The 72089-nt window shown below is 43.7% G+C and overlaps 3 protein-coding genes across 5 annotated transcripts in view; all 3 read right to left on the reverse strand.

Annotated features, from left to right (window-relative positions):
• Positions 1–226: 226 nt before the first annotated feature.
• On the reverse strand, positions 227–53108 carry LOC308410362 (cyclic AMP receptor-like protein A). 2 transcript variants are annotated; one of them, XM_080903648.1, is made up of 13 exons: positions 52933–53108; positions 47877–47929; positions 46307–46361; positions 45090–45146; positions 44927–44987; positions 41650–41737; positions 38691–38780; positions 38159–38197; positions 32655–32733; positions 29443–29490; positions 24113–24195; positions 9399–9546; positions 227–1220 (listed from the first exon to the last, which is right to left on the reverse strand). In XM_080903648.1, exons 1-13 carry the CDS (start codon positions 53011–53013, stop codon positions 1059–1061), a joined length of 1044 nt encoding a protein of 347 aa, XP_080759774.1. In that variant the 5' UTR covers positions 53014–53108; the 3' UTR covers positions 227–1058. The 2 variants fall into 2 exon arrangements, with proteins under 2 accessions (XP_080759774.1, XP_080759775.1); XM_080903649.1 differs by lacking the exons at positions 46307–46361; positions 47877–47929.
• A 3271-nt stretch (positions 53109–56379) lies between these two features.
• LOC308410549 (mid1-interacting protein 1-B-like) lies at positions 56380–58404 on the reverse strand. The gene is made up of 2 exons (XM_080903950.1): positions 58256–58404; positions 56380–58029 (listed from the first exon to the last, which is right to left on the reverse strand). The coding sequence occupies exon 2, from the start codon at positions 57681–57683 to the stop codon at positions 57189–57191; it is 495 nt and encodes a 164-aa protein (XP_080760076.1). The 5' UTR covers positions 57684–58029; positions 58256–58404; the 3' UTR covers positions 56380–57188.
• A 6594-nt stretch (positions 58405–64998) lies between these two features.
• The window catches only part of tspan7 (tetraspanin 7), a 16610-nt gene continuing 9519 nt past the window's right edge, over positions 64999–72089 (reverse strand). For both annotated transcript variants that reach the window (XM_080902007.1, XM_080902008.1), the window contains exons 2-8: positions 70358–70546; positions 69943–70017; positions 69744–69839; positions 68429–68584; positions 68102–68185; positions 67924–68009; positions 64999–67824 (exon numbers count right to left, since the gene is read on the reverse strand). In XM_080902007.1, coding sequence (XP_080758133.1) covers positions 67941–68009; positions 68102–68185; positions 68429–68584; positions 69744–69839; positions 69943–70017; positions 70358–70546 — 669 coding nt within the window. In that variant the 3' untranslated portion in view covers positions 64999–67824; positions 67924–67940. The remainder of the gene's footprint in view (positions 67825–67923; positions 68010–68101; positions 68186–68428; positions 68585–69743; positions 69840–69942; positions 70018–70357; positions 70547–72089) is intronic.

Below are 72089 nucleotides of genomic sequence, written 5' to 3' on the forward strand. Positions count from 1 at the left end.
GTCTACCAGGGGATTTATTTGCCCAAAAGCATCTCTCTGTAGTTGTTCATAAGGCTGTGTGTGTTGAATTCGGTTCTGCTTGACGGACACCGCCGAGCAGCAGATCTGGACCAAGAAAAAAAGTTTCATCTCATCTGGTCCAAGGCAAAGTACAAAAATAGAGTGTACAGTTAAATATGTACAATACATTGATCTGTTAGAAATATTGTATAACAAACAAGTGTAGTATTTTTCATTAAAAAAAAAAAATACAAAATAACCTTCCAGAAGTGAATACATGTGCAGCAGTTGCATCAACAGTAACAAAAAACAGGCAGAAAACAAATACTGTGAGGAAGGTGACATGGGTGCTTTGGGATTTAGTTGCCCTGTTGAGGCATCTTGACTGTTTATAACCCCTCCCACTTCTGTAGTTCAACTCCGCACCCACATCCCCCCTGTTGGCAAGAAAATTGTTCAGTAGCAGGATCAATCTCAGGGTAGATGCAGATGCTTTCACGTCAGACACACGGGATACATCTTAAAGGCCTCCTTTTCAACTAATCTCCTGCAGAGACGTGAAAAGAGAATGCTAAAGGAACACCTTGTTATGATTGCCTTTCAGCGGTCCTTATGGGTTCTTTTTTTCTCCATTTTATTGTTGTGGCATGCCGAAATGCTGCAGACGTACAGAATACGATGCAGAGAGGGAAATCGTTTCAAGACCTTTTTGGGAAGAAGCAGATGCGTTTAACATCGAGAGGATCTTTACAGCGCCCTAGTCCTTCCCCTTCTCTTGTAGTAATGCGCTGAGCTGGAGCTCTGTTCAGTATGTGTGGTGTGTGTGTCTTTAGGATATTAAATAGTAAAGGATGGGGATTAATAATGGAACCTGACAGCTCATCTCCGGCTCCTATCTGCCTGACTGTCCCCCACAATCTTCCCTTCCATTCCCTCCCTACCTCTTTTTCCTCCCTCTCAGTTTCTAATCTGCTGCGTTTCTCTCTGGCTCTGACCCTCCTTCGTGTTCCTTCCCTCCATCTCTTTTGTCTCCCTCGCTCTCCCTCCCTCCCGCTCTCTCAGGGCCCTCGGTCTTTCAGGGTCATGTCAGGAGAGTAGAAGAGCACATTGGTGTCATCGTCATCGCTGAGGTCGGCCAGGTCAGCCTGCATGTAGCGCACCGCCCCGGGGTAGTACTCTCCAATCCGTGTTCTGTCACAGAGCCGTGACTGCAGAGCCAGCTAGAAAACAGACACGCATACAGTTTGGAATTAGTACACAACACTTATACTGGTGTAGAAAGGATGTTCACACTAAAGCTCAAGACTCAAACGTTTTTGGCCATTAAATTAAAAACAGTGCCCCAGGTAGATAAAAATGAAAATATTAAACCCCAGATTTGCATATCCAAGGCGTCATCGTGAAGCTGTGGGTCGCCGGCCATAAGAACCAATAATCCCCTTCAAGTTCATTTTCTCATGCACCTCTGGACCGCTTTAACCCCGTCTGCTATTTTTTAAAGCATCCATGTTACAATCTTTAATGTGTCAAAACGTTGGCCATTCAACTTCAATTTCATTTTGGCTAAGAGACGAGACTGCACGGAGGGAGATTTGCTGAGCAGACTGAGTGGGAAGTGAAGGTCGCTGTGGTGTGACCAACAAAATCCCGCCTTTTCAATGCAGTGTGTGCTGGAATAGGATGGCACGAGGAACAACTGAGGTCGTTAAGCATTGAATGTTCTGCCTCGGGACGCAACAGTAAAACTTTTGTTATGGTGACATTAAAATGCTTAAAATTCTATATACTAGTGTGAGAAGTACGAGCCGCTGTAAAGGCCCACTTATGCAGAGTTAATTTTAAGACTCATACTGTGGCTCTGCTAGAATCTTTGGTCATCCTGCACAACGCTAGATTCCACCTTTTGTAAATTCCATGAAAGCAGCGTACTTCAAACAATATGAAAAAGAAAAAAAAATAAACGGCAGTGCAATAAAACTTTAATGAGCGTCTAAATCTGAAGAAGAAAGTGTGCAGCCCTACATCACTTAAGCATGAACTGCTTTGATGTGTGCGAGTAGCGGGAGAAAATAGCCTAACTGTCCAGTCAAGCCTGAGCTTGTAAATGATATGCACGCTTCTAAACACGCTCACAAACGTCAGGCTCATGAGAGGCAAATGAGATTCTGCTCATTTGAGTTTGTACGTGTGAGCAGGGATATCGATGCACAGTGCCCTAGCCAACAATACTGAAACCGGGAAAACGTTTAGTAGATTACACTGGATCTGGAAATCTGGAATTTTCCTGTTTATCTCAGTCACCATTCCAAATGAAAGTGGGAATAACGGTCCACATTTTAACTTTTAAGCTGCCAAAACACCTTGTCCTGTGTTTTGGCTTCTGCTAAGCCCTGGAAATCATTCATAATGCAGTCAAACCACCCTTCCCTTCCTTGATTGCATTTAATTGCTTCACTGGTACTTGAAAATCCCCTCAGTGTGGGGCTGTTTTCGATCTAACAAAGAAAATTACCTATGGAACTCAAGAGTGAACAATTACATAAGCTTGTTTGGGTGAGAGGGGGGGGACTTTTGTCCCCTTTCAATCTCGCAAACATTACAAAATTCACAGCACAAATCTCGTCTCTGGGTTCCACTGACTTTGGTTCTGTCAGATGAGCTAGTGACTGTGAAACGGGAATGTGATTAATGCACAGCAACTGTTTTTATGCTTTTTGAATGGTGTGATTATGCAAACCGAATCAGATGTTTGGCTGTTTTATATTTACATTTATTCAACTGGCAGATGTTTTGTTTTTTAGTACTGTTACCGAGCCAAGCCAGAGTAGCTCACAGTTCACAGGTTTTTCATTGCAGAAGGACAATGTGAGCTACAGTAGGATGGAAAGATGAAGGGTGTTTAGACCAGTTTAGACTGGGATTTTAAAATCCACATTGCTACCAAGACTCTTGTTCCATTGCAGATCATATGAATAGGACTGCTCACAAACCTGCATGGGATTATTCATGTAAGTGGGAGATGTGCTGATGGCTACTCTGCTGAAATACCCAGAAAAGAGTAAAGAAACGCAGAGTGACATATGCCGTCTTTGGCTGGTTGAACCTCAGATGTGCTGCTGCAGTTTGGATTTATTTATTTATTTATATATATTTTTTTTTTGCTGGGGTTTCACTGGCAGCCCTGCCAGAAGGGAATACAGTACACATACACTATAAGAGAGCAAGGGGGAGGACTGAACAGAGGTTTAACCAGCTGAGCCTCAGCAGCGTAACAAGGCTTTGTCTGCCTCTCCTTAACACACGACAGCTGTGATGCGCAGTTTCGGTTATTGGTGGACAAAAGGGGGCCATGCTCGTGTGGGCACGCGGTGTTTCCACTAAAAAAAACAAACCCCAAAACCCCAACAACAATCGTGTTTTAAAATCAGCCTGCTTTGCGTTAAGATTGCCACGATACCGAGACATGTAGGGCTTTGGAAGAGCTTCCTTTCCTGCGTGCACACTCATAAACACAGAGAAGGAGAAGTGAGATGTGAGCTCATTGCAGAGCCACGGACGGTTCAGCTGTATGGCTAGAATGCAGATCAATATCAGGGTAGGAGCGAGAGGAAGAGGGAACGAGACGGAGAGTACACAGGTGGGAGGGAGATGCTGGAGAGCAGCAAAAATAATGTAAGATAGATAAATGCCAGAGATGCTGTAACAGGGTACTGGGAACAGAGGAGACAGCAGAAGAGTACGGCGAGGCAGAGATGGGCAGAGAGAGGGAGAAACAGAAGAGCGGCTTCACTGCCGCGAAAGAGGAGGAGGGTGGGGGAAACCGAGGACTAGATAAAGAAAGTGATGCCATGACAAAGAAGCAGGTTAATGGAAGAAAATGGGTTTTAAAAAACAAAAAAAACAAAAAAATGCGCTTCTGTTCACAGTAATAACCTGGTTGTGTGAATGCATGAATCAGATCTGTAACCAGAAGAGGCCTCTCAGTGAAAGTGTGTTAGTTTTAGTTTTAGTTAGACCAACTCTCCTCACGCTTAAATTTAGCTTCAAGAGGAAGCGAGGAGGAATGGAAATATCTGCTAAAATCACGACCTGGTCCGATTTCTTTTTTTGTTTTTTGGTGTCATGATTTGAGTTTTAATCTGGTGTGTGCCGAGTCTTTTACTTAACTTTGCAATTCTCTGCACTGCAGTACGAAACATAACTGGCAGGTAGGCTTACTCACCTTAAAGGTCAGTGTCTAACTAAATTTATGGGGAAAAAATGAATGGCAGTGAAAATGTGTGGGTGTATGCAGCAAAGGCTATTTGAAAAATTTAACAGCTACAATTTCTATGGCTCAAAGTAAACAGTGTACTGAAAGCCACCGCGCTTCCTGTGTTTTTGCTCAATCTCTCAACTGAAACTGGCCAATAGACATCGTGCAGGCAGAGTGTGCTGTGCTTTTATGTCTCTAGTGACGAGGACCCATGTCCACTACGAGTCTAGACTCAGGGAAACCCAGTGGTATTCACAATCATGCATGCTAGCCTAATAATCAACCTGAAATGCCATTAAATTTAATCTCATTTCCATTCTGCAGTTTTATTTTTAGTTGACATGGGAGCTGCTCGAATGGCTGCCAAGATCATTTATTTTATAAGGTTTTTAAAAAAACATGTAAATTAGTTATTTTTAGCAAACTCTGCATCACGATCTTTCACATGTCACCATTCAAATCAAAGCAGCTACTTTTCATAGTGAGAGTGGAACAAATTGTGGATGTTTTGAGGGATCTAAATGTGGTGCCCAAACTCAGCGTTGCTGCCAATTTGCTCCAGTGGCCATTTGCAAGCACTGAAACAAATAAATGGCACATTTTTGCCATACCCTATAAAATGCGTGAGCCTTTCTTAGAACTCACAAAAGTGCTTTTATCTGCACTGTCTCATCCTAATGTGCTATCTATGCACTGAGCAGAACAAAACTGGCAGGGCCACGGAAAGCAATAATAATGCCTTTTTGCTATGTGCTGCATAAGCCAAAAGGGAACCTAATAAACTGAGAACAATTCAAAATCTTGGAGTCCAGTATCAAGGTTTAAAAAATACCAATGGCACAGTACCAGGCATGTTTGAATGACTGAACATATTGGATATTAAAAAGGTACTCCGCACTTAAATGTTGAGTTTATTGAGCTATAAACTTAATGATATTACTGTCACTATTACTGGGATGAAACACGTCAGTGCTGGTGGTAATGACATTTCTTTGCAAATAATAAAAACCTGAATGTCACTGTTTGAAAATGGCTCAATAAGCAATCTACTGTTTTAAACCTTGCAAAGCCAGACTGCCACAGGTCAGACTGTTTAGGGCTCATCAACATGTCTCAGATCAGCTCAAATCAGCTGTGGGAGAACCCCTCCCACCCCTTAGTGTTTCATACTTGAATGATGGAAACTCATTTACATGAATGTCTGCCATTTCCTGCAAACGCTCTACTTAGGGTTTTTCAGTTTTGGTGCAGTGGTTTGGACTTGTGCTTTTGAGGGCTGCGAAAGCATCACCAGACCCTCACATAGCTCAGCAATAAAGGTGGCAAGATGCCCCCTTTTTAGTGAGAGACAAAGACACACAGAAGCTTTAAGCAGTATCCGCGCTGGAGCCAAAGGCTTGAACTGATGCAGCACGAGACCAGGATGGTCAGGACCAGCATGGCCTTCCACCACATTAATGTCTGTTTCAGCTGATTACGGATTTCTTCACCTCAAATAAACCCTCTGTGGCAGACATGTGTCTCTTTCCATTTTCTCTGGACTGGAAAAGAGAGTGGGCAGCCCTCTCCTCACCCTTTCTCACCCTTTTTCCTCATTTTATTTTTAATACGTGGGGGTGGAGTTAGATTAAAAACTGTGGGTGAACTAACATTTTAAGAGGTCTCTACCCAAAGTACAGGTGCAGATGCAGATACAGCAAATGCATTACATTACAGTCGACGCATGAGTCCACTAGTGGCTTGAAGGTGAGCTGTGGTATTTGGTGCCAAGATGTTAGCAACAGATCCTTCAAGTCCTGTAAGCTGGGAGGTGGGGGCTCCATGGATCAGACTTGTTTGTCAAGCACATCCCACAGATGTTTGACTGGATTGCAATCAGGAATTTTGAGGGCAAGTCAACACCTCAAACTTGTCCTCCTCAAACCATTCCTGAATCATTTTTGCTTGGTGGCAGGAAGCATTATCCTGCTGAGAGAGGCCAGAGCCATCAGGGAAACAGTGCTTAGGGTAGGTGGTAATAATCATAGCATCATAGTAAAATCCACATGGATGGCACGACCCAAGTTTTCCAGCAGAACATTGCCCAAAGCGTCATACTGCCTCCACTGGCTTGTCTTCTTCCTATACCACATCTTGGTGCCAGGTGTTCCCCAGATAAGCAAAGTACACACACCTGGCCATCCACGTGATGTAAAAGAAAATGTGATTTATCAGACGAGGCCACCTTCTACCATTTATCTGTGGTGCGGTTCTACTGCTCGAGTTCCCATTAATGCTGCTTTCGACGGTTGACAGAGGTCAGCACGGGCACCCTGACAGTGTTGTTTTTCATTTTTGCTCCTGGTACTGTATGACGTCAAAGAGAGCGGCTGTCCCTAATGTAGTCATCTCAGGCACACAGCTCTGCCTGTGAGCACAAAGGTCCCATCCACCTGCTGTTTAAAGCCTCTGTTTATGAGGAGCAGCGAATCGGAATAATGATGGATCGTTATGAGCTGTAAATCACGCAAGACTACTATCGCGGAGTCCAGGAATAAAAACATGAAGGTGGGAACGAGCATAACAGGTCACCTTTAATTAAACTGATTTTCTCCGCCTACCCAAAGCAACAGCCACCAACAACTTTTCCAAAGTACGTATGGCACGAGAGAGCAGAGTGAAGACAGCCTAGGGAGAAGGAAAAAAGGTGCTTACCCTTTAAATCATGCAAATGTACTGCAGGCAAGCAGCAACAGAGGCAGAGAGGGAGAGAGCGCTGGTGAGTGAGCACGAGGAGACAGGGTTAGGAGGGCCAGGGTGGGGGTGGGGGGTAGGGTTGAAAGCGCAGATTCGTCGCTTTGAGAGAGGAATGTTTTGACGCTGTTGCAAAACCCTCCACACCACCCCCACCTCCTTCTCTCCCAAACCCCCCCCCCCCCCCGCGCCCCCTTCTCTTCCCCGCCAATCTCACACCTGATGTGTGGGGGCTGCTGGGAGCCGCATGCCAAGATGAATAACAACCGGCTGTTAGTCACGATAGCGCACGAACACACGCCGCCTCTCTCTCTCTCTCTTTCACTCGCTCTCGCTCTGTCATCTTCTTTCTCACCTTCTCTCTCGTTCTCCGTGAGACGCGCAAACAGCGTTTTCTCTGTGATTTACGAACACATTGAGATTCCGTTTCACTTCTCTGTCTCTCTCTCTCTCCGCTCACCACAGTGCAACATTGACATTTGGGCTGAAGGTCACACTGCACATTCCAGTCTTCCACACTGCGCTCACGACCCGTTATCAGCGTGGTTGGTGGTACTGACTAGGCGACAATATGTGTGTGTGTGTGTGTGTGTGCGTGCGTGTTTGTGTACGCGTGAGCTAAGACCACAAAGAATTTTCTGTGTTTGCGGTTCAATATCTGCTCTGGCTCGTATCTGCAGATACAGTCAATGTTTGCAGATTGAGACAAATCTGTGGAGAACCCTATTGATTGTGGTGTTTATTGAAATGCAACCACGCAGGTTTGTGGTTCAAATTTTAAAAAAGAGAGAAATTAAATATAATATATACACGTAATTTTTTTGGAAAAGCTTGTCTTCATTACATGTTCCTAAGCCCTGAATTTGCCATTTTACACTTTAAAAAAAAAGGGGGGGGGGGGGGGGGGTTTGTACCAAAAACCCAACAAGCATTTTCCGTACAGGTGGCGTGTGAACACCTGTAACAGATGGTAACAGTCAGTGTGGGAAGTTAAATGGCCTAATTACAAATCCTGAAGCAATTATTTCTCACTGGGAAGAGGGCTAAGATGATGTTGCAAAAAAAGAAGGGAAAAAAAGTAAAATGACTTTTGTAGAATTACCACATCATTAAACTTAAACATCTTCCTTACGTAAGCATTTCAACACTGGTATAAACAGAAAATTCAGCCACTCATTTCGATGCCCTTCAATTCGTATGTCTTTGCTGGGATGGGCTTCAGCCACCTGAGTCCCTGAAAGGAGTAAGCAAAGGTACACTGCAGAGGACAGATGGCATTCAGAGCTTTATAAAGCTCCTTTCAGACGTGGAATCTGTGACATTGCCGACTGAATAGATCTGCTGAAGGAATGGATTTTAAACCACGCTAACAGCAGGAATAACAATGATGCTCAATCTGAAATTCACATAATTCAAATGAGTAATCCCAGCGATCATTTTTGCTAAATGTCACAGCAAAGCTGATGTTTTTTTCTTAGGACTAAAATGTATTGGAAAACTTTGGTGATCCCAGACTTTTAATCCGTCACCACAGATTTAAATTTGCCCATTTAATTCACGTGTCTATTACTTTACAGTTAAACTGAATTATACCTGCTAACCAGCTGCATATTGGGTGGTTGCTGAGTGTGTCTACATGCGTATCCTGGTTATGACAATCTTTTAGAAGTACTCTGTTTTTGTCTTTGCGTCTTTATTTCTGACACTTGAATGGGCCGTTGTTCTAGGTGTTAAGAAACCTGGATATGCTTCTGAACATGTTGAAGTACCCTTATACAGCACATCCAGGTGTCTGAATGTTCCAGCCAAGTTACCTCATAGAAACCCAAATAATGGTGGGAGCAAGACATTCAAGTCTACAGAAGACAGTTTGCAGAATGCCTGTTTCTCAACATGTAGAGTGAGACAAGTCAGGTCAAAGCCACCTGGGCTTATGTTTAGTAGCTATGAAGATGAACTGTGAGAAACTATTTGCATGCCTAATCAAATGTATATAAGTGTCATATCCTGAATATGGTTAAAACCAGGATAAGCTTAGGTAACCTGGGATACTCTGTCCATGTAAATGCACACATTGTGACCATGTTTGCATACTTAGCGCTGAACTGTAAGCATTTAACCAAATGCACAGTTTCAACCAGTATAAGCCTCGATTGAGAGCTCGTGTCAGTGCAACAGCCTGATTGGTTCCTCGCGTGTTGGGTTAAATATTTTCAAGTGACACGGACATGTATTTACCTTTATTTTTTGTCACCCAGGATTGATTCGCATCAGTGCAAGTCTTTGAACAGACTACTGTATGCAATCACATGAAAGATGACTGAGTATCTATTCAAGCGTAACCACTATGTATAAATAGCCTCCAGATTTAAATAACGATGCGGTTCTCACAGGTGTGTGTGAAGTTTACCTGCATGCCAGTTGGGCTCAGGAGGCTCCACCAATCCCTATTCAGGCCAAACACAAAGGCATTGGCCAAGCCGTGGAGTGGTGCCGACAGGACGTGCAGAAGTGTGAGGTAGAAGGACGGTGCTTTAGGGTAGAAGGCGTTATGGAGCCTGGAGGAGGAGGAAAAAAAGAGAAGACAGAGAAGTTTTAAGTTCTCCCGTAAAAAAGTTGTAAATACAGAGACAACTAGGAGCAGAGCTTTAGACGTGACGATGGAGTAATTCAGGGAGAAATCAGAGGGAGAAGACGGCAACGGGGGAAAGGGGAACGGCAGAGAGCGAGAGGTTGATAGAGCAGCAGAAAGAGAGGGAAAGAGAGGCAGAGGACAAGTGAGTGACAGAGTGAGGGACAGGGTGAGAACGAGAAGTAAGTGGCAGAGGCAGAAAAAGGAGAGAGAGAGGAAAAGGGGAGGGCGAAAGAGCGAGTGAGCTTTATATCAGCGTTTAAGAGCCCATTAGGCAGCGTGAGACGGCTGGGCTGACACATTCTTGGCTGCCGCTTCGACAGCACGCAGCACTTTACAAGGACAGGGAGATGTGTAGCGCTCAACTCCCTTCCTCTCCTTCTCACCCCCTATCTCTCATCTCAGTTTCCTACTTCTCCTGACCACAATTTCGCCATCCCATCTTTCCCTTCTTTTTCATTCCGCGCACGTTTCCCCCGCACGCTGCTCGGCCTCACTCAGATATCGCCCCCATTTCTTTGCATTCAGTTTCATCTATCTGGATATCTCATTTTCATCTTGACTCGTGAGAGTGAGCCGCTATTCCTTTCTTTTCAATTTCCTTCCCCGCGCCTGGAAACCTGGGACACGACTAGGAGAAGAACCTGATATTGTATGGTGCGGCTGAGAACTAATGGCTGCCTCTGAGAACGATGCTGCTCAGCCATTAACCCTGGATTAACCTTGTATTAGCGCTGCTCGCTGGGCTAGCCCGCCACTAATGTCTTTTATTGATCTATTAGCGTGAGAATCAAACCGCCGCGCGGCTCATGGCATTTTCTGCATGTGTTGTGTTCTTGGGTTTAGTGTGCAGCACGAACTAAGTGGCCACAGTGGTTGACCTCAGGGTCACCAAAGTCATCTGTGTCTTGGGGGTTGGGTGGGCCACTCTTGTATTGTGGTTGCACAAAGTTACGTGGGACTCTCCAATCACCTATTCCTATGTGACTGTCTGACTCAAAGAGATTTTTTTTCATTAGTTTTTGAAATGACAATTATATTGGGGAAATCTTTAGCAATTTTAACACCGCTGTGCTTTAAATCACTCTCTGTAGCAATCACTTCACAATAGCACCACAAATACTGAGCCATCACTGCACCCTGCACATGAACATGACGAGTCTTCGTGGCTGCAGTGACATCAGCCAGGCTAATAAAAATAACTCCTGGTGACTAACCAAATGTGTTTTATAAAAACAATGTTAAATGTCGTGATGCTATTACATCACTGTCACTTTCTAGTCGCACAGGAGGCAGATAATGTTTTAGAGAATACTACTCAAAAGACAGGAAACTTTCTACTTACAATAACAGGACACTGAAGGCCAGATCAAAAATAAACAAAAAGCTTTGTGTAGTGGAGACGTCCAAAGTAGGTTCAGGGCTTGCAACAGGATTTATTTCCAATAGGAAACACATAAACTTACATTGGCAGGGTTATCCTTCAGAGGAGTTTCATTTGATGGCAGATGGTTTAAGCACTGAAAAGGCAATGGATAAATCCATTTTAACACATTTAAGCACAAAGCAAGCATTGAGAAGCACCCAGGTGCCAGGAAGAGGAGCGACTCTGTTACTTGCCGTGAGAATCAACTAAAATCGGAGCAAATTGATTTATATTTAATATTTGTCATTATTTTTTGGAAATGACTAAAAAAGTTAATGTAATGTCTTACATTTCTAGAGACATAAATAAAATAAAATAAAATAAAAACACTATATATCCCAAACAGGAGTCCTCTCTTTCTTACTGGGGATTTATGCTTCAGCAGGAAATTTGTCACCTCAATGTGAGGGGTGATAATCATAAGCATCAATATAAGGATCTCAGCAAATTTCTGCCTATCAGAAAAAGGAATTGGAAAACTTGAGCAACAAAAATGTTTTACCCCACAAAAACCATGGAGCAATTAACACACAAGTCCACCAGCACAAGCATAAACACTTCGACGTCAGCCACGCACATGGGCCAAACTGTCGGCTCGATTCAGTCTAAATCAGGCCTCAGTAGTAGATGGCATTTCACAATTTTCTGCCCAGTCTGTCAGGACATCATGTCCAGAAAAAAAACAAATAAGAACTACTGAGCTCATTTTTGTGCTTGAGTTCTTTTGTGGATGTAGACTTCTTCTGCTTCTGCATCACGGTCTTGAAAAAGGCTGCGTGCACCACCCATTTTTAGACGGGAAGATTTTGTTCCCGGAGATAAGATGGAGCTCCAGTTGGGATGTCGCAGCTGTATGAAACTAATAGCTGGTGCAGCTTCTTTGGTACACACAGCTGCTTCAGGTGCGCTGTCAACAGCAGCCTCTTACACTACCAGCAGCAGCGATAGCAGAGCCTGAGTTTCTGCTTGATGAAAATATAAACGAGGCGCTGTACATGCTTTTTTCCTAACGTCTGATAACTTCCAAATTAGCCAGCTTTTTCCTCCACCTTGCTCTCGCCAACGTGACAACTAAAAACACAGCGTTGATTTATGTTACCCAAGCGAGATATGATTACAAAAAAAACCTGCATTTTCAAAATATTTTAAGGTTATACGTTTTCGGATCCATTTGTTATTCCTAAACTTAACCTAGCCTGGCCACTCGCACTTTTGTGTCATTACAGTGTGTTTATTTACAGCAAATTCCAACCCGATACTACAATAACGACCGTGAATGTTTTTTATTGTAGTGCATTTGCAGACACGGTTTTGCTAAATCTGCTTTCTGCTTCATTTTCATACAGATAAATTCCCAACCTGCAAGCCACTCTTAAATATGAAAAGAAAAAGATAAAACTTGCAACAGAGGCTATCCATCATTTTAATTGTGGTCTCTTGGAGCAATAATACATAAATGATTATTTTTTCCTGATGTAACCACACTCAATAATCTCAACGTTTAAGTGAAACCAAACTCTGATCCTTAAATGCGTCAATAAAGGCCTTCAGTCACTGGACACGTTAACATAATATTTGCAAATATCAAATCAAGCTTAATTTTTATGATTCAAATAAGCATATCTGACCAATCGGACCGCTGCACATGGCAACAAGTGTGCTGTAGCTCAAAATGTGCACCAGTATTGGATACACAAATAGTAAAATAACACTATTTTACCTCTTACACACAGCTAGATGCTGCGGGTCAATCGGCTCTCTGAAATGATTTCCCCACCTCCTCAGATGTGCTCCCAGCTCTGCCAGCAAGAGTTCAAACTGCCCCACTAACAACATAAAATGTATGGAGGCTATGAAGACATAGGCTCCTTACAGCTGTTACATACACTAACATCTTTTGCTTGAACAACAGTCCAGTTCTTTTTTTTTTTTGATAATTTAAATTCTTTACACGCCATAGAATTTGACTGCTGTCTGCTCATTGCTAATTTAACAGAAACCATGAAGTTTAATGATGCCAAATTCCCTTTTCTAGTATAAATGAACCGACTACAATGTCTGCCAAAATCTTTCGTTATAGAAAACGGGGATGCACGATTCAGTGTTTATTTCTATTTTTTGCCTTGATACTGATCTCGAGTCTTTGTGTATCTGTTTGGCGCACCTTTCTGACCCAAATACTGAAGGTCCAGATTCAAGAACAAATGATCTTTAATTGCCAATATGGATTCGATTTTAAGCTTCTTTGGGCAAATGCAACTGCAGAAATTGAGAACTGCGTAAAGTGTCTCACTCTGTTTGAGTTGGGATGACAGAGAAACTCAGTCTCCTCGTGGTTTATGGTTGTTATTACAAATATGTTTTAAATTGGCATGCCACAGTGGAGGACCGTAACTATGAGAGCGGAGGCTTCAGCTCTGTCAAAACTTAGCCACACACACCAAAATAAAAGGAAAGGGGGAAAGAGTCGTAGTGGCTACAGACGTCATGCCCTGCCTTCACTCCATCTATGCTACAAGCAAGGTACGCCTGGCCATTTGGAAAGGCCTAAGGAAATGTGACTGTTTCATGTACCTGTCACTTTCTAAACAAACACACACACGGCTATGGTCTTTGGCCCCATTATGAAGTCCTAATCAGTGAGCGATCCAGCTATGGTACCTGCAGCCGGCTGAGAAAGGATGGTATCTATGCCATTTTATGAAGGAAACCTGATAGAAAATTAGACTGAAATTCAAATTAGAACAGAATTATTATTATTAAACCAAAGAAGCTAAATGCAACAAATCCTTCTGAGAAAGTCTAAATGGTCCTGAGGGTTCCCCTCTGCTTTACCATCGAGTTGCTCAGAGAATTAATAATTACTCACAAAATGTATTAATTAATTAGTGAAAGCTTAAATTATGCGCTGACAGAACTCTTTTTTTAACAAGTGAATGAAACAGTCGGCACTGGTTGAAAACCAGACTGTTTCCCAACAAAAAAAGACTGCATAAAGATATAAGGGATACATGTCGCCATCTAAGCTTTGAGGATCTATATACCTTTGTGGCACTGTGCCCATATGCTTTTGCCACATTCAGGCATTTTTATTTTTACTTGCATACTGAGGGAAATGCAGACAGTATACCATCACCTGATGCCACGGGCTGGGTTAGGGCATATTGTAAACAGTGTGACAGTAAGCTTAAGCGTGGGAAGAGAGCTTGGTTCACCTCAACTCCAAGCAATTCACAAGAGGTTAGACTTCTTCTAATATTCTCCTGAACGATAGGTAGCACCACTCAAACCATACCGTCATATCAGTATTGATATAGGAAGAGAAGATGTTTTTTCCACAGTCTCACAGAAACTGTTGCACCATCTCCCTCTGTCTGAGCAGTAACTTTTATATCATTATTATGGCAGTAAAAACCATCATGGTCGTACCTCAACCCAGCTGCGATAGCAGTGGTACGATGTGCCAAGTAACAAAAGTCAACAGGTCAAAGAAAAACTAAAACAGCGGTGCATTTGACAGGGAATAAACGGTCACCAAAAGCGACCGGAGAGATGTTGTACTGTAGGGAAGAGAGAGCTCAGTGTGAAAGTGAAGCTGTCAATTTACTTGCCAATCTATGTTCCCACCCTCATCTTTAAGACCACAAGCTCTAGATCACAGGTGTCGAACTCCAGGCCTCGAGGGCCGGTGTCCTGCAGGTTTTAGATGTGTCCTTGATCCAACACAGCTGATTTAAATTGCTAAATTACCTCCTCAACGTGCCTTGCAGTTCTCCACAAGTCTGGTAATGAACTAATCATTTGATTCCGGTGTGTTGACCCAGGATGTTATCCAAAACCTGCAGGACACTGGCCCTTGAGGCCTGGAGTTCGACACCCCTGCTCTAGATAGTGACCTAAAGAATGAGACTGAGAATACAAGCTGCAGAAATCAGTTTCCACTAAAGGATGGCCAGATGTTCTCTTAGTGATAGGGCGAGTTGTGTCGTTTGGCAGGACCCACTACTTTGCCACATAAAACAAAACTAACTGAAATAGATCAGATATCTGACTAAGACGCCTCCTGGATGCCTCCTAGGTAAGATGTTTCGGGCATGTTCTATCAGGAAGACCTAATTCCCGCCGGATGAGCTGGAGAAAGGAAAAGGAGGTCTGGGCTTCTCTGCTTAAACTGCTACCCCCACGATCTGGAATCCAGAGCAGTAGAAAAACGGATGGATGGATGAATGAACAGATGGAAGGATGGATGATTAAGGAGATTTTAGTGTATTTTTTCTTGTCATTTGTGCACATTTTGTTTATTTTTTAGCAGTCTTACAAACAGCTCCTAAAACTTTTAGATTTAAGTTACGCAAACTTTGTCAAAACCAAGCAGGCACATAAACAGGCTGTTGTTTTTTTCCCTTAAAAGCCCAGTGAGAACTGCAGGAGAAAAGCACAGAAGATGATTATGGAGATTCATCCACAAATCTGGTTATAATCCTCTCTTATCCTCTTTTGCAGCGTGAGGTTGCAAGGTTTATTTGCCATTAATCTGTCTCCATTTACCTTCCAACAACCCTTTAAAAAGTTGTGACAGAAAGAAAAGCACAAGTTGAGTTGGCCAGAGGTCGAATATAAACCGGCAACAAGAATCTACCTGCCGTAATTCTGGATAAAGGTGTCGACTAAACGTCTAAACGAAGCTTAAAATAAAACCAACAGTGCAGCCAGTGGAGCGTAGAGTGGCGTATCCTGGTGCTTGTCAGAGTAGGGACCATTTCAGAACTGTTTTCTGGGTTAGCCTACCGCGATATCTCCGAGGACCAGACCAGCTGCTAGTCACATTCATTTCACTTCCCATTAAAGGTGAAATAAATCAGGAGTCCCCATACAACCTCCTAAGAGACGCAGGAAACACACACACAAAGACACACACACGGACACGCACGAAGAGGAAGTTGGACACATGTGGATACACATAAACACACATCACTGCCCGTGCGTGTGCAAAATAGGTGTCTACATTCAGTCTAACCTGGGTCACATACGCCGAGAATGTCAGAAGGAGAGGAAATGCAGTGGATGTGTGTTTGTGTGAGCGGCTGTGTGTGTGCGCCTGCCTGCGTATGTGTGTCTCTCTGACAGCACAGCGGTGAGAGTGAGTGGGTCTGTGTGAAGGGGGGCTATTTCTGGCGTCTCATTTTTTTTTTCCTGCTGCCGCAAAGAAACACGATCGGCGTCCGGGAAACGAGAGCTGGCAGCAAGCAATCATCTGCCTGCCACACACAAACACACACACACACAGACACATGCAGGCGCACACACATGCGTGCGCACACACACAGACACACACACAGACAGCACCTCGCAGCGCTGAGCAACACGCGCCATGGCAACGGAACAGCCGCAATTAGAGGCGAAGAGCCTTTCCCCTCCATCGAGGGAGAGACGGAGAGCAAAATGAAAGGAAGAAAAAGAGCAGGCGAGGGGGAGAGAAAGGGAGACAGGAAGGCGGGGGGAGGGGGGAGGCTGGGCAGAGACGAGTGTCAGAGAAACGGCGCTGCACAGGAAGGAGAGAAGGGAGAGCGGGAGCGAAAACGGAGAAGACGATAAAAGAGGTGAAAACGTGGAAGAGTGAGGAGGCCGTGGAGGGGAACGAGGGGCCGAGAGCGATGGAGGAGGAGGAGCAGGGAAGAGGGCAAAGGGGTGAAGGAGCGAGGCTGAATGAAAAAGACTAAAAAAGAAGCCGAAGAGGCAGAGAGAGAGAAGGGAAGGGAAAGAGGAAGAGGAGGAGTAGGAGAGATATCTAAAAAGACAGATTGCAAGACATGAGTGAGACAAACAAAAGAGATTACGTGCGAGAGAAACCAAGATAAGACACGGGGGGGGGGGGGGGGGGGGGGGTGCAAGGAGGTTAGATAGAGAGAAGGGAGAGATGGAGAGGCTGGTGGAGGCGTGCGGAGGATGGGGGAGGATGGTAGGGGGTGGTAGGCTGTTTCTCCTGTGTGAGCCAGGCTAATGAAAGATGAATGAGGGAGGCAGTGGTGAGAAGGAGAGTGTGGCTGCGGGCGATGCCTGGCTGAGCTGCTGTGTGCGCGCGTGTCGGGGTTTTGTGTGTGCGGCGTAGTTGAGCAAGTCTCACAAAAGGGATGATGCTGTGTACACAATATCGGGAGCAAATGGTCAACAACAATAAACACGAAGACACGCTTCTGCGCTCACGCTCGCGGGCGCATGTAGCCTTAAGTCTCAGCCTGCTGCCACCTGTAAGCATGCAGTCAATCATTAGTACTCGCGCAGCGTCTCCGAAGCCTCGCTCACTTATTCAGACCTTCCATCTATCAAGCTGTCACTCACTCTTTGAACCCGTCTATCTCACCTTCCGCATTCTCTGCAAAATCCCTCATTTACTGCCTCTCCCTATCTCCTCCAATATCCCACCCTGCCAGTCTATACCACTTTCCTTCCCTCCGTTTCCATTTCCTCCTTCTATCAGCGTTCACCTTTTCTTTTTCTTTTTTTTGTCTGCCTCTAATTGTTGTGCCGAACATCCTCAGAGCTGTGGGTGAAACGCACTTAAAACAGCTTGGACGAGAACTCCTTCCCCAGAGTGGAGGGCAGCCAGACAGAGAAGTCATCCTGAACCCGATTGCACTTCCTCCGCTCTATGACTGACTGCCTTACTTCTTTTTTTTTTTCTTCTTCCCTCCAGACAAATCACATGCTTCGCAGTGCCCAAACAAGGCTCTCATTCTCCCTGCGGTGCCGCTGCTGACAGCGAATCAGAACTTTTCTTTGACTAGAAAGTCTAATTCTGTAAAATTGAATTTGATATCTAAGATAAATTATAGGTGGGACAAAATCAATGCAAGTATAGGACAGTAAAGAAGGAGATTTATATATAATTTTTTAAATGTATGCCAAGCTCACATGATATTCTACTGCCTTTCCTGAAGGTTTCAGAAAGATTTTAGCTTTTAAGCCCCTAAAACTAAATCCAGCTCAAAGGTTTCTATTATATCTATATTTCTAAAACATTTAGAAAGACAAACACTAATCTCAAACAGAGAGGATGAAAAATGAACTAGACATTGTCACAGTTTATTTTCGTCTAATTATTCTTCACAGTGCTTCGAGCCATGATAGCCTTTTAAAGGACTCAAAATATGGTAGAATCCACTTGTTGAATCCAGATTCTTCACACGTAAAAACTCTAATCTTTGTGGTTTTTCCTCTCAATAATCTCAATAGACAAAGCAATAAAGAAGATTTTTTTTAAACACTCAACACTGGGTTTTTTAAACTCAGTGCCTGAAATTCATTTACATAAAGCTTGACCTGTTGATCCGTTGGTTGCTTGCGTCTCTTTGATACATGTGTGGTGGCCTTTAGGGCAGCAAAAACCCAGGACAGGCTTTTCTTTGTACAGTGACAACATGTGATCAACCGCGCAAACGTGTGTTCAGCTCTATTGCTTGGGAACTATCTGCTAGAGGATGGTGCGCTTTATCTTCTTTCTCCTGGGTGTAACGACACGTAGATGAAACCACGGTCTGCATGTGCGTCGTGCTAGTGTGTCTGCATGCGTGTGCGCTACAACTGAAAACTGGAAGATGATCTACTTTGAGCATAAGGTCAATATGGGTGTAAATGCTCCCATTATAGACAACCGCACATGCTTGGTCCAAACACATTCATTTTGGCCAAAATTTCTGGAATAATCCTGAAACACATAAACAGGCACACCTGCATGGGATGCGCACACACACACACACACACACACACACACACACACACACACACACACACACACGGTAACAGACAAAGCAGCATACACAGACCCCAGGGACTAAAGCGGCTAACGTTCACCAACAGAATAAAACCCAAACAAAGAGACATCCTGTTTCCTGGAACACAACACCGCTCAACGCACTGTGCTGGGAGCCAGTAAACGCACGCACACACACACACACAAACAAAATCTCTTCGTGCATCGAAGCATACGTGTTTCCCTGCACCTGATTCATGTACCTGCATGTGTCTGTGCGTCCAGTGATGCCACTGGCTGTGCCTCAGAGTGTTTGTGCGAGTCAGTTCGTCCTTGTGAGCGGCTGTGGCTAGAAGTGTGTCCGTGTGTGTAGGGGTGGGTGCGCGTGTGTGTGTGTCTGTGAGAGAGAGGAGGGAGGGAGGGAGAGCAGATGATAGAGTAGGCTTTAGCTATTCCCTGGAGTGTGAGGCAGCGTTTACGGCACTCACAGAGCAGCCAGAGTGATGAATATTTAAAGACGTGCCTGAAAGAGCAGAGGGAGGGGGAACAGGGTATGTGTGGGTGCGTGTGTATGTGTTTATGTTTGCATACGGCAGAGTGTGAGGGAGGTTATCCAGTATCTCCTTTAGGTTTTGCATGTGTATACCATATGCATATGTGTTCATGTGCATATACACCAGAATGACCCTGTATGCCTATATATGGATATTTGTCTACATGACCTACATGTATGTAAGAGCAGTCAGGTCAGTACATTTCAATGTGTTGGGGTCATGCAAATGTGTTTGTGTGTTCTGCTGGTGTCATTTACATGTATGCAAAGAGATACATGTTACAACTATGTTTCTACTTCAAAACTGAAAATTCAGCCTTGGTGTGTGTGTGTGTGTGTGTGTGTGTGTGTGTGTGTGTGTGTGTGTGTGTGTGTGTGTGTGTGTGTGTGTGTGAAGTACACACAGCCCTGTAGACCATCTCGCCGTCTCGCTAAATGGGGATGAATAGCGGAGAGTCACTGCTGCTCAATGGGAGACGAATGGCTGTGTGGCTCTCCGTCTCCAGCTGCACACCAATCACTGCCCGTGATGCAAATACAAGTGTGCGCATGCAGGCGCGCACAGTAGGCATGGTCACATAACCACCAAATATTATGTGGGTCGAACAGCTGTCTGTGGCTACGCTATCGCACAGGCAATCGGGTTGCTCAAAGAGCATGACATCTGATGCTACAGACAGGTCAGATTTGCAAACATTGATGTTCTCTGTGTGTAAATAGGTTAAAATAAAATGTCAAAATTAAAGGATTAGAGGTTTCACTCTTAAGTATGTGCTTTCTTAAAATGTTAACTTTCACTCTGCGCAATTACAGTTTAAACCAAGCTAATCTCAACTTTAGTGGCAAATCCCTATAGACTGTCATGTCACTCCTGCAAAACCGCAAATCAAAGCATCCCAAAAAAGACAAGAATGGTTCATTTTGCCTCTAGATCTGAAAAACAAAACAAAACACCACTTATCTGCAAGTTATATCAAGTTCAAAACTTATTTTAGCAAACAGGACAACGCTGCCACTCTTACACTGTAAATTGAAAGTGAGGCAATGGATAAATAAAGAAGGCTTGCAGACAAAGAAAGATGAGAGTTTGGAACCTCACATACTGCCTTTCAGCACCAGCTTACTTGTTCAAGTAAACAAAATACACCACAAAAGATAGTAAGGGTATACAGTACGAACCACACACCAGACTAGACACACACGCACACACGGGGAGTCACAAACACACGTCCATATGCGCTGAATGCAAGATATTCCGAGAAGCGTAGAGGCAAGGAACGGAAGGAGGGGACTGTAGAAAGGGAAGAGAAAGCAGGAGTGAGAAAGAGAGAGGGAGAGCAAGAGCGCATCCTGGGATGCAGAATGCCGAATACAGTGTGATAAGAGTTAATGTATCCCCCCCACGCCCCTCCCTCCATCCCTCCCGTTTGGCTCTCTCTTTCTTCCTCCCTCCATCCATCCATCCCTCCCTCCCTCCCTCTCTCCTCCTCCCCCGCCTCCTCCCCGTTCTCTTTGAGGGATGAATAATAACTGCTGCTCTGAGATTTCCTCCCTCGTTTTTCAAAGCGCAGAGCGGAGATGGGGAAGGTCTGCCTGGCCCGGGTAGCGCGTGTGCGCACACACACAAAAGTGCAGACACGCACTGAAGCACACACAGATGCGTGCGCACACTGTCTTGTTCTCGCTGCTCGCCTGGAGCAGGGAAATCAGATCTCCTCCAGAGAAAGACGAGTGGGGGTGTAGGGGGGCTAGGCGCTGTAGGGAGCCCATACAAAAAAAATAAATAAATAAAAAAATAAAAATCTTGTGCTAGCACCGTATAGGCCTATACACACACCACGAAAACCACACAGACAGCACTGAGTGAAACCAAGAATAACTAGGAGGATGCAAGCTACCTCCTGGAGCGGCAGGGTGAACTCAAGGTTACAGACACATCACCGGTTCAAGCCCTGCCGCCAGGGCCAATCTATCCACGCTGAAGCGCCCCCCTGCACAAGGCGCGTAACCCTGATTGCTCAAAGCCAAGCGGCTTTGAAAACTGGAGCTGCAGCTTCAAGACAAAGCTGTAAAGAAAAAGAAGGGGAGAAAAAAAAAAGCACTGAATGGTAAGGCCGATTTGGTGGTGCGCTTTGGTGTTTAAAAGGGGATCGGGGTGCTTTTGAGGAGAGCAAGAAGTCTTGGCAAAAGACGAGCAGGCTGTCCGGGAGGAGCACTTGCACATCAAGCTGCGACGCACCACAGAAATCGGCAGCTAGGTTCCGAAGAGAGGGCTTATTTATGCAAACAAGCATACAAGCACGCACAGTAGGAATCTAGACAAGCCTTGTAAACAAACACACACCCACACCATAAAGCACACAGGGGAGGCGATGTGAGAAGCAGACTGTGAAAACTCTAGTCGTGCCCAGGCAGTGCTTACACACACACGCACACAGACGCACACACACACAGACGCACACAAAGAGCCGAGAGAGACTGAAGTGGGAGAGCGCGAGAGAAAGAAGGAGAAGGAGAAAGGGGAGGAGAAGGAGGAGGGATGAGTGCGAAGGTGCGAGTGTCTGGTGCTACTTTTGTGTTGCCAAATGAGGGCAAGCGAATGAGTGAGTGCGAGAGAGCGAGCGTGTGAGAGAGATGGATGTGTACGGCGAAATGACGTAAAATGGCTTGTCCGTGCGAGTGTGTGCAAGCGCGGGCGACACGAAATAGGAGCGTTTTCCCATTTCAATTCGCAACAGCTGGTGTCGAATTAACACATTTACCAGAGTGCATTTGGAACAGATTAAAATTGCGTGTGGCGTGTGACTATGTGCGTGTATGTGTGTGTGTTTGTGTGTGTGTGGCAGCAGCAGATGAGGGCCAAAACAAGAGTGTGTTTGTGTGTGGGAGTGTCTGTGTATTAACGCAATGGATCAGGGCAGGGAGAAATGGCACAGAGAGAGAGAGAGCAGCAGAGAGGGTTGCACAGCGAGCGAGCGAGAAAGAGAGAGCTCTACCCGACGGCTTTAGCTGCTGCCCTGGGCCGTCTCTCTAAGCCCTGTTTAGGAGGCTTTGGAGCTCAGATAGAAATAATCCCCCACTCAGACACACACACACACACACGCACGCTAGGCATGCACACACAAAATAAAAAACGCACGCACGCAAACACATGGGAGCTGTCGCGGGCAGACGCGAAGAAGCACACACTCCGGTTGAGGCGGACAAACAAGTGCGCACGCATTCACGCCGACACACACACACACACACACACACACACACACACACACACACACACACACACACACAGGGGAACAAGCAGAGACAGCACATTCGCCTCGACATGAAACCAACCACCCACCCACCCACGCGCACGCACGCTCTCATATACAACAAAACACACACACTAAGGCTGTCTGCCGTGCGGAAGCAGAGCACAGCGACATCGGCACGACACCGTGACAAACACTTTACACACTCCAGCACTCAGCAGAGGGGAGGGAAGGAAGGAGGGAGAGATGGAGAAAGAGAGGAGGAGGAAGAGGTGGAGGATATGAGGCAGGGGGAGGGAGGCGAGTGAGTAGGGGAAGGGGAGGGGGGGGGCTAACAAATTAATAGGAGCCGGAGATATATACAGCCAGCGCTGCTGAACGGGGGGGGGAGGAGGAGGAGGAGGAGGACGACGAGAGAGCAATTCATTCCCGTTTTCTACTCGTTCGCTCTCTGGAGAAAGGCAGAGCCGAGCTGAGCGAGAGCGTATTTGCTCAAGAGAGGGGAGAGAGAGAGAGAGGGGGGCTTTGTGTCGCTGAGGAGAGGAAAAGTGGAGGAGGAGGAAAAAGGGAGGGAGGGAGGGGGTGGAGTGGGGTGACATAAAAACACAGCAGCAGAAAGATGGAGCGCCTGAGCAAGGAAGAGTGAAAATAAGAGGACAATAACAAAGACTTTTTGAGCGTAAAAGAAGGCGAGAGGAAGGGAAAGTGGCATTAAGGGAGGGAAAGGGGGTGGTGTGTGTAAGGTTGGGGGGGGGGGCAGCGTTAGCGCAGGATGCAGTTTGTCATCTTCATCAGCCGACAGCCGGGGCACGGGAGGAAAGGGTCTGGAATGGATGGAGAGAAGGGAAGGGTGAGGTGGCGAGCAGGGCGGGGGGGGGGGGGGGGGGGGGGGGGGGGGGGGGGTGATGGGCAGTGTTTGAGCAGAGCTTTTGAAAGACGTTGACCCTGTAATTGACCTGTGTCTCCGCCTACATCGCCGTGGCGACAAGCAGAGCCGCTGCAGCTAATCACTTAGTAACCCTGACCTGTCAATCACACCAGTGCTGTGTTGAGATGGGGAGGGGGGGGGGGGGGGGGGGGGCAAATAAATGAAAAAGGAGCGGGAGGGAGATGAGGAGTAAGGAAAGGAAGGGAAAGGAAAGGGAGGGAAGGAGTAATAACAGCGCTGGGGTTATCATTTACTGGACCACCCGCCTCCTCCCACCCAACCCTCAGCCGACGAAGCTCAGGTTTTATAAAAGCCAATAAAACGCTCTATACCTCCATCTCTCTCTCTCTCTCTCTCTCTCCCTCTCACACACACACACGCACGCCCTCCTTTAGCGTTCAACTGCTACGAACGGAAAGAGGGAGAGCAGTGCTTTCCGAGAGTTAAGATAACAGAGAGAGCTAAAGAATGGGAAAGGCACATCAGGGCTTGGAGGGTGGGAGGAGATAAGATAGCAGAGTGAAGCCCCCATGCAAATAAAACAACAGAGTTTATAGCTGCACAGGTGTGTGTCTGTGTGTTACCTGTTGATGAGGGGAAAGATGGACACGAGCAGGTAAACTGAGGGATACCACTTCAACGGCTTGATCTCCTCCGCCAAGGAAACCTAGATGAGAGAAAATTGGCTGCTCACCCATGTAGAGAAACTCAAATGCTCACGTTAATGCTCTCGTCTCGCCTTTGCGTCGCGCACATACACGTGCACGCGCAGCGTCAGTGTCTTCACTGGAAGATCAGAGCGCAGGGGCGAGAAACAAAGGCCAATTAAAACCTAATAAAATATTAACCTGCTGATAATACGCAACATCCACACAGTTATGAGAAGAAAGCGGGGATTTCAATTAAACGAGAAGCAAATACTTTGCAGCAAATGTGAAGGGGATGAATTCAATATCTCGTGGACAAGCTGAGAGGAAGACAGAGACATGCTGCAGCAGCAGCTAAAAGTCGAGGAGGGGGGTGAGAGGCTGGTGGTGGAGAGCTTTTACAAGCCGTTATCTAATTCCCGGGAGAGGAGGACTCTTGCGTCCGGAAGAGGCTGAGAAGCGCGGCCCCTGGATTGATTTTCTGCGCTGTGCTGTTTTTTCGCCCCCCTCCTCCTCCTCAAGGCTAGGTCGCAGCAGCGGAGCCAGCGCAGAGCCTCCTTCTCTTTCTTTCTCCCTCTCTCATACACACACACACTTACACACAGTCGGAGCCAGGAGGCAGGCCCACAAGCTCTGGTCTCTACCCCCACATGGAGGAAATTAATTACTCACCAGAAAAACCCTGAGGCAGTCAGGCTCTAACGCAAGCATTTTAAACAATTCAGATGAAATCCAGTGGTATTTTATCTTACGCATATATGCGTGTGTGTTCTTGAGGGGGGTACCGAATGCAAGAGGCGGTGTTTCACTGTGTGAGAAAGGCTGGCTGTATGTGATCTACTGAACAGAGACCAGTCGTATTACCACATCACTGTCTTTAACAGCACAACCCCAAGGCAAAAACCAAGCTCAGCCCGATTAGCATCTATTATCACGGGAAGCCCTGTCGTCACTGGCCGTGTCAAGATCTGCCAATTGCTAACTTGTGTGTATGGTGTGTGTATGGTTGGGCACTTGAGTGTACGCATACTGCAAAGAATTTTGCAACGTGGAAGAGGAAAAGGACAGCCTGAAGGATGCTGCATGCAAAAGGCAATTTGTGGCTGTGTGAGCATGTGTGTGTATATTTTGGGGGGAAAAAATAAATCCAGAAAAAAAAACAACTTCAAAGACTGCTTGGAGCCAAGTGATCTCAGATCAGATTTCGGTGAGGCGTAGAAACAGGCATTTGAGGAATTTCAGTGAGCCAAGGAAAGGGTGCAGAAGGGTTGAAGAGAAACAGGAAGAGTGTGGGTAAAGTGCCTCCGCTGCCTCGTGTTTTTAATCACAGTCCTCCAGTGTCAGAGGCCCCTGCGCTGCTTGGGAAGCAGAGGGGGGAATGAAACCGTAATTATGTGAAGAGGGCGCAGCGGTCCCAACGTTAATGACACACGCTAGATTACAGACAGCAATCGGGAGCGACCCATCCCCTCCACCACCAAGCACAGCACTCACCCGGGCTTGCGCTCGTCTCAGGAAAAACTTCCTCTAAAAATAAGAGGATCGGGTTTACTGAGGGCACTTTAGCATTAAATTCAAGGACTTTTTAAAGGATTTTTGGGAGTAAAATTCAGGAACTAAAACTGAATAACATAATAGATGGAAAATGTTTCTCCTTAAAAAGCTGTACCACATAAGGCGCAGCAGCAGCATCTGCTGCAGTATTTCAGACTTTCAGTTACAACTTTTAAGCCAACATGGCTGAGAAGACCCGAAAGTGCTCTTTTGCTGATTATTTTTATCTTGAAGATGTCAAACGTTGCCGATTCTTTGAATTACTGTGGTTTAGTAATGATGCAAACAGACACTCCTTTGTTGTGCATTCATTCGTAACTGATTACACTTCTGATAAAAAAAAAAAATAAAAAAAAACTTGGCTAGGTTTACAAGAAAACGGCGACTGATTACAATCCACACAGCTTCATCGCTGTAGGCTGAACACAGAAAAGTCACCAGCATCACTATCGGTAAATTTTGCCGGCGAACTGGCCAGCTCAAACCCTCAGGTGTGTGTGTGTGTGTGTGTGTGTGTGTGTGTGTGTGTGTGTGTGTGTGTGTGTGTGTGTGTGTGGCTGTGCTGAGCTCTGGGTTTTCCCCTCGCAGCTGAGAGGTTTGCTGGATGAGGGTTTGGGTCAAAATATTGCATCATTTATTTGCAGCTTGTGCATAAAAAAACGTTTAAGACAGGACATACTTTTGAGATAACTAACATTTAAAATAGAGCAGTGGAAGTTGGAAAGCCCGGTTGTTAATGACTGTGTCATTGCTTGGCTGCTTTTGAGCACAGTGGGGATTCTCGGCCTGTGTCTTTGGCCGGCTTTTGCATGCTGCATCACGTATGATGCTCACCATATCTAACATATCACGATACAGTGATTCTGCAATATTTAGGCTATTACAAGGCAGTCGTCAAAAATACATTATGATATCTGTGTTAGATTAGCATGCATTAGTATGCATGCTGTCATTATCTATGTATGAACTTTATTATACATTTTAAAAATAATTAAATTAATTAGCTCTTTAATTTGACTTGTGCCACTGTCTGCTTTTTTCCTCTTCTGTGAACTGCTTCATCTTCTTTGAAAGTTATTTCACTTATATTCATTTTACTACCATTAATTTGATAAGCCTGACTTATTAAATAGCGACTTTGGTAAGTGAAGCTGGTGGGGAATCCTTTTAGACACCCTGTGCGTTTAAATATAGAGATGTCTGGCGGCAGGGCATCGATAACGTAACACAAGAGGAAGAACTGCTTTAGTAATATTGTGTTCCAGCCATATATTTGTATATCACTGCTGATCGTTTAACAGCTGGACAGCTGATCCCTTAAAAAAAGGAGGCATGTGTGTTTTGTCAAAAAGTCAAACGTCCTACTGAGAGCCCTTAAGAGAAAAACCACATACTATTCCCTTTTGCTGGCCAAGAATAAAATAAAAAGTTGATAGACCAATTAGAATACACACACATAGAGCGTACCCTCAGTGGTTTGCAAGGTTGTGCATGCATGCGCACACACACACACACACTTGTATAGACATAAAAGTAGAGGCCACTGCATTGTTACTCAAGGCAAAGCTTGTGTGGATCGGTAAACAAACATCTTGAGAAGATAACGAACAAGCGACTTGCTGTTTGCTCAGCCAGTTTTGTTGCTACCCGACGGGACTGAGCTGCTGTGTGTGCAGTTGTGCAAATGTATTTAAACGTGCGCACGCGCGCATGTGTGAGGGGTGCTGAAAAACCGTCATCCGAATATCCTCTCGTTGACCTGTGCCGCTTCAAAACCTTGTGGCAATCATGTGTGCTCATGCATGAACACAAACAAATTGCTCAAGAAATACACACACACACACACAGATGGGTCACAACATGTGACTTACAGCACTGATAACTGCCAGCGCTAGTTACGTACGTCACCACTCCAGCCAGATGCAGACGCACATGCACTCAAACAGCGGGAGGGGGGATGATGCTGCGCTGAGTCAGGGAGGAAAAAAAAAAGGGTTGGGAAATGCGTGTGGACACAGGGCATTAGGGGTTTGAGTGTATGTGTGCGTGTGACAGTAACAGAGAATGTGTGAGGCACAGAAGGAGGGAGACGTGGCAGAGTGAATGGAAATCACCAGAGCCAGCGGTCTTCAGACACCCAGCAGGAATCGCTTTCTCTAGTTTACACCTGCTGCTACACACTCGTACACACATGAGCAGGAGCTCACTGGTTTGGCAAGCACAATCTGGGAGGCTGTTGTTGTTGTTTTAAAGCATCGCAGCGCGGGCATAAACTCTCATAAATATTCATGTCCATGAACCTGGCTTGCTGCTTTATTCATGCTGGGTATGAGCACAACAGTGAGAGAGACAGCGAGAGAGGGGGTGAGAAAGACAGAAAGAGAAAGACAGGGAGAAAAAGAGAGAGAGAGCGTGAAGTGAAAGGCAGGGAGAGAGGAAAAAAAACAGATGGAAATGAGCGGAGTGACCGGGAAAGAGAAATACGAGGAAAGAGAGTGTGATAAAAACCACTGCTGACTTATTTACACTCTGTGCTACACATAGCAATTAGCCCACATGAAGACCGTGTGTGTGTGCATTTATGTGTGTGTGGTCACACATTCATGCACACGCGACTCCGCTTAAGGTTACGCCAGTTCACCGTGCAGTAATTATGTCTGCCACTTAGGGGCAGCATCTACATAACCTTAACCCTAACCTGCCCTCCGACACCTCACCCTGCTGGGCGGAGTGGCAACACCAAACAAGGAGGAGGGCGGAGGGAGTGCGAGGGATTGCTGCTGCTAGTTTTTCCTACTATGCATTAGTCATATTGTTTCAATAGCACCTGGTTAGGGAGAAGTAAGGCTTTATAGTCTTCCTGGTGAACAATGCATCATGAGCAGTCAATGAACCAGGTAAAAAGACGTGGCAAAAACCTGTTTAACGATCCACTTTCTAATACCAGGATTTTCAAGAAATCTACTTTTGTTCAGCTTTTCCAAACTCTGTGTCTCACAAGAGATGAGAAAATTGTTAAAAATCAAAGTAGCGGAGACAAGAGGCTTTTAATTTTCAAGTGCAGGTCAAGCATCTTAGATTTCCATCATGCAACCAGCTATTTCATAAACCCTTCCTGCCTACATCCTTTATTTAATTTCTGCAATATTTTGTGTTTTGTGGCAACACTATGAGAAGCTTGCAGAACTGACTGTCCTCACATTTAAACAGTGGCTCCATTGTGTAGTGGTTTACACATTTAAATAAAGTTATGTCTCCAGTCACGTTGAGTCCTGCTGCGATCGGAAAAATTACTTTCGCGAGATAGTTCTGTTCACGTATAACCCAGCACTAATGTGTAAAATCAGTGAAGTGCCCCTTCAGACTAGGCTAGGTTAACCCTCTCCCCAATTAATTTTCCCTTTTTCTATTCCCCTTATTTCTCCTCCTCCTCATGTCGCACTTCTCAATCTGTCTTGATTTACACCTATCTCCTGCTCCATTTAAAAATGAAGCTTAAACACACCTTTACGTGCATGCACACATTTATATACACATACACAAGAGCTCACACAGGAATAGATTTGAGAGGTCAAATTGCTCCCTGCTGTGTTTGACACCTACCCAGCGTGAAGGCAAGAGCTAATCCTACAGACACGCTAATCCTCACATTCTGTGTTTATACGTGTACATGTGCGTGTATGTGCTAAGAAATTTGATGGTCAGACCATTACCTTGCGCCTCTCTCGCTCTGGGTTGAAAGTTCCCAGCCATGACTGCATCTGTGCAGAAAAGACACAAAATAGGAAGAAAGAGGTCAGGGCAGCTAAAAAGCAGGGGAAAAAAGAAAAATTGCAGTGATTTTCCGATTTTAATCAGATGGGTTTTCCTAGTGAGGAGTGACATTGTGCTTAGAGGTCATTGCCTGCAGTGAGAAACCTGAACAAATATCACACTGACTACCACATCAATGCAAAATCCCACCACCTTCTCACACGCCTCAGCAAAATTACCCAATTCACAACCGAGCGCACAGCTTAGAGGCAGAAGGGAGCTCTTAAACAGCTCCCAGCATCTTGCAAAAAAAAACCCTGATCAGCTTCAGTGCACACAATTTGACAGAGGAAGAAGAAAACAAGGCGGAGGGTAGGGGTGTGTGTGAGGGGGTTGCGTGGGGGAGCGAAAAAAGAGAATTTTGTTTAGAAAAAAGTGTCGGGAAAAAAAGAAGTGGAGCAAACATGGCAGACACGAGGCCTTTGGAAAGAACGTGGGAATAGTTTTCGCTCTTCCTCTGCGTCCTCTCTCGGGGGAATGAATGGAAAATGTCAACAGGCAGGCGCAGGAACACACATGCACACAACCATGCACAGGACTGGGGATTGGCGATGGTGGGATAGGAGGGAGGGGGCTGTATGAAGCCAGAAGGTTTATGTAACCCAAGACATCAGAGACAAATCTCTGGAGGCCCTGTGCGAGCTTCATACGCATGAACAAAAAGGCAGCATGAACAACATGCACTAACAGCTCTTCTATTCTGCTATTTATTAACTCAATGTTGCCATGGTTTCTCGGTGCTGACGTGATTGTCATTGTAAATCTATGCATGACCGTGGTGTTTGTGCAGTGCGGGGATAAAAAAAAAAAAAAAAAAAGGACAGCCGTTTGGTCATTAGATTCAACTTGTTTCCACAGCAGCCCTCTGCTGCCCAGCTGAGCACCGCTATCCATCAAAATCAACAAACGCTGATAATAAGTGGCAATATCATTAGGCTTTGGCCAGGTCTCCACATACCCGGCTTTCGTTGCAGTCTCTCTTAAGCCACGCTACTGAAAGGGAAGCGGTTATGCTAGTGGCGTGTTGAGGGGTGAGGGCTGGAAGGAAGGGAGTGGACATGTACAAATTGCATCTGTAAAACAAACACACTCCCAGAGCTCTCTGTGTGGCCCGAAATGACTCATTAGCCTTCAAATCCCTCCAGTTATTATGAGCTCGCACAGCCACTCAGAATGTGTCCTGTTTCTTTTTGTTTTGTTTTGTTTTGTTTTTTTAAACAATCTGGGTGTAAAGGACTTGGAACCCCCTCCCTCGCCACGCCCATCTGCCTCGGTGAAATCGGAAGGTGGAAAAACTTCTCCGTCCAGCTAACATCCCACCTCTCCTCACTCAGCCTATTCGTCTCTATCCCTTTCTCCATAGCGTCGCCACCTACCCTGCTTTCAAAGCTTTTGAAATTCTTTCAAGTGAGACAGCCTGCAGCTGAAAAGAGATAAGGCTTGAGCTCTTCATAAATACGACAGAGAAAGCAAAACGGCAGAGTGAAAGGGGGAGACAGACGCGGAGGGGGAAAGGAAAAGGGGGGGGGGAAGAGAAAATGAGCGGGAACACAGAGAGAGAGAGAGAGAGAGAGTGACAAATGAATGCAAAAAAGGGATTCAGAATAAGGAAGGTGGGAAACAGATATAGAGACAAGAGGTAGAGGGAGTGATAGCTGAATACTGTGAGCTGAATGAGTTATGAGATGCAGGTTGGAAACCAGCGACATTCATTCATTCTCTTTATCGCAGGTGTGATAAAGAGTGTAGTCTCTTTCCCGTTCCCTGCCTCTCAGCTACCTGCTGTCTGTCTCCGTTGTCGTCTTCCTGCAGCCTGGCTATCTGCAGAATCTCTCTCACTCCACCGTTCCCTGTGCAGCCCAAGCAATGAATGCTAACATTCAACAGCAACACAACGACTGTGAGTCTGATGAGGCTTTGGTCTCGTCCTCCCTTCACGTCAAACGCTCACGAGCATACTGTGGCAACGCAAGTCTACCGTCGCTGTTCCAGCGGCCGCAGTGTGGGGTGTCGTCAGATCAGGGGAATGGCAGCTATGCGAACTTTGTGGAATGCTGCCCCTGGGCTCCTACAGCACCGAGCACGATGAAGAGCCACGCAAAACTACAAGCTACCATGGTGAGCACATCAACTAAGTGGTAAATGAACTTATCTGATTTCCTGCACAATTTAATGGATTGCAGTACAAAATATTGAATACGGTAAAAAATGCCCATCACACAAGAACTGAAAGTCCACAATTATATCAATTCAGACAGTTTATTTGCCCAAACATCAATTCCAATTAGCCAAAGTAGACAATTTAGAGTCACACAAAAATTAGAGAAGCATAAAATCCTCATATTCTAGTAGTTGGACCAAGTAAATGTTAGCATAATTAATAAATCAAAGCCATTATATTTTATGTTTTGTCCAAGCATCAGTTTAAAAACCAATTTAAAATGAATAAAAAAGCAGAAATTGGCACAATGTAGCAGCTGCACCAAGTGAAAGAAAGGTATTCTTGCTTGATAAATTACTTTAAGTATAGAACCAGGACGACATTTTATGACACCGTTACTCCAGTATGAAAAAAGTCCCCAGAAATGCATCACGAAACACATTTCTCACTCAAAAAGTTAGATGAGATTATTCCTTGCTACCTTTAAACAATATTGCAAGCTTCTTGTAAACTGTATCTCAGCAGTTTTGACCTGTAGTCATTTCTCTTCCTTAAAGAGCTGCTTGACATTCAAACAACCATTATTACCTTTTCCAAATGCACTGGAAGCGAAAATGAAAACGAAAGCAAACTATGAAATTATCACAATTGTTTAAATGTGTCTAGTTGTCTGAATTCATGTACTTTTGCTAAGTATATGCCACACATTCTCAAATCTCCACAAACCACATTTATCCTTTACATGACTTTTGATCAACAGGATAGGATCGTTTCATAGCGCATAGTGTTTTGGGGAATTTTTTCTTATATCTGTACTTCAGTGAGAACATTTACACCCCCACCCCATTAGTACACCCACAGAGCAGTTCCACTAATGCCAGGTTTTAAAAGCTCACAGCGCCGTCACGTTCGGCTAAGTTGTCTTGAAATAGACGTATATTGAGTACTCACTCTCTTATTGGCCACGCAGATGATCCTGGCGTAGCAGAAGATCATCAGGAAGATGAGGCCGAAAAGAGGCACGTACCATCTGCAAAGCACAGGCGTAACAGATCAATAACAAAACTCCAAACGAGAAACATTATTAAAAGATCATTTTTGCTGTTTTGTCGGTGGAGGTTGTTTCTTTAGCCTCCTTGCTTCAGTTGTAGAAAGTGTGACATGAAATCACATGAACAATATCAAAAGTTATGATTATGGTGATATACTCTTATGCATTCTTAAGGAATTCACACCTTAGGAAAACACAAAAGCAAGCCACGTGTCCTGTTGCTATAGGATTTAGTCCAGACTTAAATAAAAGCTTATGTTTAGCTGGCGTGTCGCATAAAATCATTGCTCATGATCTGCCTACAGATACATTTTTTTCATTCTAGGCAGCGTTATCAATATGAGTGTATACACCAACTTACAAATTTATATAACATACATTTATGACATGACTATGTAAAAACATTATGATAAAGTAAACGACATCGCTTGGAGGAAAGAAGCTACAGCAAATGACCACCTCTGTGCTGCTTTCCTTAGCTTTACAGAGCTCTGCAGTTCAATTTTTAGCTGTTGGCCACCAGTTTTACTTGCAGAAGTGTTGCATTTTTGGAAAAAAATGTCTTGAAGTCCACTGCGTGCTACTTGCTCAGCACCAAAAGGAAATATAGTTAAAGACTTGCTGGTAAACACTTAAGAGCATTTACAAGCTGAGGAGGCAGCTATTTCTCTCAGAGGATGGGAAACGACCAAGAAAGAACAAATGGGCCGTGAATATACGACATGCATTCACCAAGCAGACAGGCACATTACTCTTATAATAATGTAGGCCCCTATAAGAAGGAATTTAAATAGGCAGTTGTTTGTTAAGAAGCTGATTATATCAACTTAACAGGTAAAAACTTAAGCTAAAAAAAAAGAAATTAAAGGTTAGAGTTTATCAGTACTTTTTCCATAACCAGTTCAGGTGAGACTGTTTCGCTGGCTGACACTAGAAAGCATTATTCTAAACAGCTGATGCGTAAAGGGCACACAGTATGTACACAGTCACCAAAGACTGTAAAAAAACCTGACGAGGCAACTCTGGACCTCACTCCATATAGTTTTACATACTGAGTCAAGAGGTAGATGAAGAACAAAAGATCATTCCAGCAAAGTCACAATGCTGTAAATGCATGGCATTCCTATGGGACAAGGGTTGCAATTTATAAAGGGGAGGTGTGGGAGAATAATATGTCAGGTATTTCAGAGCGGATGAAAGCGAGCAAGACGAGCAGGGGAAATGAAGGTGATTACTTTTGGTGGAATGGCAGTCTTATGTTATGCAACCTCTTGGGAGGGAAGCTCAGAGGAGTTTCAACCTCTCCCTGTAATTGTGAAACAGGTCTTTGTCTCACTTTGATATACAGGTTCCTGGTCACAACTTGTCTTTTCAGTCTAGGTAACCCTGAGCAGTCACAACTGTTGTGTTTGTCACCTACCTCATATCTAAAGAAGTCTCAAGGGCTGACATGAAATATGACTGGCCAATCCCCCACCTGTGTCGTCCTATGCATGCAAATTCAACTTTCAATACAACTTTCTGGCTTGCACCTGCACTTGACACAGGCAAAAAATACTGGACAGTACTGAACAAGGCCACCAAGAGTAATTATAGCACTCATGATAAGACAAAATGGTTCAGCTGACTATTAAAACAAAGAGTCTGTCTCAGACCCTTAAATTTACAGACACACGCTTATAAAATGGATGAATGTCCAACAGAGATCATCAAAGTCCTTGGCATAGGCAAATGCAGAATCCAAACATCCAATAATTCACCCATCCATGCATTTTCCTCTGCTTATCGAATTCAGTGTGGTGGAAAGGCTGGAGACAACCCCAGCTGAGAGGCAGGGTACACCCTGGACAGGCTAGCAATTTATCCCAGTTCTAACACATAGATACAGATGACCATTCACACTCACAATGACACCTATGGGCAATTTAGAATCACAAATTAACCTAATGTGTATGTTTTTACACTGTGGGAGGAAGCCAGATTACTCAGACAGAACTCACGCAGACACTGGACGAACACGCCAACTCCAAACCGAAACACTGACTCGTCTGTCTATTTTGTGCTCACCCATGGTTGTCCTCCATGCCCGAGGACTGAAAGAAACTCACTGAGCATTATTAAATTAAACTTTTTATTGGAGGAGGAATCCGATACAGTAGGCGTTTGTTTCAATGCAGGAAACAGGCTGAGGGAAAGGCTCCTTTATGTGCCTTTATGTCTTGTAGGGAACATCGGCAGACAAAGGATACTGCCTGTCTTTGAAAGCTGGTATGACTGCATCTGCATGTGTGCATCTGTGCAGGTTCAATAACGGCATGGGACACTGATGAAAGCGTTTCAGGGGGAGACCTGTGCGAGCGTCACCCCGGTGTGATTTAATAACCCGCTCTCCGGAATAAACAGCGTCCAATTACGCCAGCGCACGTCCTGTTAATGATGGAAAGACGAGCTTGGGGGGTGGGTGGGTTGGTGGAGAGGGGAAAAGGAGGGATGGCCTTTTTAACGATAGTGTGGGGGGCTGTGAGGAGGAGAGAATGACGGGCGGCAGCTACAAAGTGCTCTAATTAGCATGATAATGATCTGCCATTAGAGTCCGCTGTGCTCTACAGCTGAGCACTACCCGGAGAGAGAGAGTCAGAGCAGGAGGGAGACGGCGAGAGACAGAGAAAGAAGTAAAAGCAGAGGGAGAGAAGATTCAGAGTGGGCAGAGGATGATAAAAGTGATGAGATGAATAGAGAAGAGGATGCAAAGGTGGATAGATGACTGCGGATTGCGGCTCAGGACCAGAAAGAGCAGAAATGAGAAAGAAGCTCTGGGTGATTAAAAGGCAAGCAGAGGGATAAGGTCGCAGTGAGAATGAAAGGAACAGCAGAAATTCGTTGCACCCGATAGATCGACTAGGGAAAGATGGATAGAAATACGGATAACCACAGTGGGGTTTTCAGAGGACAACAGTGAGCAAGAGTGGATTGCCTGAAAGTGGCAGAAAGAAAGATCATCGCAGATGTGCACAAATTCAATCACTCGGCCTTAGCCTGGCCTTCCCTCCAGTACGGCTCTGAAGTGAAGAATGAGGCTCGGTTGAAAGAAGTCTTAATTGAAGTGCCTGCTAGAAGACGAGAGCATGGTAGAGACCCGTCTATGCAGGTTAATGATCAACTGCAGCCGTCAGCTTTGACCCGGGAGATCCTAGCACACAGGGAAAGATCACGATCAACCACTTACGCAAGAAAGGATGGCCTGACAGACAGAAAGAGAGGTGGAGACTTAGAAGCAGGGAAGGAGGAGAAGTGTGTTCAGGGTGAAGGTCGGGTCTCACTTGATGCACTAATGGAAAAGCCATAAGGTATCTACAGCCTAGCTAGAGGTGCTTTGACTTAAAGGCAACCCAAGCGTGCAGCGTCATTGGGTGAACACAACAGAAATGGACAGCAAACTGAATTCAAATGGAGCCTCATATTTACCCACTGATCATCAAATTAACATCGCTCTGTCCCACCTGGACCTTTACATACTTGAAGTAAGCATAAGATCTACGTGTGAGTGCTAAAATTGTTGTTATTTAAAACCACAAATGGTAGCCTCATGTTAGAACTGAAGTAAAGAGCCAGGAGATCAATCAGTCAGGAGATCTATGGGTATGGGTCAAATCCCGGACAAGCCCCCACTTATGTTACATCCGAACTCATAGACTGCAATATAAAACCGACAGTGACAGCACTTTATAATAATAGGAGATTTACTGAAATTACTACATAGGCTAGGTTCAAATTTAGGGGCATGTCTAATAAAAACATAACTGGAAACACATGATGACCAAAAGCAAAGAAATGAGGTGTCCAGTCCAAGCTAACTCTTAGTGCCCTTATGCACACTTTCTCAGGTGTGGACAAAATGGTAAATAAACATGGGCAGCATAAAAAAAAGTCTTGCATTGCCGCTGTGAAGAACTTCAGTGCTGCAAAAGAATATAACAATGATCACAGGTATAAAAATGCATTTTGTAAGAAAATCTGCACGCATTTTTGCATAAATCTGAACCAAAGTACTGATCAGATCCACAGACTTCTGTAACATCTGTAAAGCAATGCAGCTAAAACAACCACATAACCATTAACTTCCACTTGCAAAGTTATTTTCACTGTTATTTCTCAGCCTTATGCTTGAGTGGGGCCCGTGGCACACACCGATGGGGGACCTCTAAGAGCGTTGACTCAGCTAAGCTCGAGTGCTTCCAATTGCTGACTCAAGCCCTGAAACTCTGCACCTTCATCACACAGCCCTGTCCTCCGCTTTGCTTTCTCCTTCCTTTTTCATTCCCTTTCGCACACCCCCTCCTCCATCAAACCTTCCCTGCCTCCTCTGTTCTGCCCGTGCGCTTCGCTGAACTCTGATGAAGACGCACTACAGGGCGTGGGCAGACACGAGGACAATCTATTTCTCTGACTCCCTTCTCCTTCCCGTCCTGCAATGCCGATCCTCTTTCCTTCTCGTGCTGAATAATTCCCTGTCTCCGTCCAACTAGACTATGTATGTTACCCCTCCCGTCTTTTCCACTTTTCACCTTTAATGTTACAGCCTCTGCCCCCCACAAGGTGTCAGCAGGCTGTGTGTGTGTGTGAGTGCATGTGTTTTTGTCCGTTGACGGGTGCTGCCTTGGCCTCTAATCTCTCGTCTGGTTTGATGTAATTAAGGCTAATGAAGATTCCCTGATCCTCTGAGCGGCTCGTCCCCCTGGGCCACGACAGCGTGGAAAACTAGAAAGAGCCGGGGAGCAGAGGAGCACTGATAAAAGAGACATGGGCTCGTTTAGCACAGCTGATAGCTATGTGTTGTTCTCTATATATGTGTGCGTGTGTGTATTTGTCTGAGTGAGTCTCCCTCTGTGTGTGTGTATACGTTTGTGTGCTTATTTGTTTAAAAAGATTGATTCCCTGCTGATGCTGCGAGCAGCAACGCGATTACCTTGGCTCATAGCAAAGTGTTGTTGTGTGTATGTGTGTGTGTGTTTACGTGTCTGCACCGGCAGATTGGCAGAGCCCTTGCAGACTTAGGGCCAGTTGCAGAAAGCAGTAGACAGGCATAATCCTTCATAGCCGTCCTAAACACTTAAATACACAGTGTAGCAACTCCCCTAAATCTGACAAGGCAGAGGCAGACACAGGAACATCCACACACGCGCACACACACACACACACACACACGCACGCACGCACGCACGCACGCACGCACGCACACACACACACTTCTTGGCCTTGCACCAAGGGGGAAAAAAACCCTGCAGGCTCCCCTGACATGCAACCCTTCACATTTCCCCGCAGAGACAGCCCTTCTCCTCCCTCCTCCTCCCCATCTCCCCCAGTGGGGGAAGCTTTGATGGCGGTGCTGAAAGGGTCTACTTACATCCCAAATCTCCAGGCTACGTGATCGTCTGTGATCCAGCTGGGGGAAGAGAGAGAGAGAGAGAGAGAGAGAGCGATGAGGGGGTTACAAAGGAAAAGGGAGAGCGTGAGCGGAAGAGAGACTTGTGTGACTGCAGAGGGGAGAAGCTGTGCAGCTGTAGCTATTAATAAGCCGAGAGTGGAAAGAGAGAGCCGAGCCCGGAGATTAAGGCTCTGTCCCAATTCTCATTCCACTGCCTCCTCTCCTTGGCCTCTTCCACTTTTCCTCACCCCCTTTAACAACCCTCCAAACAAATAATGCCTTTCCCATTTACCACAAGAACCGGAGAGCACGAGGAGGTGTTGCACTGTGATCAGATGTGCTGATAATTGCCAATTTTAAGCACATAAACTCCTATAATGGTTGAAGCAAATCTAGAGTTGGAATGAGGCCAGTGCTGTGGCCTCCCTTGAAAGAAAAGACATTTAATGGAAAATACACGGTCACTAGCTGACAAAACACAAAAACTACACTCTAGCTGGGGCGTACTCACCACCAGGCTCCTGCGGGGCCATAGTAACCCTTGAACAGCGGCAGCGAGGCCATGACCAAAGGTACCCCCCACGCCATCAGATGGTAAAACCTGATAAAAGGAACACATTTATTTCATTATGAGCACAGAGGGTTCGGCAGGTTTTTCCCTGGAAAAAAAAAAGCTTATAAATAAATCAATTCTTTTCTTCTTCACTTCATCCCTTTGTTGGCACTCACACTAGGGTCATTTTTCAGGTCCAGACGAATGTCTATACCAGCCAGACAGCCAATTACTCATGGTAATATAAACCATAATTAGCTTAACTGTTGGGGAAAAGATGATTTTCAGTGGAAATCCCTGCATCAAAACCACAAGCAGGATGCAGATTCTCACTCAAGGGGATCCTAGTGGATGGACAATTTAAGTGTAACTGTGTACCTAAAATATGTTTGTGCACTATAAAAACAGTCTGCTTTCAAAGGGAGGAGGTTAAGGAGGCTGGAGAGCCTCATACAGGCTATCGATGAAAAATGATAACAGTGACGGTGACGGCCTTTTGAGCGTGTGTGTGCCAGACGAGGTGTGTGCGCCAGTGTCTTCGGCGTCTGTGTGGGAGTCGATACTTCATAGAGCGTACAGCGTCGCCTGGTCAATAGAGTGGAAGTCCTGCCCTGACTTGTTCCGAGTACAGTCAATCGAGCAGTGGTGACACAGCTGACACACGCTCAATCCCACTCCAGTTGTGTGACACACACACCCACACACACACACTTTATCACTCTATTTCACTGGGGCGCACTGTACGCTCCCCTCTCCCCGACCCTCTTGCTGATGGACAGCCCTGAGTGTGTGGGAGGAGCAGGAAGAAAGGAAAGGCTGCTGGTTTAAATAGAACAGAAAAGTAGGCGGGAGAGAGACATAGTAAATATATGGATCCAGACAGAGTTTGTCTTTAGATCGAACATGAGAAGGAAGTGTGTGAGAAAGATGAAAACAAGCAAGCAAGAGGCCAGAAAGAAAACAACAAAACAAAGAAAGACAAGGCGGGAGGATACAAACGGTGAAATCGGTGCTGCCAGTGTATGGCATGACAACTGGTGCATATGTGGGGGGGCTTGTCAGGAAATCAATGCTGAGAGCTCACAGAGCCCTCACTCCCCACCCCCTCCCAAACACACATGCACCAGCATGCACGCTGCAACACACGCATCACACACTTGCAATGCTTTGAGAGGGAGATGACGAGGTCCGGAGCTGCGCTCAACATGGGCTTAATGAGGCACAGCAGGACTGCTATGCGTGCTGCATTTCACACACCTGCATACACACCCACACGTGTGCAGACACACACACGCACGAGCTCATATAGAAATCTCTCTCGAGGCTCAATCTCATTTCTCACTGCCTCACACCACTCCTCTATCGCCCCCACCCCTTTAGCTTCTATCGCCCAGCACATTCGGTTTGCGCAAATTCTTACTTCAAATCCTCATAAACATTCACACACACATACACACACACACAAACACACACACATGAGCGCGTGTGCACACTTCCTATCCTCTCTTGCATCCACTTCAATCATTCTTAGATCATCCGGCCTCCATTCTCCATCTCCTCTAGCAGTTTGTTCATTCATAAACCATCGCGCTGTGTCGTCCCTGTGAATGTGAGTGCGAGAGCGAGAGGGTGGGAGGTTGGGTTAGGGGGCTGAGACGTAATTGCGTATGGATGCAAAGCCACATACTGCCTCCTAAACACATGCAGCTTCTCTCCGCAGAGTCAACACACGAGAGCCCCACTGACACGCCGTCTTTGCTTCGCTCTTACTATTAAAGCGCTGTGTTTTTCCCCCTCTTCACATCATGTGCGACCAGCCGCAAATATACAGATATATCCTCCTCCCACTTTGCTCCCCCAGGACTTATAAGAGGTATGCAGCAGATAAGGCTCTGAAGCAAGCTCATTTTGGCCTCCAAGTTTGCCCCTTGCCAGCACCCATAAAACCGTCACCTTTTGAGTTATACCACCATTATATTGTCTGGCGTATTGCTAATCAATGCAGGAAAATTCCCATGGGGGTGGTGGTGGGTGGCGTACACATCTTAATGGCCCACCCTCTCGCACACAAGGGTGGGACTTTTTTTTCTGGACCACCAAGACACATCAACAGGATACGCCCATTAACAATTTGGCTTGACGTAGCACGCATAGTTGCGTCTTTTTCCCCCCCTTCAGATTGTGCATTTCTCTCACAAAGCTTTCATTAGGCATTAAAAATGCAAAAATATTACACACACACACACACAGGCAAATTCACACTTGCGCCATGGAAAGTGCTCATGGGAGTTTGAGCGACAGCAACATAGAGACATAGAGCCACAAAGCGTGAAGATGGGTATGCGCGCCCACACACACACACACAGACACACACACACTAGAACGCACTTAACGGCTGACACTCACTCCCTTTTCAATTAGAGTGTCGGCTGGCTGGAACATAAAAGGAGGAGGAGGAGGGGTCTGTCAATGCTCTGTGGGGAGACACATGCTCTGGCAGACCAAACATGCATATGGACATACAAGACACACGCGAAGGAGGAAGAGCCCAAAATAAGACACAAATAAACATTCAAATGTGGACACAGAGAGAAAGAAAAAGAACTGTTCATGCACACGAGGGATAAACGGATTATGTTAAATTTAAATAACTGATCAAATTATTAATAACTGGCAAGATTAGAAAAAAATACAATCAGTGACATCTTTGATAAGTGATAAACAAGTGATTGCATCCTCTCCAATATGAGGAATTGTCGTTGCTCTCTTGAAACACTACAATTTGAATACATTTACATTTTGTGAAGCAGGTTAGAAAAAAGGACATTTAAAGACACAGCAAACCAAACGATAAATCAAAAGAAGTTATACAAATAAAATAAAATAAAAAAAGATCCTCAAGTAGTTCCCTACTTACATTTCATATCTGTTGGTGCTTATTTCTCCGACCAGGTTGAGGTAGAGGTTTAGTGTGATGAGGCAAACCCAAGCCAAGGCACTCCAGTCTACAGACACACACACACACAGAAAAACACCAAGGTCAAATTACAACACAGCTCGCTGCCACACAGCATGCACCTGCAAACGTGTGTCCAAACATACACCTATGTATGAAAGAGAGCGAGAGCGAGAGAGTGAGTGTGTGTGTGTGTGTGTGTGTGTGTGCGCGCGTGTGTGCATGTGTTCCACTTTTTGATAAATGAAGGCCCATTCAGCAGTAATATGAGGGAAACTAGCTTAGGGTGATGGATGAGAGGTGGGAGCTCAAAGAGAGATAATGATGAACTGTAGAAAAGCAGAAGGGAGATAAGACTAGAGAGGGAGGGAGAAAAAAAGAGCAGTAAAGTGAGGGGCAGGGTAATCAGGGGTGGAGGTGGCGGAGTGGACTACAGCGAGTGTTAAAACAATGAAAAGAAGATATACTGAACAAAAATATAAACGCAACACTTTTGTTTTTGCTCCCATTCCCCATGGGATGGACGTAGAGACCTAAAATTCATTCCAGATACACAATATAACCATCCCTCCCAAACAGTGGTCACAAATCAGTCCAAATGTGTGGTAGTGGGCACATCTGCTATATTGAGATAATCCATCCCACCTCACAGGTGTGCCACATCAGGATGCTGATCTGACATCATGAGTAGTGCACAGGTGTACCTCAGACTGCCCACAACAAAAGGCCACCCTGGAATGTGCAGTTTTTTGCACTATTGGGGGTCTGGGGACCCAGAACCGGTCAGTATCTGGTGTGACCACCATTTGCCTCATGCAGTGCAACACATCGTCGCATGGAGTCTATCAGATTGTCAATTGTGGCCTGTGGAATGTTGGTCCACTCCACTTCAATGGCTGTGCGAGGTTGTTGGATATTCGTGGGAACTGGTACACGCTGTCGTATACGCCGGTCAAGCACATCCCGAACATGTTCAATGGGTGACATGTCCGGTGAGTATGCTGGCCATGCAAGAACTGGGACATTCTCAGCTGCCATCTGCCCTGAACAATGTGAACCATGATTCATCCGTGAAGCGCACACCTCTCCAACGTGCCAGACGCCATCGAATGTGAGCATTTGCCCACACAAGTCTGTTACGGCGACGAGCTGGAGTCAGGTCAAGACCCCGATGAGGACGACGGGCATGCAGTTGAGCGTCCCTGAGACGGTTTCTGACAGTTTGTGCAGAAATTGTTTGGTTGTGCAAACCAATTGTTCCAGCAGCTGTCTGGGTGGCTGGTCTCAGACGATCTTGGAGGTGAACCTGCTGGATGTGGAGGTCCTGGGCTGGTGTGGTTACACGAGGTCTGCGGTTGTGAGGCCGGTTGGATGTGCTGCCATATTCTCTGAAACGCCTGTGGAGACGGCTTATGGTTGAGAAATGAACATTCAATGCATGGGCGACAGATCTGGTTGACATTCCTGCTGTCAGCATGCCAATTGCACGCTCCCTCATTGCTTGTGGCATCTGTGGCATTTTGCTGTGAGACAAAACTGCACATTCCAGGGTGGCCTTTTGTTGTGGGCAGTCTGAGGTACACCTGTGCACTACTCATGATGTCAGATCAGCATCCTGATGTGGCACACCTGTGAGGTGGGATGGATTATCTCAATATAGCAGATGTGCCCACTACCACACATTTGGACTGATTTGTGACCACTGTTTGGGAGGGATGGTTATATTGTGTATCTGGAATGAATTTTAGGTCTCTACGTCCATCCCATGGGGAATGGGAGCAGTAACAAAGGTGTTGCGTTTATATTTTTGTTCAGTGTATAAAGAAAGGAGAAGGAAGGCACAGTCAGCAGCACGGGAAAATGGGTGTACACAGAGACGAGGAAGAGTCTAGAAGGACAGCTTCGCATTTACACAAATATATTTTCCACTACGCATGCTCCCCTTATATTTAGGGAACCTTTGGGATTGCTGTGCAATTGCCAAGAAAGAAGAAGAATGGCTGTTTATGTCATTATTTTAATAAATTACTATCACTGCAATAGCTAATGCATTTTACATAAGCAGAAGGCAGCCAAAGGTTTTCTCGAGCTGGACAACATACAGCTCGGCTTCACCTCCTGTCCCGCTGCTGCCCCTGATACCGCCTTCCTCTATTTCAAACACATTTCATAAAATTTTATTGGTGGGAGTTAAAAGCGGAGCTGTGCTCTGCGGCTCCCGCCAGACTCGACGCTGTGCTACAGAACAAAGTGCCGGTTCAGCTGGTGTTTATGTGCGCCCGTTTGTCCTCAGCGCGAGGATCCTCATGATAAACCAAGGTGACACACACCAACCCTGCAGCACTAACTCACCGCCCATTACCCTGCATCAATCTGAGTGTGTGTTTGCGCGCGCGTGTGTGTTCGTGTAGGTGAGTGTCTGCCAGCGAGACCAATAAAACGAGCCTGGTGTAGCGTCGTATTAACAGCCAGTCCTAACTAAGAATCTTTAAACTAATCAACGCTAATTGCAACAAATGCAAGCAAAGCAAATACACCCGAGAATCCTGAAGCAAATGAACACTAAGAACCTTGAGGTGTGCCCGGTTGTCACAAATGAAATCAGAAGTCCTGTATTGTCATTGGCGGAGAATCGTCTCCTCATACACTTCTTAATGCACCGCCCTCTGGTTTGAAGGAGGTACACTAAAAAGGTAGCAACAGGCCAATGACTACAAAACACAGTCGCAAATATTACACACCCATACTTGGCACATATTTGTGTGTGAATACTTGTAAAAGCTGAGCCGGCCTAACCACTTTGTTAGCAACAATGATCATTGCCTTTTTTGGAGAACTCAGGGTAGGACGCGCTGGGTGGAAATTAACGGAATTTTATCTGGCTATCTATGACACAGTCCCTGAATTAATTTTAAATCCATAGCATAAAACAGAATAGCCACAATCACAATGCCAAATGCAACAAAAGCACATATCCATTCATATTATGACTGAGAAAAAACACACTGATTACCAACATATGAGTAAGCATCTCTAAGTAATGAATATTTCTGATTTAAGGATCTATTTTAATACCGAAAAGCAGGGTTGTAGCAGTTATTTGATCAACAGTGGAAAGCTCACTTGAATGCACAAACAACTCCCCTTATATTTATCTGATGTCTTTGCTTGATGTCTATTGTTACACATGCTTGTCATGCAAACTGCACCAATAAACACTCAATTAAACTGTTCTTACCAAAATACGTTAGCCACCAGGCTTGGAAATCACAAAGTGATCCATCTGGTTGGGACTCACCCTGGGCAGAGAAAGAAAAGCAGCACGGTTTTACATTTTTACAACCGCTGAAAACAAAAAAAGACTGCGTGTGTGTTTAGTGGAAGACACAAGAGTAACTCACCATGACATATGCTATGCTGTCAAAGGCGGCGGCTACAGTCAGGCTAAGAATCATCTTCTGTACAGTGGAAATTAAAAAAAAGACAAAGGATTATTCTCTAAGATAACATCCAAGGTGGAAAAAAAAGACTGCGTATTTATATTCACTTAGAGAGAAGGGGCAAATTATTGTTCAAATGATCACTGATGTAACTGACAGACTGGGATCCCTGGTGACAACTCAGTGAAAATATCAGATACGAGAGAGTCTCCGTATTTCCACTCGCTTTAGAGCAAAATCATTGTATTTTATATGAAATGAATCAATAATCTGTACGCTGCAGAATTTCCGGAGGGAAGGTTGTGCTCGCCAGATGTTGGTTAAATTCTGCCTGTAAAGGTGGTAACACAGTGTGGAAGTGGCTGCACACAAAAAGACACACACACACACACACACACACACACACACACACACACACACACACAGGGTATTTTATCAATTTGCGTCCCACAGTGACCCGGCCAAGGCTACAGAGCAGGAGGGGTGGGGAGGATGGGGGTGAACAGAGAGAGGTGGAGACAGGAAAAGAGCGCAGGAGGGCCTTGAGAGCACTAAAGACTATTGACTGACAGATAACCTTTGAAAGTGGATGGACTAAAGGAGAAGGTTTATGTGGCATAAGAGGAGCAGAGGAGGAGGATGAGGAAGAGGAGGAGGAAGAGCATTAGGGATGTGAGGTCACTCCCTGCAACCTGCTCCAGAGGTAATAGGATCCATCAGAGCCCAACACTAAGCTGTCATTTACTTCAGATTAAGAGGATAATATGCACTGCTTCGAAACCTGACATTCCTGCTGGACCGGCTTTAAAAAACACAAAAAATTCCACATGGTCTCAAAAACACAAAACAGAAAGAGCAGCATACTGCAGAAAAACTCCCTTTGACTCGACGAATGAAAAAGTGGAGAAAAAGCTAGCCAACATTTTTTATATATATTTAAACTTCTTCATTTGGAGAGAGAAAAAACAAATAAAGAAAAAAAAAACCCAAGACGGCAACCACTATCGCAGAATGACCATTAAGTCAATTAACTCCACATTTCATTAATCTGGTGCATTTTAATTGGATTCAATTATGCCAAGATTTGCCATGGCTAATTAAACATCTTTCTGCTGGCAATGAAGCAAACAGGAAAAGAAGTGTCAAACACATACTGAACACCGTAGGTACAAATTTACCTGCGCCAAAGAGTGATACCTGCGAAGCAGCCAGATTACAAACAGCATGAAAACGCTGAGGAGAGAGAAGAAAAACATCAGTGAGATTGGCTAATTACAAGGGCACCGGTTTGAGCATTACAGACCAATTACTGCTCTATACATCATCACAACTCCAGCACGTAACCCTGCGGGCTCTCTTGTACTCTTAACTGCTAATACTGTTTAGCTTGTAGTAAGATCACTAAGCATGAAAGCTTGTTTAGGCTGAAATTAATAAAAACTAAACCGCTACGGCTTGCTTAGAGTCGTGTGGCGGGCCTAATCCGTGTCAACAAAGGACCACCTGGGTTAAATGTTGTAAAGTCAAAGCAGTATCAATGCTAGAGTCCAATATATGAACTGCTAACTAAAATAATTGTCCACTTAAACTCTTAATGCTACCAGCCTGGGGGTTCAGAAAATTTTGATATAAATTATTTAGTTTCATTACTATTTTCAACTATTTTTTTTCTACCTACATAAGCAACCTCAAGGCTCACTGGAAGCTTTACATGGACAGTGTTCATTATTGGTATTATTCCTATAAAAGGTGACTGAATTTTTTGCTGTTATAATGTCATCCACCCCAACACAACCCACATCATCTCCAAAAATGAATGCAAAAAAGATCATCAAGCACTCTTAATTATATTCTATAAATGTTATATGACTAATTCTAATGAGCAGCTTAGCCAAATATGTAATACTGTGGAAAGGCCAGTGACCTATTAAGCAAATTATCACCAACATCAAATACCACTAACACCTACATACTGTGTTGGAAAATATCACTGACTGTACTACATAATGCACTGATGGCCACTTGATTACCTTAATTTATCTATTCATGGATGAGTAAGTAATACTCTTAAAGAAATGTCAAGCAAACAGGATGCAGAAGGGTGATTTTTGGGTTTGATCTACAAGTTTGCTAAGTCTGAGAACACAAGCACTGCAATTTCATTTTCATTGTCAAAGTAGCTCAAAATACTGCAGTCATCCCTCGTGTTATGGAATCTGCCCCATGTGTTGCCTGTTTTGTTTTCTTTTTCTTGTTTGTTTTCAATTTTCATCAAGTCATCAAGTCCTCCTTCAACTCTGTGGCTCTGGTTAAAAGCACAAATTTTAGATCAGTGTGAGCAGTGCAAATGCGATGCATACATCATCCTTTTGTCATCCTTAATTTGAGAAACACCCTTCAACCATGTTTTGAGTATTGACATTGCATAATTTATCCATCAGAGGGCAGTCTGCAACTTCCTTGTCACACCTTTGGAACACCAAAAACAAAGCTACCAGTTGATCCATGCAAATCAGGCAGGGTGTAAACAAGTAAATAAACGACACATAAGAAATATTTTTTTTGTGTCTGAAAGAGAAAAATAAAATCAAATTTCTTTTTTATATTGCCAAACACCAATATTGGTAACGGTCTTCAAAATTCTCACATCACTCAGTCTGTATATCTTAAATACTTAGCAATGTAGAAAAAATCAACCCCTGAACACAAAGAATAATTTGAGGAAGATATAAGTCAAAATATATTCACCATCCTACTAACGAGAAGGTTCCTGTGGCTCGCTTTACTGTTAAAATCACCCCCTGCAAAACAAAAAAAATGAATCTTATTAGTGTCCAGGTCACGTGCACTAATCATAAAAATATATAAATCATAAATCATATAAACATCTTCAGCTGACTTATGCGTACTCCTTGTAGTGTACTCTGTATGATCTACTGGAAGCACTGGAAAGCACTAGAAGCACGTACAGCATCAGATGTACAAACGCTGTGCCTGATAAGCTCAGGCTACACGTCTGCCATTTGTTCTAGCATGTGTTCTCTGTGTTTGTGTACATAAATGCAAACATGCAAGCTTAAAAAAAAAGAACAGGATTTGCATACACTTATGGCAACCTGGGCATCAAAACTGGAGGCACCTGACACATCTACAGTGTCCATGAACCTATTTTAATGCACTATAAAGAAAGGGTTTCTGAGGAAGCTTTGGGAAATGAAACACAGACACAGCTAGAACCTGACACTCTACATTTTCTGCTAAAAGCTGTGTGCAACCTGAAACTGATCTCAGAAAGCGAAAGAATGATGAGAATGAATTATATGTGAGTCAGTCCTGTCAGTCTGGGTAGATGAACGAGCCAGCAGCAGAAGCCTTGCATACAAAACAGACAACGGCATGTCCGCACAATCCAACATGCAACATCGCTGCACTGGCCCTTTGCACACATCCAACACGTGTGTTCTCGGAAGGGACACATCAACAATAACAAGGAGCTCCTTCGATCAGTCTGATAATCACTTCCGCAAAAAACAAATGCTGCGTCATATCCAGCCCTTTCAAAATAAGATGGAAATTTACTGCAAAAAATTAAGTCTTCCTTTAATGCATAACTTAGAAGTTAAGACTTTCAAAGGTTTTAAGATAGGAAAGATTTCATTTATTTAAAGGCATATTTTTCAAACATTCTTTTTTGTCTGTGTGGCCTTCCTGTTGTCTTCGTTTCATGTGAAGGACTTCCAATGTAGTACTGCAGGAATGTTAACAACACTCAGGGTACAAAAGCTCATAATTCCATTTTTTTATTTTTTATTTTTCTCCTCATATCATAGTTGTGAGTTTTACCTCTGAGTCTCATTCCTACTAAAAACTGACAAAGTAATGAACCTTCAGTGAAAACAGCCTTATTTTAACATATATGGCTGTTTACTTTGACTATGTAATGAAGGGTTAGACACGGGGGCTGAGTCAGAAAAACCCCCCAACAAATCCTCACAATTAAGCAGCTGGAACAAGAAAGTATTTATTAATTTTCTTATTTGATTGTGTATAAACTATACTGTATTGCTAATTATATTTTTTAATTGATGAACCCATCAGTTAAATACTTAAAGATTTCAGCTCTAAAGGTAATCAACCACACACTGTGTTAAATCCACCAAATTCTTTGCAAAGCATCCAATGTAGCTGAATCCATTCAGAGGGTCGGTGTATATTTGTTGCCATATGTCTCCTTCCACTTATCTTGATCTGGTATTAAATGATGACTTGAATTATTGAGGAAAAAGGCTGTTTATTTTCAAAAAGCCGCAACCAGACTTGATTACTGCTAGACCTGCTCAATTGACAAATCAGTTAAATATAATCTATCTAACTAAGTGAAATAGGCTAAAAGATCTCAAAATACAACACAAGTAACAATCATGCCAGGTGGTGGCCGTGTGATGGTCAGGGGCTGCTTTGCTGCTTCAGATGTTGATGTAATCACAACTTCTGCTCTCTACCATAAAATCCTGAAGGAGAATGTCTGGCCCTGAAGGTCAAGTGCACTTAAGTTATGCAGCAGGACAATGAAGCATAAAACACACAAGCAAGTCCACCTATGAATGGCTCACAAAAAACAAAAATCAAAATCAAATTGCAATAGCCTAATTAAAGAATTAAAATTAAATCTGATTTCACATGACCTCAAATGGGCCGCTCATGCTTGAAAACCCTCCAATGTGTCTGAAAACAAAACATTTCCACAAACTGAAAGGCTCATTGTCAAGGTGTTGCTAAGCCAACAAAAACATGTGCATTAACATCTTTCCCACAATCTTTAATAATGAGAGGATAAAGTAAGAAATCGATGAATAAAAACTGTCCAAAAACTCAGATAGCTACCTTCTTCACTGAGGAACATCTGTATGTGGGTTAGTCAGCTATTTCCCCGGAAATTGCAGTTACCTTTGCATCATTACTGATCTGGGCGCCGCACAAGACAGCCCTACTGCAGCACACTTTATCAAGCGCAGCTGAGCTGCTGCAAGAACTGATGATAACCTGCAGCCTGATACTGCTGGCACACGAGACCCACACCTTCTCACACAAGCAAATTTAGTGTACCAGAAAAAGTACTGATTTTGTCTTTCCAATCTAATCTCCCAAGCTCATGTCAACTTTGGTTTAGGCAGAAAGCTACGCCTGATAAATTTATTTATCAATGACCTTTTAAAGAGTGCACACTCCATACCACCTGTATGTCTAGTGCCTTATAGTATCCAGGTTTGGCACTTGAATTTGCAGAGAGGTGCTGATTGAACCCTCAAGCCGCTTTGGGTTTAAGGTGATTGTTTGCCATGTCTCTCTGTCTCTTTTTTTTGTTGTAAATATTAGCACAGGGCTGATAGATGCTGTTTTAACAGTTGCGCTTTCTGTCTATGTCATAAGGCAGTTCAACACCACTACAGCCCCAAAGCAGCAGAGGAATGACACAGAGTTTGAGCCGCCAGAGTGCAGGGTTTGGCCTTGGATTAGAGATAAGAGGAGCAGTTTCTATGTACCGGTAGCCTACCATCAGACTTTCAATCCAGATTACGCAAAGAACAGAGGGCCAGCAACAGGAACAAAGATGTGAAGTGATATGGGGAAATTTGAGGAGGTTAAACACCAGCAGTATTCTTAATTAGCTTCAAAGGACTGGTGGCAGGCAGAGGAGATTCAGCAGTTCAGACAGATGATGCCCTTTGCCAACCCCCTGCTGAGGAAGAGACTGTTCTTCCTGAAGCAACTGCTGTTGCCATAGTAAAAAAAAACAAAAAAAAACACAACTCTCTGACACATTTTGACACTATACAAACACCATAATATTCAAAGAGGTGGTGGGTTTTGAGAGGGCAATGAACAACAATCAGATATTCAGAATATAAAACTGGATCACTGACCGCAGATATGCTGCCAATATCTGCATAAAACTCTGTTACATTATTCTATCACTGCATAATTACTACTGATGTATTAACATGTTAGCACTACCTTCATGTTGTACAAACATTAACTGCTTCAAACAGACTGAGTAGTTTCATTTATAGGAGGATAAACAGCTGCTGCTAATAAATTAATATTGTGGAGTAAAAGCTACTGAGCCATTCTACAAGGACACTTCTGGTCCCACCCAGGAACTTGAAAATATTCCATGCACAAAATACTAAAACACGCATTTTCTGTGTAAACTACTCTTGCTCTCCAACAAAATGTAAAGTTAGCTTTATAAAGTGGTTCCAAAATATTATTTAAAATACAAAATAGCTCTTGAGAACCCCAAAAATGACCTGTTGTCTTGTCCCAACTTCTTGATGCCCAAACTGCATGTCAAGAGGTAAAATTAGTTATAAATACAATTTTTATGTGGCTTTCATTTCTTCATACATGTCTCTTATAATTGTTAAACAATTTTATTTGACACCAACCTATTTTAAAGAACAGTAATTATGCATGACCCCATGTGCAACCCCGCCACCAAAACCTATTTAGCGTTTAAAAGGAAGAGAATAAACAGTGATATGACACAACAAACAGAATGTGATATGATCGGATCATGTGCGAACACCACGGGTAAAACAAAGGTCAGTCAGTCTTTTGTGTTTCTGTCCTGATCAGATCGAGACTGTCGCTCTAATCAATGCAACTCCGTTACAAAAATAACCAAAACAAGACAAATTATTTTCAGTTTCCTTCCTTTGTTTAGGTAACTCCATTTAGCTGGCATTCTTTCCTCAGAAAGCGCTAATTCTAGGTCTAGCACTACCATAAAAAAACAAAACAAAAAAAACTCACTGCAAATAAATGTTAAAAATTCAGTATATTTAAACCTTGTTATATTATTTTAATTAATAACAATAGTTTATCTCAAATCTCAAAAGCGTTTAATCTATTGCCTCTTTATAGTTTGAATTATAAAATGTATTTGAACAAAGACTTGTGTATACATTGTGAAAATCTGAAAGAAAGAATAAAAGGTGTGACAATTTGAAAAGTTGCTTACATTAATATAAATTAAGCCTTGTCTGAATTTGCATTGAATTTGAATGAGTATTCAGCATAATGATGACTATCTTTTACTTACATTAACTTGGTGGTCAGGATTATTTAATGAATATTTTTCAAAATCGACTTTTTCTAGTTTTGGTAAAGTAAACAAACTTTGTTTTAGTAAACAAGCAGCCCAATGATAGCACACATCATTTAGGCCTAAATGGTTCCCCACGAACGATCCAGCGCTTCCTCAGAAATCTATGAGTGGTGGCACTCATTTAAAAAAGAACATTTAATTGAGTTGAATGAATTTAAATTCTAATTAACATCTAAAATTACTAAATTGGCTCACGTATCATTTTTATATAGACAAACATATGAACGTACTCTTTCCAAGCCTACGGCTTAGATATAAACTAAGATATATTAACAATACGTATTGACAGTAGTGTTTCAGTGTAAGGCTGGTTAAGTGTGGGTGAGTGCAGTTATCGTTTAATGAGCCAGTGGACCTCACAGTAGGTTTCTGAAATGACGTTAACGTTGATTAGCCGCAGCTAGCATGGGAGACGCCTATGAAATCGGGTGAAGTGCCAAAGCTTAGCAGCAGGAACCAAGCAGGGGTTAGGTCTTTGTTTATCAACTAATCATTAACTAAAAACAGGATGGGACATTTCTTTTACTCTCTTTTAATCAGCAGAGTCCCCCAGAAGAGAAAAACGGTAAAACGTTTCGCGGCTAACTAGCTAATTAGCCAAAAGCTGAAGTTTAACTGACGTCAACTACTTACGCATTGATAGTCTCCTGAATGAGTGTTAAAAAATATGCAGCGTGAATCGTTACTTATTGACTTTGGATCTGGACTGGCCATATTTGATTCGCAGCGATTTTCAGCCAATTTCGCTTCGATTTGTTTTTATTTTGCTGTAGCTTTCCATTAACTTCCTGTTTCTACCGTGTGCGCAAGGGGACAAAACTGATAGACACTGTTTGCGAAAAAATCGAGTGCAGACGTTTTGTAGCCCATGTTTCTGAAAGCCATACAAAAATATGGTTTTTGAAAAGTACAGTGATGAGGTAAGGTTTTGATCAGGTGTTCTGACCCACTATTATGTATGTTTATATATGTATATATCTGTAAATTTGTATATCTTTTGGTGTGTTAGTGGGGTTATAAATGCAAATACATTCAACAAAGGAAGAATTTATGATGGATGGGGCATAAACAGAAAGAAAAAGTGTTGACGATTAGTTATCAAATACTGGAAAGGGGTGGGATTAAATGAGCTTATGCTTCCTCCTACTCCCTTTTGAACATGCAAGCTATTTATAAGTATTATTGTTTTGTTTTCGTTTTGTTTTGCTCAGTTTTTGTGTCTCTCTTTTCTCTGTTGTTGTTGCACTATTTCAATATGTTCAAAATAAATATACAATACCATACCTCTGTTCTCCAGTTTAACAAAGGGACAATAAAGCAGAAACATTACCTGTCCTGATGTGTTATGGTGAAATGTGTAAGGTTTATATGGCCATAAAAATATGATGAAATAACAAGATTGTTTTTATTATAGCATAACATCTCCCCAAAATTAAAAGAACCTTTACGCTGAGTAAGCTAGTGAATGTTCACATGAACAAAGTTTTGCATTCTTATGTTTATTTAAGCAAGATATCTCATACCAGTTAACCTTTAGTATGCAACTAAGAGGTCGCAAAGTCCCCCATGTCTAACGTGATTATGGGCACAAATAATTAAACAAACATAAACAAGCACAACCCACAAAACATAACCTTGTGATTCCATTAAAGCATGTTGCAGCATTACTGTCTGGTGACTGACAACAAAAGCCTTTCTGGTCGTTTCTGGTAGCCATTTTAAGGTTGAGATTAAGATAAGATTGTACTATCTCAGCGGATGTTTTTACAAACTGCCAGCTCATTTAGACTACTGATAAATGTAGCAAAGCATGTTACCTTTGTCCTTCGCATGGGCAGGGTTTAGATTTTGTGCAAAACCTCTGAGATGTATTTTCAAGGTGTGTATGTTTGGAGATTTTTTTATTTTTGTGGACTAGGCTCTATTTATATGCATTTTAAAGGATGTGTAAATTTTATGTTTCTCTGAAACAAGACAGGCAAGAGAAAATTAAGCAATGTTTTCACTTCATTCCATGTTTTGTGTCTCAATATTGGAGTGGTTTACACATTCACTTAACAACCTAATGATTCCCAGTTCATTCGTAGGAGCAATTTTTCCTTTTGGGACTGCATCAGGAAGAGCATCTGCCATATCAAACAGGCAGAGATACCCAGTGTAGTAGCCATTAGTAGCTTTCTATTAATTATTGTAGATTTTGTTCATGCATTGCATTGGGTATAATTAAATATACAAGTTAAATAAAAGTAAAAAAAAAAATCTTTATTTCAGTTAGCTGTAGAGAGCTTGGCTGCATCACAGAGATGAATGTATTAAGTGCGCTTCATTCCTCAAATGTCACCTTTCCTTTCAAATTGCCTTATTTGCTGATGATTGTGGCTTTTTGTTTTCTGCAGTTCTACACAAGTGTGAATGAAACAGAGAATCAAAGTGGAAAGTGGGTGTGTGCATCTTTGTTGCCCTATTGTTACACTGGAACTCCAGCTGTACCTGCTGGTCTTTGAGGTTGTCACTACCTCAGTGAAGGAAATCTGTTTTCTGGGTGTTTTCTGGGTGTTACATTAGTGTGTAACACATGTGTAACACATGTGTATATTCACAACAGACTTGGCACTCCTTTTCATGCATTCCAAAATGCTTACATACTGTAAAATGTTAGTTTGATGAAAGTAGTTACAGAGCACACCTAACTGCCACAGGTATTCCCAGACTGCAGGAAAATGCTGATTGAACAATGTAATTTCAAATATTTTTCCATATTTTCTTTCTGTGTCATACACTTAGTCAGTTGGAAATATCCAGAGGAAACAATGAGATTTTAAGAAAAGGAAGTAACAAGTCTTTTTCGACGCATTCAAATACATGTAATATTATCAGCCTTTTATCACACAGAGCCCAGTTGGGTTAAGGTGTTGTCACTCGAAACTTAACTGGCAGGTAGCATTCCTTCTACTTCTACTCTATAACATGTTTTTAAATTCCAAATGGCTGAATGCAATTGTGGTAAATCTGAAGGTCAGAATGCCTTTCTGTGAATCTTTTGGTTTTTAACCTGAGAGGTTATCATAGCACGGACAAAACTGCAGTATTGTTGGGTCAGGCTGCATATGTTGGCACTCTATTGACTGCAAATACAAAAAGATCAACTAATTCCCTTGCTGGTTTTGAGATCCACCTTTCCCCAGAGATTGTCTTTAGAAAATGCAGACAATGCTACAGCGTCATAACCTATTTTTTTTCCCCCAACAACAACACAAATGATCAAAAAAGAAAAAGAAACAAAACAAAAGTGCAGTTGAGCAACAAAATATTTGGGTGTTATGATAAAATAACTCTAACAAAACTCATACTTTATCTGTCACCAGCTGATAAGAGCTCAGAACAATGACTTTACACAACCATCATCACTGTGAGATAACCAGTCGTTTTTAAAAGTCAAGGATTGAAGCTGAATGCAACCAGGAAGTCTGGATGTTTCCGTTCTCTCTCTTTTGTAATGTATAACCTGGCTCTTTCCATCTCTGGATACATGTTCATGTTGCATATTATTTTAAAAAGATGGTTCAAGTTTATAATGCATAATTTGTGGCAACTCTTAACATTACCAACACTCTGAATGTTTAAGAATAGCCTACAGGCTTTCATTGTGATCAAAAGAGGAAAGATCAGTTGTGTTAGGTGTTTAGCTTTAAAGCAAATCCCAAGTAAAAATCAAGAAATAACTCCATTTTTTGCCGTCTTTACTCGATAGTTATTCAATTTGTATAGTATCTGTTCACAAAAGTCAACTCAAGGAACTTTAGATTGTAAGGTAAAGACTCTACAATAATATAGAGAAACCACAACAATCACACAATCAGCAAGTGCCTGGCGATAGTGGGAAGGAAAAACTCCCTTTTAACAGGAAGAAACTGAGAGCAGAACCAGGCTCAAGGCAGGGTGACCATCTGCCACAAAGGTTGGGAGTGAGGGGAGGGAGACAAAACAAAATAATACGCTATAATAATCTCCCACTTTTTATCTAAAATGTAAAACTGCAGTGATTTTACAAAAAGAAAAAACAAAACACAACAAGTGCAATAAGTTTCTATAAAAGTTTATTTTAAAGACAAATATTACCAAGTACAAAAATGGGGCATAAGGTGCATACAAAAGCATCGGCTTAAACTGACAGATGGACATAACAGGGTAAAATTACAATAACTAATGTATCTCATGGAAAACCTCATTATTCTCCATCCAGAAGAATTATCCATCGTTTCCAGTTCATTGACCATTTAGGACATGAGGCGATCATGGGCAGCTACAATAAGCATCTGCCTCCTTCCAAAGAACTTTACATGAGACACATTAGACTAAAACAACAGTCAATACATACAGTTCATCTGAACACACTAACATCATCAGTGTCGCAGATAGGACGCTAAGTCTTTTGTCAGTATCCCTGTCAGTGAGGTGGTTCAGAAGAACAGTCTAAGATCCAACAGACCACTTCTTCTCCAACTTTGAAATAACATCTGGCTCTTAAACATACAGAGTGAGGTAATAAATTACACATTAAATAAAAGGCTTAAATACGTTTCATCTGTGGATCACTTGAACTGAAAGCATTCTGCGTGTGACACTTTGGAGTGCAAAAATATAGTCAAGTGTGATGAGCACGCAAATGCTTTCTCCAAGATCAACACATCTACAGTCAAGACCACAAAGTAGACCAACACCATTTAGGCCTGTAGATAAAAATAGCTGCTTTCTTTTCTACCATTCAAATGTTTGTCCATGAATTTCATCAGTAGTAACAGCAGCAGCAGCATGAAGGCCTATTCAAAGAAGACACTTTTGTCATTCAGTTAACGAAAAGAGTCTGTGCGTCAGAGTTTATGTGGGCTCTACTGGCCCCAACCTCCGATGCCAAGCTCCTTCTTGTAGCGCTTGGTGAGAGAGTTAGCCTGGTCAGTGAGCTTGGACAGCACCATTTGCAGCCCGGTGAGATGGTACTGGAACTGGCTCTGCAGATTCTCGTCTTCAATCTCGTCTTCCTCCTCGGATGAGGCTGAAGAGAGGGAGGACATCGACATCGAGGAGTGAGAGCGAGTGACTTTCATGCTCTCTTTGCGCGTCTCGTCGGAGGTGCCGTGCCTGACTCCCCACTCGATCTCCCCGCGGATAGATTTAAGCAGCTGGTAGTAGCTGTACATGTCCCCCTCGTCCTCCTCTGATTTCAGAGAGCTCATCTGGCTGTCCTCATCCAGCGGGACATCCCGCAGCAGGCTGGGTAACAGGATGGTCTGGTCCATGTTCTTTACGGCCCCGATGAAGCTGTTCATGGCGTTGAAGAGGGAGTTTTTCTGAGTTGTGGTTTCTTGCAGCTGCATCATCATCATCTTGGCGGTAGTTGTTTTTTTCCTCCAAACGTGAAAGCAATGATCCGAATGTCTTGTCTCGCTTTCCTCTCTTCTGTGTGTGCCCAGCTGTAATACCGCGCTGATCGGCTTTACGCAGAGGCTGCTTTTCTGTTAATGCTCCAGCGAAGATTGGCTGCCCTCAAGCAATCATGCGACTTGCTCTGGTAGTCGTGCTCGGTTCTTGAGCTTTATCGCTCAGTTGCTTGCTCTTCTCGATCGTTCTGAAACGCGTCGAAAGCGCTGGGATATATACACACAGGTAGTTTCAAGGCGGTGCCACAACCTGTTTGTCGAGTTCTACCAAGAGTAATCGGACCCAAATGACCTGAAATGGCACAGAGCAGAGAACAGAGGTTTGGCGCTTTCTCTAGAAAAGGCGTGGCTTTATGTTGACAGGTAGACTAGAACACATTCCACAGTAAACCTCAAACACCGATGCAAAGCTCGAGAAAAAGCTCAAAATCGAGTTCAGACGTCAATTAAAGCCCAATACACGCGATGTTTCACGGTGCGTATTTACGCGTAACAATTTCATCCCAAACTTCACTTACTGTGCAACGTGCCGTCCTGTAAACCTACAGTGTACCGCTGTCTTCCGGTAAAAAAGTCGCTGAGATTACATCACCACATCCCACATTCTGTTCCGATGAAGCACACAGCTGAGGCACGTAGGGTGAGGCTGTAGCGTGCGGACCGGTATTATGAATATTCATTATCCAAGCCATCAGCCCATCACTTTGGTTTCCAGGCAAACCAATCATGACCCGGAGGCGGGACAAGTCCGAGTTTGACCAATGAGGAGACGGTAGTCGTGCAAAGAGCACAGAAGCAACACGTGGAAGAAGTCCTTTCAACGATGTATATTTATAGTGTAGTTATTGGAATCCTTGAGAGCTCGACCACGTAGTGCCTGTTTTCTGTATGTGAAAGACACTCCGGTAGAACTGGTACTAATGTAGAGTTACTGGGTTCATGATCTGGAGTAAAAAAGCACAGGCAGCAAGTCTACAGCAGTGACATCAGCAAATTATAAGCAGCAGTATAATAGAAGTATTCAGTGGTTCTTTATCTGTATTAAACGTTAGTATAAGTGTTTACTGTTGCAGGTGGAGGGGGTGTAGCCTGTGTTAAATACTTTATAAAGCTGGGTGTTTCAACGTTGGGGTGTGTCAAGTGCAAACAGTCATTACACAATTAATGCTTTAAGAAAGAGGGGGCAGTAATGTCCTGCAACATCTATCACTCAATTATCTTTGAATTTTAATTCCTTTTTCTCTTTGTGGATCAGGTTTTATTTGGTTTAATAGCACAGGGAAGTTGCCTGGTGTCCTCTTATGCTAATCATATACAGTATGCTTACAGTCTATAATACTGTCAACTTGTTTTTTCATAAAGCAATTTCTTTTTTTGGTGTATTTTGTGTACAAAATACCCATAATAGGCAGAAATACCATGGATACTGTGCATCTATGGCAACAAAAATGCAATTAAAGTAACAAAAAATGTGATTAGAGTACAGGTTTACTCGTTACTGAGTACCAGTCTCACACTAACAGAAATATAACAGGCCTGCTGAACTCCTCTCAGGGTAATTTAGTCCATAAACCAGGTGCAGCGCTGTCAAGGTTTGTGAGATTACGCTTAAAATCTGAACTGTTGCACCAGCCGGTTTCCAGCAGTGGTGGTGGGTAGCTGATTTTCGTCTGCCCTTCAGCTGCTGGTAAACAGGGGAACTCCCACACAGCCCCTGCATCAGAAATAGCCCAGCATTAGTACTTGATACACTAGGTGCACCCGGTGGGAGTCTGAAATCTGAGCTTTGGTAAACACTTCTGGCCAAGGTGAAACTGTACACACATGTTTTCCACATACCACCGTCAGCAAAAATAAAATTCCACCATGTTGACAGGCATTAAATCAAAATGTGTTAAATCAAAACAGGGATAAGCTCATATGAATGATGTTAGGATGTGTCGGAAGTTAAAGCACGGATAAAGGGGTGGCCTGAATCATGCTGTGTGTCTTGGAGATGATGTATGCGGGCACAGTTTGTTCTAGATTCTTTGTAAATGCATCTGCATTCAAGAAGTCTCACTCAGCAAGAATTGTGAGAATGTGAAGACAAAAACCTGTTTGCTGGGTTTCTGTCTCTCTGTGTTTCGTAATCTACCTACAGCTTCTCTTTGTTATGTCCCTTGTCATATCGTTTCCACCGCACACCCAGTGGTGGAGGAAGTATTACTAATACCAATGAAACATACTTAAAGTATAAGAATCAAACTACTCACTATGTAAGCAGAAAGGTTGTGTGTCATTATTCTATTGCTCTATAACATATTATTGATTCATACTTATTCATATTAAGCAAAAACCAATTTGTACTTTTTTAAATTATAATGCAAAGGTTAGCATGACAAAATATATTTCCCTGTGAAATGCAGTATGAGCAAAAAGTAGCATATAAGCATTAATGTAATGCTGCTTTTGTTTATTTTTGACTTTCACTGTACTCTGTGTTTTATCATCTGTTTCAGTGCCCTAAACATATAAATAAATATAGCAATATGCAAAAGTATCAAGCCAGCCTTCATTTCTTTATATTTTGCTAGGAAAATGAGAACTAGGCGCAGAGATTTATTGAAACGTGCAAACATGTATGGAAATACAGTACACAAGGCCAAAAGAGAGTCTGTGCAGCTCTGACAAGCTTGAAAATCAATAGTTTGACCACCTTTATTCTTCAACACAGTAGTCTTCAGGTAGAGATCTCTGACATTCTTTAACAATCCTTTTGTTCTGTTCTCTGTTAAAATGATCCACACTGCTTCAGTAATGTTGAGGCCTGTGTTCCGGGGAGGCCAATCCATGGCTGACAGTGTTCCTTTGTGTGTTTTTCTATTCATCTATGCCCTTTACTGCATTCTCAGTGTGTTTGGGATCATTGTCATTCTTATCATTGTTTATCTGTTGTGTTTTAAGCCTGACATTTCTTCTTTTTCCTTTCAGTTTTCCAGTTTCCTCGAAAATCTTTTAAGGACACTCTGCACAGCATGCCGAGATGTGTAAAACTGTGTTTTTCATAGTCAACTAAAAACATGGGGGCAAATGATTTCTTTTTACAACATGCGACTAGTAACAAAGTGCCATTTCTTTGCTAAGTTGCCTCAACACTGGTTCATTCCTTGAGTTAGGTGCAATTTTTGTGCTTGAATGATTCATAGGTCAGTGTTAAATGGCTTAACAAACCCTGGAGAAGCCTGGAGAACTATCACTATCACAAATTAAAAGAAAGTCGAGCACCTTGGAAGGAAACTATAAAGAAAGGAGGGCGTCTCAAGATTTTTGCACAGTACTGTGCTGTAGAGTGAAGGCAAAATATTGAAGAAGTAAAAATGTGAATGCTTAAACAAAGGACCTTTTCTGGATAAAAGCAAATGTGCTTGGAGCCTTGTCCCTGTCCCACATCCCTCCCGCTCCAAAACTGCAAAGCCTCATGAAAACAAATGAACTAATCTTAGTGCTGCTTTGAAGATTAGCTGATCCCAGATCTAGTTAAGAAAAAAAAAAAAGAAACAGGTCAGCAGAGCAAATGTGCACCACTGCAGAGGAGAGATGTGAAACTGGAGCTGGCTTTGCTTTCTCAACAGACCTGTCAGTCATGGACCCCACCTCACTGAATTCCTCTATTCTACCGTGAAAGGCCTTTCCACTTGTCAGAGGACGTACTGCGCCTGAATGCAACAACCAAACCCGGATCAGTTCGGGAGAGTTTCTCGATTGTGTGTCATGTCAGGAGCTGAGCATCCACCGATTACGGCGGGTGTCATCATCATCCCCGAGGCTTCAAAGAGTAAGGGAGAGAGAGGAGATAGAGGAGGAGGGGGAGGTGGTTGGGAGAGAGGGTTAGAGTGGTGTGCTGAGCTATAGGAACAGGCAGCTTGAGTGGGAACTCTAGTACTTGTCATCACAACTGCATGTTGCTGAAAAGTGTGAGGCAGGGGTGTCTGAGTTAAGCGGGGAAGCTTGAGGCGAAGCAGCAACAGCAATTAGAACAACAACAGCTGCGAGAACAACAGCGACAACAGCTCCCATCACAAACAGACAGGTGGAATGGGGCAGGCCTCCTATTTTACTTTATAAGACAGTAAATAAGGCGTCACCGTGGGGTGCAGACGGTAGGGTGTGGGTGTGGGTGTGTGTCGAAGCAGTCAAAGTAATTCCTGTTGTGGATTTAATACGATTTTTAATCAGCCATTTAAAAAAACCCAACTTGTCTTTCATACTGAACCTCGTGCGCCGCTTAAGGCTGGCAGCCATCACTGAGACAAATCAGGAGCAGCGTCCAATGTAGCACATTAGCATTTACGACAATAAATGGGAACCTTCTAATGACATAATGTTTTCAGGTAAGAAGGACTTCAGATACTTGGGATACCACGACAGGGGTTTGAAAACTTTACAACAATACTGCAGTGAGTGATTTCCCTGTTTTTGTACAGTTGTTGGATTTCATGTAATATTGTAACTTATTTGTAAATTTTAAGCACATTTGGACTATTTAGTTACCCCAAAAGAATTACGTTAACACGCATTTCAAAGCTGTGGACTTTTGTGTTTTTAAAAGGCCTAAAAATAATGAAGCTGTTTGAGCATCAGGAGGAGAATTTCGGGATTGCTGAATGTATCAACACCTTGCCACAGTGACCTTGGTTAAGATTGGTTTTTGGTTTTCTTTTCAGATTTCTGCATCTTTGAATTATTGAATAAAACATCTTACTGATGACTGTTTGTTGTGCAATGAACTCTCTAAAGTCTGCAGAGTAAACTGAACAGTGCAGTCATAAAACCCATGAAAACAATGACGTATGTCCCCGGCACAGGACAATGCGACTGCTAAAGCTCATCAGAGGAAAGCCGTCCTCAGTTTTAAATATGTCACTGTGCTTTTCCGACTTTGGTAGCGTCCCGATGCTTTTGAGAAAAGTCTCTGCCAAACTACAATAACTAGGTCAAGTCAAGCTGCTTAAAAGAAGGCTTAAAGTGAGGTAGATGCAACTTCATAGGGAAAGAGTCTTGTGCACACCATCGCATTTAGGAGAAAAATAGGATGCGGCATGGTTATACTAAGCTAAAATGAACACAGTCGTAGCAGTTAACTTTTTTTTCCATGATCGTTATTGCTCTAAACTGTTTAAGAGGGACATTGATTCAACTGTACGGTCATTTTGAGGCTTCAGGTATTGAACTTTATTGCAATACTCTGACCTAATTAACACAGCCCAACAAACGGGTTTTAAAGGATATTAAAAGAGACTTGAGGCTTTCCCACAGAGTCTGGTTATAATTTGCAGTCTGGGGGTGAGGGGGGGGGGGGGGGGGCGTGGGTGGAGAGGGGCCCCCCAACAACTCCTGACCTCAGTAGTTTTCTCTGACCGCCCTGCTGATCCACCGCGCACTCAGAGCGGTCACATTTCCGTCCGCTGGCTCATTTCAGAAGGCAAAGACTCTAAATTCTCCTTATGTTCTGTGTTTTCTTTTTTCTTTTCTTTCTTTCTTTTTTTTTTTTTTTTTTAAAGTGGACTGACGATAAGCAGACTTATCTCCTCATAATTAGACCCGCTGCACTGCGCACACACCGACGCGCTCTGGAGCGGCGCTTTGTGTGTCTGCCGTGCGTGTGAGTAATAGCGCTTCCCCAGTGAATGCCTCCCTCTAGCCTATAACCCATTATGTGCAGTCGGGAGGCGGAGGCGAGGGCGAGGCAGGGCGCGGGAGGCAACGGCACGCACGCTCCATTAGCGGACCCACTGCCGCGCCGCTCTGCCGGTAATTTGCGTAACGAGATTGGAGCGAGCCCAGTCGGTCGGCGCGGTCTCCCTGCGAGTACCAGCCTCTCTTCCCCTATCGTCGCACCGCTTTTTCCGGCCTTGTTTCCGACGCAGCCCGCAGCAGCAGCAGCTGCAGCAGGGGAGGAAAACAGACACACAGAGACCGGGGAATGTGTGTGCGGCGCTTTGACAAATGCGGTTTCCCCTCCGTGTTTTCTCCCCCCTCCCTCCGCACGCTCTCTCTCTCTCTCTCTCTCTCGGTGAAATCTCTCCACAGTTCCGTTTTGAGCTGATAACCAGGCGCCATCATGTGGACGAGCACGGCGTGATAAGATAAAAGAAACGGCCACCTGCGCCGTTAGCGAGTGTGCAGCGATGCGGGAAGAGGGAGCTTTTGAAAGGACTGGAAGAACATAAGTGAAATTATTTATAGGATGAGATCACGTTTAATGGAAATTTACATTTTTGTTCATTTATTTTATTTTCATTTTACTTTTTAGGGGGTATTATTATAACACCATATAGGTGCTTGTCGTCTATTTAGCCTACGTTTAACATGTTGTTACTTTTAATCCGATCTTTTCTCTACTTCTCGTTTAAACCGAGGCCCTATACACTGGTCAAATTACGAGCCATCTAGTGAATCAAATACGGATTAGATATAATTTCCCAATTTTAAGTGAATATTTTTAGTGAACCGAGTGGGGATTTTTTCGTGTTAAATGGTAAATGGCCTGTATTTGCGCTTTACACATTCAGTCATCCACGCATTCACACACACATTCACACACTGGTGATGGCAATCTACATTGTTAGAAGAAGTCTTATGGAAACAACAGGAAATCATGATGCAGAAATGGCTACAATGCTGTGCAAAATTCTTAAAAGTCAAAAGCAATAAAAAATAAAATAGACTTTATTGTAGTTTTTCTTTTTTTGAAGTGGTCTTGAGGAGCAGTTCTGAAGGTATTTCAAAGTTTTTCTTTGGACATTGGCTACTTTTTCACTCATTTCCAGTGCAGTCCTTGCACCTGAGCGTTTTCAGAGGAATGTTTCTTTCCACTTAACACCGACCCATGACTCATTCAAGCTTAAAAAAGACACCCAATTCAAGGGATGAGCCGGAACAAATTGTAAATCGTATCTTTAGGCATTTTGTTACAAGCAGCATGTCACAAAACAAATAATATCTACAGCATGCAAACGGTATCTCAAAGTCTTGTCACATTAAGAAATTTGAAAAAGTCCAAAAGAAACCTTAGAGATGCACCTTACTCTTCTTCACTGAAGACTCATCAGAAACGGTGTCAACGGAAGAGTGGCTGTCAATGTATGTTGCCATTTTCCCTGCAGCATATAAATAAATGAGGGATGGTTCAAACTTTTGCACAGTACTGTAAATGAAAAAAATCCCCAGTTACGTTTCTGTTGAAGCAAAATGACCACAGTGCAAACAAAAGTGTTATTCTGTATATTTATTGATAATAAGACCACTGATGGTGACTTAGTCGATAGTAGACGGCATGGTGCAGTTCTTCTTCGGGTGTCTAGTGACCCCATGTGTAAGCAGGATGGTATTACAATTTAGTATTTACAGGAAAATATCAGTTCAGAGAAAGGTAAAGTAAGTTTAAGGGTGCTGGAAAACATACATTCACTAAATAAATATACAGTTTCAAAAGCAACAAGCTTTGAAAAGCCACAACCAAATACTGACCAAAACCGAATAACAACAGGATCCACAGAGTCTAGACGCTCGCACTCTCTCGCTTACACGCACGCTCAAAGTTACAGAGATAGTCAGCTACAGAGGAACAAAGTCTCACACGCACACGCATACCGAAAGAGAGATAAAAAACCACTTGGTGAAAGTGTAAACTGAATGCCAACCGAACTCTAATAAATACACAGCTAAACTGCGCGTTACTCTCAACGAAACATCGGCCACGATTCTTTTTTTCAGTGCGGGGTCTTCCTATAAACTATTAAACAAATACAGCACAAAGTGTGGATTCAAAACTGTGACACAACATTTATACTGATTAGCATATTAGAATGAGAAACGGTATGTCATATAAATTACATTTCCGATACATATCTACAGCTGATGATGACGATGATTAAGCATGTTGCATGGCACCACACACAATACAGTAGATGAACACGTGTCTTCTTGCTAAATCTGGCATCCTTTGCCGTAGCAGACCGCTGACGTTAGCTCAAACCAGCAGAAAACAATTGGCGACCCTAATGATTCGACATGACACTAGCAAGCTGTAAAGCGCTGCTCTGCGAGCTCTTAACCACTAGAACGAAGCAAAAAGTAAGACGGGTCTCTTTAAAGCTAAAATCTGCCAGTAATTTCTACATTTTCTACATATAATAACACGAACACGAGTACTAAAACATCACTAAAGTGTCAGTATGCGTCATATAAGTGCTTGTTTCCCCTTGCAGACAACTTTCATCCTGTTTTCCATCTGTTCTCTATATCAGCAACACTCTAAATGTGCTTGCAGAGACTGTGTAAAAGTCAGGGCCTTTTTTCTGTATTTAATTCATATTCAGGTTTACAAGTATGACCCTCAAAAAACCCCAGCTGAAGCACATGTGGCCTTTGATTGCTCCTCAAAGGAAGCTGAAGAGCAGTAACCTTAACGATTACTAATTACTAGAGGTCTAATTCAGAGCCTGAAAAAACCCGGTCACACCAGTATTGAAGCAAAATCAGTACATTTAAATGAACTTGCAGTAGTGAAAAGATGTTTAGGTGACGTTTGCATGTTTTTCTGTTTTGGTTTTTTTAAATTTTAAACTGGATAGTCCAATTTTTTTCTTTAATATTTATTTTAACCCTCATCTACCAACCAAAAAATGTAGATACAGTTATCAGACAGCTTTCAATGGTATAATCTGTGTTTTGTAGAAACTGATTGAGTTAGCATCTACACTAATCTAAGGAGCTTGGAAAGACAAGCGTCTGGACTTCTTTAAGTTTCCTTGAAGACGTTTCACCTCTCATCCGAGAAGCTTCTTCACTTTTAAGAGCAACTAGTGAAGTCCTATGGGAATGTCCCCAAGAAGGTCATGGAACCTCTATTGATCCTCTACCTAATCACACGAGCCAAGGTGTGAAAACAGGTGTGGACCAAGGTTTCAGGTGAACCCACTGTGAAACCTAGCCCCACCCTATCATGTGATTTCCTGAGGTCAAAAAGCCCAGGATGTGAGTGGGCATTAAGGCGTCTGGGAAGGGATCTCAAAACTGGATTATAGACAGTTGGTGTCGTAAACCACCACCTCTGTTCAACGCTGGTTGTTCACAGTGGACATAGATGGCTTCCTTAAATCCTCTTTCAAACCGCCTGTCTTCTCTGTCCGACATGGGAACACAGGCATCCTTGAAAGAGTGTCCTTTTCTTTTAGATGCAGAGATGCTATCTACACTAATATGCTAATTGGCAATTGGTGTGACCAGGCCTTTTAGACTGACCTCAAAGGTGTGACTCGCTGAACGGACTGCATTTCATTCCATGTAAAACTAATGACAGACTGTAAAATGTGCGCAAAGTTGACTGTTATTTTGTAGTTTGGTATTTGTATCCCACACTAAAGTTTCCAAATACCATTAAACCTGTGCCATTCATATTTAAACTACCTAAATACATTATTTTAGACAAGAAAAATATATCATGCTTTGTCTTAAGGTTAAAAATAATCTTTCCCCTTCTTTTTCGGCTTCCTCACTTTTCATATAAACCTAAAACATACTCCTCAGTGCATGTAATCAATTCACAAAGTGTCACAACCAAAGGATACACAAGGATGAGCGACAGCAAAGTCAAATGCAACAACTGAATCTACCTAGTAAAAGGATTGCTCTCAAGCTTTAGCAAAGTCATTTAGTACAAACATGTGCAGTGTTTTTTTTAAGCATGCTGCAGCCAACTGAGAAACCAAGTTTGAGCCCGCTCATCTACCCGAGACCAACACCGCTGTCCACTCAAGACAACTCTGGTCTACCTGCTTGCCGTGGGCCGTCCTGATCTGAGATACGTGCCGGTGAGCAACTTCTACATCGAGCCGCGATGGAACGTGTGGTATAGAAAGCTGTGGTGCAAGTGAGTCATGGAATGGTGCTTTACAGTAAGATACATTAAGATATTACATTAAGATCACAGGCAGAGAGATGGAGGGACGTAAATTCCAATTCGGATGTTGGGTAGAGTTTCAGGAATTTACTCTGGTCGTGTGTCAAGAGTCTTCGTCTCTAATTCTCTTCGACTCCCTCTCTGAAAGATAAAGAAGAGTTCACGTTGTAGAATAGAGAGAACAACGTTTTTCTTTAAATTTACTTGGAGAGGTGATCTTTGGTTTTTAATGGCTCCTACCTGCCACCTCACATCAGCTACACCATCTCATACTGATTGGCTGTGATGATCCTGGACAGACAGCAGGCCAGCAGCATGCCAATCAGCTGAAAGACAGAAAAATCGGCGCGTTGAGGATTTATTTATACACCAAACACCAAACGTGCACGCCGTCACCTGCAAAAACCTCAAGTCCTACCTGTGAGAACGCAATCCCAAACGTCACTCCTGCGATAATGGCCATGTTGGTCTCCATGAAAGAAGTGACCAACTCAAAGCAGCCCTGGAACACAGGGGGCAGGTTAGTCCGCAGAGTGTACGGGGACATGTTATATGAGCAAATCAGAGGCAAGAAGGGTATGTGGGAACGTATCTGAGGCAGGTGTTAGTATATGGAGAAGGCAGGGATTTGAAAAGGCACGTGAGGACGTCTGATGTAAACATAGCTACCTTTTAACCTGTGAGTTTTATCGACTGTCTGACAGCAGATAGATGAGAAGGAGGAAAGCAGAATACAAAAACTGACCTGGTGGTACACCTTGCTCGGGGCTACAGTCGCGTTGCGAAGGTCTTCGAGGTGGCAGTCAGAGGAGTTGAAGCAGCAGCTGGCAGGAATGCCATTTGAGGGATAATACACGCTCTCAATCCAACTCGTGTAGTTATAAACGCCACAGCAACGCAGCTGAAGAGAGGCGGAAACGGAGAAAGATCAGAATTATCCTTCAATAAATCCACATTAACGACGAGTCAAAAATACAGTTTCCTTTGTTCAACAATTTCCCACATCTTCTTATGTACATCAACCATTCACACCTACACCCACTTCAGTGTCACCAATTAACCTAGTAAGCATTTTTTGGACTGTGGGAGGAAGCCAGAATACCCACCCTGACACAGGAAGAACATACACACTGTAATGTTGTAAGACAATGGGTGTTAACCACCACACCACCACGCAGCGCAGTGTCATTTCGTTTTCAGCAAACGCTGCTTACAAAGGAGTGAGTTCAGCATCAGACCGACACACTTCAAACGCATGAGCCGTGTATGGCAGCTAAGCAACAGTGCCCATTGTTAATAGTCTTATGCCTGATTTAGACACTTTGTAAATCTTTCTAGAAAGATTTCTCGGTCTACAGGAAATGAATTTCTCACTGCATGACATCCACTAACTGGGGTGGCGACGGTTTGACCCTCGGTTCTTTGAAGCCAGGCAAATGTGGGTTGTGCTGTAAAGGGCTTCGAGTCATGGATCTGATTATAATGTGATGTGGCTTTTTGTACACAAACAGTGCTTAAAAAACAATTGTTTGATTGGCTTTGTTGGCAATAACCTTTAGCTTTAGTCGCGTGTTTTGATTTTCTGCTGCTGGATTCTTTAGCTGTTCATTCCTTCTTTATTAGCTTATGCTAAGACTATTTTTTTCATATCCTCTCTCTCTTTCTCATCCCATCTCTTGCTCCTTTCCTGCTCCAAACGCATCACATCAGCTGGCAGAGGCGTGTTCTTTCCACAGTTAAATCAATCTGATTTTGCCACAGTCCCTATGTGCGAGCCAATCATTTCCGTCCTGTCAAGATTTTTTAAAACTGTTATTTCCCCTGCTGCTGTCAGCTGTCATTGCAGTGTCAAATCAATGCAAGCCTCCTCTACCCTCTTTAACTCCACTGCCTGTGGGTCTCATGAGTAGTCCTACCCTACCCCCCAGAACTCCACAATCATCCTTAACCCTTTGCTCCACTGTCATAAGCATATGTAGACTCCAACGGTGGCGGTGGGGAAAAATACCACTTTAAAGTGACGATGTCTCATTTATTTAATCTTGAGGATGAGGGCTCACCTTGTGCTGCAAGTTATCGACGGCACGGCTCGCCTCATCCTCGGCATTGTAGTGCTTCACCGCTTCGGTGTACGTTCTGCGGAAGGTTCCCTTGATCTGCGGTTTAGGGGCGATCGTAAGCACAGGCATTAACAAGAGAAAGGCTGTTTACTGAGCTACAGTCTTAAAAAAGAAAGAAAATTGGTACATGCATACTGACCTCGTGGCGAAACACAAATCCAGAGATGCCCGCCACTAACTCAGCGAGGAAGACGAGTGACAGAAACATGGCATACTGCAGAGAAGGAAGGGAAGGAGGAGGGAGATTTGCATAGTTAGTGTGAAAACCCTCTGCTTTAGATGAATATCATTTGCCTATGGTTGTACTACTACACAACACACACACACACACACACACACACACACACACACACACACACACACACACACACACACACACACACACTCCAACACATTTACTTGACAAAGTGCCCTGCAGCAACCCCTCTGTGGGATAGCGGTCAACCATTATTCCCTGTATAATGTGACCTGAAGCTAATTAATCAGCATCGACACCATTCACTGCAACATAACACCCCCTCCACCCTCCCCCTCCTCCTCCAACAGCCTCTCACCAGCTTCAGCATCCATGGGCTTCCTCTGCAGGTGGCGAAGCAGCCAAACAGGCCGAAAACAATGATGACTGTCCCGGTGCCGATGAGGACGTATGGGGCGTTGGTGGAGTTGTCGGCTATCAGAGAGATGTACGGGCCCAACATCAGCTTCCCCCATACTCCCACCGCCAGCAGGATAGCTCCTGTTATCTAAAGGGTGGAGGTTGTGAGCGAGACAGATGTTAAACAGAGAAGCACGGAGAACAAGAATGAAATTTGCGGAGCAGGCCTTTATTGCTGCACCTCTGCGATATCATGGTTTACAAAAAGTTGTGTTTTAGCGCCACGGCAACAGGGAGGAGGAGGAAGGGGATCAATACAGAACAAGAAAGGAGTGCAATTAGAGTAAGGAGGAGGAGACGGGAGACCGAAGACACACATTTATCTGGAGTACAGGATGGCGATCACCTGCTTTACACACACACACACACACACACACACACACACACACACACACACACACACACACACACACACACACACACACACACACACACACAGAGGAAGAGAGAAAAGGAAAGAGGACAAATCAAAGAAGCTCTTTGATCCGAGGCGAGACGCTTCCTCCTGTTGCGCCTCTCTTAGCATTTCAAATGAAGGCTACGGATAAAAGAGCGTGTTGTACGAGGCAGCTGAAGCGGCGTGTGTCTCAGCTGGGTATGTCTTGCTGGCATCAGAAAGAGAGCGGGGTGTGGAACGGCTGCTGATGAGCTGACTCCAGCGAGGGCCAACTCATCATCCTAACCTCCTTTCTTCCAAGAGGAGGCTGTTCGCCGTCCTGCTGCCATGGCCCTCTGACTGGAGGGGGAGCAGCCTGTACAAAATGTCTCTGTGCAGCCTGAAACCTTTAAAGCTAATGAGAGAAATACACTCGGCTCTCTGCGGTTCCCTCTTAGCTATTAGTCACTGATGCAGAAGCGAAACAGAAATGATTAACAGCAATACGGAAACCGGGGCTGCCTGTAAATTCAGAAAAGCCTCCGCAGGTTAATGGTGGTGTTAACAACATTTACACTTTGCCCCCTTGGCAGGGTGCACACACAATGCCTCGACAAAGGTCTTTCACCATGACTAATAGCCAGCCTGTGCTTTGACTGAGCTGCTTTGTTCTGACTTGTTTGTTTGCAGGTTTTGAGCAAACCTTAGGTGTCCTTTTGACCTGTAGCTTCAGAATATAATAATAAAATGCAGTTGCGGAGTAAAATGGCTCAACGTAATTGTTGCTCATGCAAAAATGCGCTTATGAATTTTCCTATCAGCATCATGGCACGCCCAGACAATGAGGTCAGCTACGGCCTACGGAGAGGCAAAGCACTTTAACTGAACTAGCGCTGTATCTTCAAATTCCTTGTTTGAGGCTGTAAAAATAATTTGCATGAGTGATTCATCCAATAACCCCTGGGACAGACTGCCGACCTGTCCAGGGTGTACCCCGCCTCTCGCACCGTGACAGCTGGGATAGACTCCACGCATCCACGACCCTGAATGGGATAAGTGTGAAAAAAATGGACGGCTGGATGGTTCTACCCATTATGTGTTCGATGCATCATGCAGCAGCATTGGGTCTGACAATGACTATTTCAGCACTTTACTCCGTGCATGCACATAAGTTGACTTGTGCTGTCTTTAAATCATTTGCACTGTAACAACACACAAAGCACTACAAATTGACATATTGTAACTTTAAAGTTGA

The sequence above is a fragment of the Rhamphochromis sp. 'chilingali' genome (genome assembly GCF_963969265.1).
Source record: "Rhamphochromis sp. 'chilingali' genome assembly, chromosome: 14".
In the NCBI taxonomy this organism is placed as follows: domain Eukaryota; kingdom Metazoa; phylum Chordata; class Actinopteri; order Cichliformes; family Cichlidae; genus Rhamphochromis; species Rhamphochromis sp. 'chilingali'.

Excerpts from the sequence above, each read along its gene's own strand:
- LOC308410362 (XM_080903648.1), bottom strand. The coding sequence starts at position 53,013 with ATGGCCAGTCCAGATCCAAAGTCAATAAGTAACGATTCACGCTGCATA. Across the intron at positions 47,930-52,932 it reads ATTCAGGAGACTATCAATGC|GGGGTGATTTTAACAGTAAA; the intron begins GTAAGTAGTTGA and ends TTTGTTTTGCAG. Across the intron at positions 46,362-47,876 it reads ACCTTCTCGTTAGTAGGATG|CGTTTTCATGCTGTTTGTAA; the intron begins GTGAATATATTT and ends CTCTCTCCTCAG.
- LOC308410549 (XM_080903950.1), bottom strand. The coding sequence starts at position 57,683 with ATGATGATGATGCAGCTGCAAGAAACCACAACTCAGAAAAACTCCCTC.